This window comes from Seriola lalandi, unplaced genomic scaffold, assembly GCF_002814215.2.
Source record: "Seriola lalandi dorsalis isolate HSWRI2012SDOR001 ecotype SW California unplaced genomic scaffold, Sedor1 jcf7180002054519, whole genome shotgun sequence".
NCBI lineage: Eukaryota > Metazoa > Chordata > Actinopteri > Carangiformes > Carangidae > Seriola > Seriola lalandi.
Window position 1 is genome coordinate 149,531 of NW_019525072.1, and position 59,988 is coordinate 209,518.

Below are 59,988 nucleotides of genomic sequence, written 5' to 3' on the forward strand. Positions count from 1 at the left end.
CACCTGTTCACTGCACTGTAATGTCAATGAAAGAAGTACAAAGCCCCTCCCAGCCCAGTAGTAAACCTACAGTAGCCTGCATACAGAGAGCTAAAACATGTCCATGGTTAATAAATACATTAAAAATTATATTTTTAAAAATTAAATTACATTCTTTAAATATTTAAATAACCCATTAAGGCAATACATAATATAATGAAATATTTTTTACAAAAAGTATCGAAAAGTATCAAAAAGTATCGAAATACATATTGGTATCGGTATCGAAACAGAAATTTGGTATCGTGACAACCCTACCACCAACACACCCCCACCCCTGTTTGCCTTTCGCTGTTTATGAATGTGAGATTCTTCACATGACCGATCATTTGCACCAAAAAAGTATCATCAGAGAACAGGATCACAAGCAACGGAAATTCTTCTTCCATGTAACTCGTTCATCCATCCATCTTCTCCTCCTCTGTTGACACTGACAGGAAGCCCTGTGCTAAGCATAGTCATTAGTGCTTAGATGATTCTCACACCTTTGACTCATAGCTCAACCACATCAAAAACCACTGCTCTAATCGGCTCACTTCCAGCTACTCATGATGTCAATGCTGAGAACATGCCTCCTGTATTGTCCTTCCTAACTAACACTAACCCCCCCACCCCATCCCTACTTACTGTACTCAAATTTTCTCATCAGCATCTCCAGGCTTGCTGAACCCTTCACTCATCTGGCAGTGGAGAGTGAAAAAGTGAGAAGCAGAGATAGGATTAAGGACAAGTGCCATGCTGTGAGCACATGGCACAGTGGGCTCGTAGGATAAAACACTGGTTTCCCCTGTCTCCCCTGCTGCTGCTCCTGCTGCATCTGGGTCTTTCTGTCAGGGACACAATGTGCCAGCCAATTCATGCCTGGCCAGCATGCCATGTTCCCGTGCCAGTCCAAAACACCCTCCTTTTCACAGAAACCTGGGGAAACCCTCCCTTCCCGTGCACCATGCACAGCAATGACAGAGGGAGCATGCAGGGTAACGCCGTGCTTGCCAACAGGGTTAAATGCTGAAAGTCACAGGCCATTATTTTCTCTCTGGAATGTTTTATAGATTGAGAGAGCAAACATGCAGGGATTACTGATAATAAAAGACAAGTGATAAGAAAGAATCTGGAGTAATAAAACAGAGAAATGCAGTAACCGTAAATGACAAAATGATGAATCAATTATCAAAATCGCTGTTGATTTTTGACTCACTTCAGCACTGCTAAAAGCCAAACATGAAGGTGTCACCTTCTAACATTTCTATTGCTGCGTTGAGAGTAGAGGACTCCTACAGTAGTCATAGACCGCATCCAAACTTTTGACACAGCAGCCTCAAGGGGAGACATTATCACAGCGGGCAGAGGGCATTATTATCACAACATGTAATTCTCAATTACCAAGAGCAACAGGGGACAAAGTCAATTTCAGCTTGACGGCAGGCATCTAGAAGAAATCTTTCTGTAAGTCCAAAGGAAAACACCCAAAGTCTTATCAGAGCAACTAGGCATTCAGCCAATAACAGAATGACAAAGGATGCATATCTGGAGGGTGCAGTTAGTGCAGGTAAGCTCATCTGCACACTCACAAATACACAGGGACAAATGCATACTCACACACACACACACACACACACACACACACACACACACACACACACGCACACACAATATTCTTGGAAATGACAGAGTCTTCAAAGTGTCTGTGACATTTTAATTCTGTTTGTAAGCAAGCACAAACACCAGGGTCTCAATTCTGGAGTCGCGCGTTCCAATTTTGACAGTCAGCTTCGTATTGACCTTTATGAACCATCCTTTCATGTGTTTTCATACCACACGTCAACAGGCAAATGCAGAGAAACAATGAGTCCTCTGATTCACAGCAGTGCACGATTAGAGGGACTGCTATAAGATACTCCTGTTGTATTAACACTCAACACCTTTCAACTTTATGATTCACCTTTTGGGAGAACATGACAATGGCTACGTGAAGAGAGTTGACACAGACCAGTTATGGTTATGGCAGCATACAAGCCTCAGATTGTCCTGAGCTTCTTCTCTAGCCATTTTCTTAGAGTGTAAGAAAAAAACTGTTGTATTTATACAGTATAAAGGTTTTTACCATGTTCTGGTGTGGAGTTGTAACGGTTAGATTATGGTGACCTTTTTGTCGTTTTTTGGGAAATCTCCCATACTGTAATAGAGCCTACAACTGAGTGACTTTAAGGTGGTTTTTAGTTTTATTTGAATATCATATCCACATTCTAATGATCTTCATGCATTTTCTAAGAAATCAGTTTATTATTCACATAAAATGTATCATGTTATCACTACAGCTTTTTTCTTTTTACAGCTTACACTAAAGCTTTTACTTGAATAAAACTAAACTGTTACTAGCAGAAGTTCAAGAAGTATCAACAGTAAATTGTAATTCAAATACCAAAAGTGAAAGTGCTCATTCTACAGAGTCTTTAATTGTTGATATAAGCAGTATTTTAGGTTGTAGCTGGTGTAACTGCTGTTACTTCATGAACTTGGTTCATCAATTTTGTGTTTTGCATGTAATGTCTTTATCTTCAAAGTAACGTCAGCAGTCAGACAAATGTCATGGAGGACAAAGTACAAGACTTCTTACTGTAAGTGTGAAGCGAAAACCTATTCCCACAAAATGGAACTCCCCAGTTATTAAAGTAGCTCCAAACTGCATTAGATTACAGCAGGTCAGAGGCTATAAGTACTGAGCATGGTGCCAAAGGAGTAAGACAGTCTCTCGGTCAGGCTTTCACCTGTCAAACTTTTGAAGCTTGGTGCTGCACTAGAGCCAAAGCCTGTGCAAACTGTGTGCGTGTGTGTGTTGCAGGTTATCTTTATGGTCCTATTTCACCTCAGCCGAAAAATCATTGCCTCATATAGGTTCGCCAGTAAATGGAGGCTGGTAGGAAGGTTTAACCCTATAGCAAAACTTCACATTGTAGAGAGATGCCGTTATAACAGTGAGTCCTTGTGGCACCATTACAGCAGTGAGAATGTCACAGTCACATGCCATAAAGCTTGGTTAAATATATACATGTTGTTTCTATAGCAGTAATGGAACGAAGAGACCACACATGAGATTAAAACGCCAACAAGTAGCCTTCGACCGGGTGACAGTAAATTCAATGGCACCGACACGCTGTCAGTCCGTGAGGATTATTATAGAAATACCAAAGGGATTCCTTCGTCTGCGCAGGGAGACCTGCCTGTTGATTCAGCGGCGTTAATAATAATAATTAAAAAAAAAAAAAAAGAACAGAGAAGAGAAGTAAGAAAAAGTATCACACACGCAAAACTCGACAGAAAGTGACATTATATGCATCCAAACATGTCTGTGTGAGCAGCGTCTGCCGCCCGCTGCCTCCTCCACTCGCAGTTTGTTTACAAAGCGCTGTGAGAATATTCTTTCGCAACGGGGACAGTCAGCGGGACGAGCCGAGGACGTTTCACCTTCTACAGGCGAAACATGTTAGAAGACGTTAAACTGTCACACTTACCTCTGTGGAGCGACTGGAGCTGCTGGACCTTTTTCATAAAATGCGTGGAGAGGCTGCAGCGACGATAGCAACCTACGACGGGGATCTCTCAATCAGTCAGTCAGTCAGTCGGCTAGTTTCCAGCAGTTCGCTTCACAGTTCACCAATCTCTCTCTCTCTATGTCTCTCTCTGTGGGTGTGTGTGTGTGTGTCTCTCTCTCTCTCTCTCTCTCTCTCTCTCTCTCTCTCTCTCTCTCTCTCTCTCTCTGACAAGCCGCCCACTTCCGGCGGTTCTTGCACTCTGTCAGGAGTAACAGTTTCTACTGATTTCCCTCCTGGGGATGATTGATTTGGACTCATGTTCAACACAGGCTTAAGGAACCGAAAGCCTTCTTTCATGCAGCAACAAGACGCAACAATATGATCGTCTTTGTGTGTGTGTTCAGAATGATATATTCAATGTTATTTAATTTTAATTTAATTTTATTGTCTTTGTGCTGTGGCCTATGGTATCTGCAATGTTTCGAATTTGAAGGACTTGAGTAATACTATATTACCGTTCAGCAAAACCACTAAAAATAACTATCACTGCTACAATAAATAAATAAATTAATAAATAATAATAATAATAATAATGTCAATAATGTAAATAATTATAATAATTGTACATTGATAACTAATTAAATAAATAAATTAGAGATCGCACTTAAATTGTTCCCTTGTTGCTGCAGGTCATTAAATTCACACTCACTCTTCTCTGACTTGCTCTGATCAAAGCTGTTCACTGCTGCACACAGTTATTAGATTAGATGATTAGACTTAATCTATTCTACTGTGCAGTAAATCTTCCATCCAACTCAGTGTAAAACTCGCTTCCTTATCCGTCGCCCTGGAGTGCTGGAGAACAGCGACACCTACTGGTGAAAAACAAAAAGCATAATCGATTCAGGAAAGGGTTATTTTTTTCATAATTGTGTGCTTTTATGAAATACACAATACACAATAGAGTTGTAATTAATGACCCCCCCCACCACCACCACCACCACCTTATCTCACTTTTATCAGTGGAATGAAAAGGGGAGAAAGAGAGAGAGGGAGAGAGAGAGGGATGAGGTGGCAGGCACCAAAGATAAACCTGCCAAAATTAATTAAATTAATTACAGGACAATGTGGGCCTGAGGCACATCCAGCATATAGGGAGCCACATATTGCTGCCTGAAACAAAACTAAATAGGCTCCACATAAAAGGGCAACAGCCAGCATGTGAACACTTGTTGATTGTTGAGGAAAAGATGCCTGTTTATTCTGTTTTGCTGCATCTGTGCTGCCTTATTTATCCCAAAGAACCACATAGAGGGATCCACAGAATCCACATACTCTTATGTGTCCTATGTGCCAGTGGTGGCATCTTACATGTTACTGTGTTCAAGAAATTTTACACAAAAAACATATAATTCACAACATGGGCAGACACGGCACATTGTTACGTCTCTCACCTGTGGCTATACAGTAAGTTGGTTATGTCACAATCAACAAGAAACAAAAGGGTAAAAGTCCAGAGTTTGTTTTGAATGTTGCTGCTGACTGTGATCTGAAAAGTCCCCAGTCATGCTGCAGAAATAAGTGACTTCATTTTCCCACACCCATGTCAAAAAGTCATCTTTTATCTTAGTACACACACACACACACACGCACACAGTTTCATCAATTCTCTAGATCGATTGGCCACAGGCTAGAGGTGAAAGTTGACTGTTGCTTCCTCAGACAGCTGAATCAGCAGCTGCTGACGGTAATAGATGTTCATCTCCTCACCCCCTCATCTCCTCTAACCAGTCTGTGTTCATTTCCTATCACTGAGACAAAATACACACACACACACACACACACAAGACAGAGTGTGAGCAAGCAGACCAGTGATGCAGAAACTGCTTCCTTACTGTTCCTCTTTGTTTAGCTGTTTCATTTCAGCTGTCACATATTCTCTAAATGAACTCATGGGAATCCCAGCAGTCACGCCATTGCCGATCACATCAGTGCTACAATACAGCTGAGGATGTAGTGGAGCTGCACACACTCAATATGGGGTTTCCAGGTAGGAAAGTCCAGTGAGTGTGTCAAGAAAATAGAAAGTGTAATCTCTTAGGTCATTTCTTATCTATGTATATATGCAATATTCAAATCCCAGAAACTACAACACAATACTTCCACAGGGTCCTGTGTATTTAACTTCTGTCCTCAACCTCTAACAGCAGTTTGTTAGAAATAATTAATGTTATTCTGCCTCACTTGCCTATGATTTCATCATATTTGACACACTTTTTTTCTCAATAATTTATTTATTAATTTTGTTAAAATATCAATACAAAGAACATGTGGTTGCTTTTCTGTGACAATGAATTGGTGTTTCTACCCACAATAGTAGACATTTCTGATTCATTTAAATTTCATTTTTGCAGTGGGTGGGTCAGATGGAATCAATTCCACAATGTGAATGTGAAAAATATGTCATCTCATATATCATCATATGAACTCAGTTTTTTTTTTATGTGTGTGTTACAGTGGATATAAAACATGTTTCTTGCATTATTTTTTACCAATCATTTTAGACGTCCTCTGGCTTGATCAGAGGAGTACTGTGGTGTCTGTTCATCTTTTCGAGCTGGGTTTGACTACTTCAGCTTGCCACTTCTCATTCAGTTTAGCAGCATCACAGTGTCCAGATTCTGAATCAGAAACAGAGCTGTCCACATCCAGCATCATTTGATCTGTTACTGTATATTCTTTACACATCTCTCTCTGCTTTATATCTGGAACATCAGGACCAGCTTTAACTGCGCATCAATTGATGCATACGCAAATTACTAAATGATGCATAAATGATAAACAGCCAATCACAGGAGTAATAAGTCTGAAACATGTTGAATGTTAAAAGCCCTTTAAATAGGCCTTTTCACAGCAGACAGTTTGACTTGACAAATATCAAGAATGGCTGTATTCAAGTGTCCTAGAAAGTGAGCCAACATGTTCAATACCAAGACCCTGAAACTGAGTCAGCTAAATGGGATTCAGCCATGATTAATTTAATCACTTTAATTGAATTATTTACATCTGTGCATTTCCTTCTGTGAAATGTCAAAAATGTCTTGAGAGGAAAAATCCCATTAAAATCACATTGGTGTGCTCAGTGGGTAAATCTTCAGATGCCCTCAACAAACACTGATGGGTTGAAACAATGAAAAACAAAACAAACACCACTAATTTCATGAAAAATGCAATTAATAAAGGCTTCTTGTCAAAGCTCTACATCCTCCCGCACAAACATTAGACTGAGTCATTTTTCAACCTAGTTACAAATCAAAAGGAAACTTTTCTGCTTCGCTGGATTCACGTTCTTCTATCACATTGAATCTTACTTTGTCATTCACACGACTGTGGAGCATAAAGGGTAGGGTTAAGCTGTATTAGTGTGGACATGAATCACTTCCATCTCAAGTGAAAACTAATCTGATTCGTTTTGGTCGGATACTGTTAAACGATTTCAATTTTCTGGGGAGTCTTGAGCACATTCGACATGTTTACATTTTATACTTGCAAGACAATAATTAAACCAAGAGATCACTAGACTGCTTTTAGTGCCAACTTATTTTTTATTGCCTTCTGTCAAATCAGGAATAGTTACAGCATATCTTACAGAAAACCTTTTGACATTTCTTGGCTTGACAGACAAATGTGTGGCTTGCATTAAACCCAACTAGCATGGTTTACTCTGTATGAAAGGTTAAAAGTCACTTGCTACACACATCTTTCTAAAACATCCATGGTTATTTTGATTGAACAAGTTTGCCCGAAAATAAATTGTTCTTCAAATGATTTACATCACATATCTGATGTAATGTGTAATGTGAATTCAGGCAAAACTAAGTCAAAATCTAAGTGCAATTCCCATGATCACAAATTACAGTATTTAAGTGGGAGTGACACAAAACTGTTTTCAGAGCACCACTTCTACAAGTTATATCATGTAATTTCTCACAATATTATAAGGGGAAAGAAAGCTTATGGGAAAATAAACCGAGAGGTGTCTGAAACTCCTTGTCTTTCCATCTCTGTACAATTTTAAAATGCTTCAAATGGCTGTGAGAAATATAAGAAATATTCCATTTTGTGTAAAAACCATCACGAAACAATCCATTTTAAATGTAACCAAGGTATTTTGGAACACCTGTGACAATACATTTGGCAGGGATCAAAAATGCAACAAAACACACTGAAAAAGACCATTCAATGCATGAAAATAAAATAGTCAAAAATACTTCTCCGAAAGCGACATAGCTTATACAACAATTATTCTCATTACACTTTCTTATTCAAAGAAAATAACATGAATTATTAATTCATCATAAGAGTCAATAACACAAAAAAATACAATGTTCTCAAAAAATACAATTCCCGATACTAATAGGTACTTGAAGACAAATATGAAGTTGGGGAAGTACTGAATGGAGGGTCAGTAAGTAGGTCAGTATCAATCAACAGATTCACACACTAAGTACAGGTGTACAGTCAAAGGCTAAATAAGTGGCTATGCCTTTTCAAAAGAACATCTTTCAAAAATCATTTAAACAGGAACAAGAAAGAGAAACTGTACAAGCTGGATGAGAGTACAGAGGCCATGAGAAGTCATCATTAAATCCTCTATTACAACATAACATCAAATCCCAACACAAAAAGAAAGAAACTGAAGAAACTTTACAAATCTCTTCACATTGGTGATGCTACATCCATGTCCAAAGTGAGTGAATCTGTGGAAGAAATACAAATACTAGTTATTAATACTAGTTATAAATCAAAATCTACAGCGTGCTCTTTGTGAGGACCAATTTGAGGTAACAATGACAGCAATTTTGAACACAAGGCACGTCTTCAAAGGGCTATTTGGTTTTAGTGTTAAAGTGTGTCTTTATTTAGAGAATGTGTGTTACTGACTCACCCAAATGCCCTGGATTAGCTTCAGCTTCGTTGTGCATCAGAGAGTCAAGGGTGCGAGGCGACATGGGGAACAGGTCACTGGTGTTTCCAGAGTTTGTGCTGTGAAAAAAATACAAACAAAAAAAAAGGACTTATTGTATATTACAAACTGAAATGACCATGATCACACACACACTTACACATGGATTCTTGCCATAGTATTTGCGTTAGTCAAAATACTTTCAAGATTACCTGCTGTGAAAATATCTTTGTCATTCCACTTTAACACAAGCAAACAGCCACCTACTACCTTGTGCATGTTAGTATTTGTATTCATCACCCTGACCGCAGGGCTGCCACAAGTAAAAAGGCTGTTTTTTGTTTAATAAACATGTCAGTGGTTAATTGGTGAGAAAAAAAAAAAAAAAAAAAAAAAATCACTCCATCAGTCTCATCATACTCTGAGATAATTCAGCATTCAGCGTCAGTATGCAAAGTCATGACCAAAGAAGGAGGTTGATGAAAGCTTGGCTGGTTTTTCTGGTACCATACTGAAATATTTAGCTGTAAATGCCAAAATACATGTGAAGTGAAACCACAAAAGACTGGGCAGGTGTTAAGGATACCATATGCTGTTTCCTGCTTGTATTTTAGGCAATGCTAAGCACACTGTGACAAAAGGGTTTTATGTTTAACATTGCATTGATGTTAATGACAGCTACTCTACAGTCACTGTCACAACAGTTGTTGATTAGCACAGTGGGTTGGGTGGATCGAACAGGCCACTACTCAAGTCTTTTCTTCAGTAAAATTTCCTTTTTTTGTTTCCGCCTTCTGTCAAACTGACATGGCTTTCACCTTGCCTATCCTGTTTTGGAATTTTATTCATCTAAGATATGAGTATTATCTGAATATCTGACAATCATAGCAAAATAGTTTGGTCTGTTTTATCCATACAAGTGGATTTGGTTGAGGAAGTATGACAATGATGTCTGGGAAACAAGAGTGTGACCTGAAGCAAATGAAAAAATGATGAATGGTAGGGAGATGTTCTTGAATTAGAACCAGGAAAAGTGGCTGTGAGACACAAACAGCAATTATAAAAGGTGGGGGTACTGGTCCATCATCCCCGAAACCCACCCATGAAACACACAGACAAAGTGAGGAGATGAACACACAGCCCTACATGCCACCCCCCCGCCCCCCCAAGTGCCTACCCTGGGAATCCGTTCCCAAGCAGCTCACTGTCCGGCAAGTCCATGAACACGGAGGGACACCTACGGAGACAGGTCAGGATCTCACTGAGCAAACCTCACAACCCACCAGCACGCCATCAAACCCACTACCAACCAATGCACACAGAGCTGACTGGCCTGTGTATACACTCCTCTGATCTCAGTCAACCTTACAATATCGCACTCACCTGCAGCCAACTTTGACCCTCCTCTATTCCTTCCATCTCATTTATTTTTCAGTTAATCTCAGATATTCGATGCAAATACATTTGAAGATGCTCTATAAGAAATATTTGGTGCTAAGAAAAGCAACACAAAGTTTTATTAACTCTTACATTGTAATGCTCTAAACGTCTGCATTTCTTAACAAATATTTGTTAAAAATATCTAATATTGCAATTTCATTCGTTTTTTTTCTCTGCTCATGGGTATGTTTACTAAATTCAGAAGTTAGGTCTGTTGCTTTTTCTTGTTTTTGCCATATTGGCCCTGATCATCTAAAAAGTATTTAAATATAAGTGTGATTACAACCAAAACAAACAATAAAGCACACAGTAAACTAAGAATAGGCTGCAGGCCGGATCCACAGATATGTAACTTTGTGCACAGTTATTTGCATACTGAGCATGGAAATGAATTCCCATCATAAGCCCTCAACGAAGACACCACCTGATGCCAGGTGTGAATTGCAGTCTGTCTTAACTGAATCTGTAGAGAATCTGCACATATCTGGGCACACAAAACTTAGTCTGAACAGGGTGATGGTTCCTCAAATGACAGTGGTGTCTCACAGTGAGAATGAAAACTGCTTTGTTCTCTTTTCTTTGAACGTTTGGCAACCCTTGCCATTTGGAAAAGAAGTTTAAGAAAAGGAAAAGCGGATCTTCAGCAGGAACATTCAGATTCTATTCTTTATAAAAGGAAACATCAACAGCAAATAATAAGGGCTAACATAAGTACATAAGTGGAGGTCACTGGGTGGCATGAGATATTTCCATAAAAATTGCATTGTATATACTTACGGTGTGACGCAGATGAACTTTGTCTTCAAGTACGGCTGAGTAACTGTGAGGGAAAAGACAATGTAAAAAGTCCACACGATAGGAATTAAGGAATAACATGCATACGAAGCAGTGCAGTGTGTATTGTTCCTCTTAGACACCATAGAGGACAAGGCAGTGACTTACTGCTCGTAGAGTCTCCCAACTCAGTTTCAGGAGCCGCTTCTGGCCTGCAGTATTTCCCGAAAGCTTCCTCTTTGGGGATATCAGGGTAGAGGTAGACGAGAGGCGAAACCAGGATGTTTGTGGCATCCATAATCTTGTAGCCCATGATGATGTCGGCGAAAGACATACTGTTGAGCTGCTGCTTGGTGTAGGGCTCCACTGACTGGATTTGGGTCTTTCCTGAAGTCAAACCACACCACGACAGTGTCACAATAAAAAAAAAGTCAAGACAATATTATAAAATAGTAAAAGAAGGGCTAAAATTCTCACCACTGATGTCTTTTTCTACCCAGGTAAATGTTATGCCCCCCTCCTTGCTGCTCTCACTGAAGCGCAGCAGAAAAGTGCCGGGAGGTTTTGGACTCAAAATGGCCCTCTCCCTCTCCTTACTGATAAAGCCCATGATATACCTGTAGAGAGGCAACAGGAAGTCATTTAAATACACACCGAATTTTAAAATAGAAAATCTATTTTAAATCTGTTGACTGCGTCAAAACACTCTCTATAATACGAAAAGCAGCTAATTGTCAATTCTAGCGAGTGCTCAGGGGACTTGACAGTAAACAAAGGACGACCTCTCACCCTTCATTCCACAGTGCCAGGATATACTTTTTCACCAGGTCAATAATGTTGTCCAGCCACACCCAGAAGGAGAAGCCCTTACCAGCCATGTTTTCCTGAGAAGAGGAAGGGAAAAAATAACTCACTGACTCAATGCAATGGCAACATCGTGGACTGAAACACATGTGGTCGGTAGGTGAATTACCTTACAGAACTTGGCCCAGGTGATCTGACAGCCAGAGTAGTTGACACAAGGCCCTATATAGACAAATTCAAAATAACATTACATATATATATATATATATGAGAGTGGAAAGTTTTTGTAGAGTTTCAGGCATGTTAACTCACCTAGTAATTTCTCAGCCAGTGTGGTGAGCTGTTCAATGGTCAGGCCTCTCTTGGTGGTGGAGGAGAATTGCCAGCTTAGCACCTCAGCCACCTGGTCCCATGTCCCCACTGGAGGCTTGGTAAAGAAGTTTACATTCTGTGCAGAGACATTCATGCCAACATATTTAAAAACATATCTTTTTTTTTCTACTACAAACTGACCTACAACTGTAATGTGTAAACATTCTCCTCCAAGAGTTCAGCCCCTTTCCACCAGAGGGTGCTGTCTTACCTTTGGGTGGTTAGTGAGCATATTGTACCACAGGATGGAAGCCCAGGCGTTGGGCATCTGGCAGATGTTCGAAATGACTACCACAGGCAGGGAATGAGTCTGCACAAATGAAGGAATACATTTATTTCAGTATGTTTGTGTCTTCTCTTCTAAAAAGTCTTGTTATTTGCTTGCCAACATTTACTCCTGCTGCACAAGAATCCTTCAGGATATCCTCTCATTAACACTGCTCTTAGATGTATAAGGAATGCAGCAAGACATTTTGGTGTAAAAGGGCTGTCCTTTGTTCTGCGACCCACACAGACGCTGCATCCCAAGATCTGGGATCGGATCTGAGAGGGTCACTCAAGAAAGAACAGAAATATAATAACATATTGCACTGAAATTCAATGCTAATAATACAATACAATGACAACTTCATTATGTGAGGGCCACACAAAATGCACAATTTAATGTTTAGCCTGTCTTCACAACAAATACCATCTGTCAGTGGGAGACTTTTGTTTTGCCATGAAGACAAAACAGATGTGTTACAGATGCTGTGGATGTTGCACTGAGCTGTCACATGGCTTGTTGTAGTTTTACTTTGGATGGAAGCGCTGTAGTGCATCAGAGGTTTGAGGAAACACATGATACATTAGACATGAAAGTTAACCTAGTCATAACATAATATTATGACTGTGACTACTATTGCATTAGCCACAGAGGATAGGGGAAAGCTGTAAAAATCCAACTTTGCTTCAGCATGAACATTCAGTCCTAGTTACTCTTCCCCCAGTATGACCACTGGGAGCAGGTCAATAATTGGACTGATGGAAGATGTTTAACTTAAAGTATGAGCTCATTTAGAAGCTTGGTTGGTGTTTCCGGAAAGGAAGGAGACATTGTTGATGACTCATTTGTCTGGTTACTTATTTTGTATGGGGTGTCAAAGAACACCACTGCATTATGTCGTGAGAGTTTTTCGAGTTTAATTTTGTTGCCGGCTGGTGTTGTGTGAAAGTCAAACTGAGAAAACAGAGAAGTCACCCAGTTCATGAACGAAAGTGGTGGTACTCACCTCCAGATCTATCTTCAGGCCTTGGTGATATACTTCTGTCTCGAAAGTGATAAGATGCAGCTCCTCTGTGACAATCAGAGAGGCCTAGAAAAAACAGATCATTTAAAACTCTATTGTTGAAAAAAGTTTATATGTATCACAGGTTAAAATAAAGCCTATCATCCTTATGCAGACAATACAGCAGTCTAAACTAAACAATCTTCGCATCAAATTACACTACCCAACAAAGGGTTGACGAGTACTTACATCACTGTTGGTCCGGCCACCATTTCCACACCTCTGTTCTCTCAGGGTCTGTAACAAACAGGAAGTGAGTGTGCCATGGTGGGCTTTTATGGGAGAATGTCATCACCGTCAAATGTTAAAAGCTTTGCCTCTGTAACTCACCAAGTGTTTAAACTCTGCTGACAGGCTGCCATTGTTGGATTCCTCCATGTTCATAACTTTTGTGTTTGTGCCAAGGATGTTAAACTTCCGTGACCTATGAAAATCCAAGTACAGCAGAAGGTGAGACTTGTAAAATAATATAAAGTAAATACTCTAAATACTCTAAATACTAAAAAAAAAGTGTTCTTAAAGTCTTACCCTCGAATTGCAGCCACATCACCAGATTCCCTGGAAAATAAACAGTGAAAATCAGCAAAACAGTGATTTCTCTTTTTCAATCAAAATAGAAATCAATCTCTTTCTGATCAAGACTTAATATAAATAATAATTAAAAAACTCACTTGTCAATGCAAACTTTAATTTTCAGCTGGTAATTGAGTTCAGGAAACTTAACCAGTAACCTGCAAAATGAGAGAAGATTTAGTCACAAAATTCATTAGGATATGAAATGTCACAATTGCAGTCTCCATTATATGGGACAGATAAAATGTTGCTATTAAAACATATGCATCTTTACCTGACTTTATTTGTGAACTGCACTCCTGTTTTGATAACCAGAGGTCTGTCTGGATGCATGGGCATACAAGGCTGTCTTTCCACCACAAAAGCACTAGAAGACAGAGGGGATCATGTTTCAGACAAAATGTCCAGAAAACTTTAGAACATATGGTAAAGAGAATCTAAGGTCAAAGGTCCACTTACTAATGATTCTGAGCTTTCAACTGCATCTCACTATCAGTGAAGAGAGCTGCCTCAGATGTTATCACATGATAACAATGTAAACTTGATCTGAACCAGTCCATTTGCAGAATGCAGACTGCGAGATGTTGCCGAAAGCTCTGTATCATTAGTAGGTAGAACCTTGAACTTAGATTCTCTTCATAGATTGTACCCAAAGGTCAAGAAGGTACATCTATGCAGTTCATAGTAACACTGGTAAAAATTGTCTGGGCAGATGTACAGTGAAGATTCATCATATGCAGTACCTCTTCATCAGGTTTCTGAACAAGTCCACAATCTTCTCTTCCAGGGCGGGCCGGTGCTGAATGATGGGGTCTCCTTTGTAGGACACCTTCTGCTGAAGCTCCTCCAACTTTTTGATCTGCTGACGAATCTGGAGCTGTGACTCAGCCAAGGATGTGATCCTGTTTAGAAAATGAATTATCATTCTGTCTGCTCTCATGTTTTCAGACACTGGTCAAGCAGAGCAGGAGCAGACATGTAAATGGCAGCTTTTTATTTAATCTGATTCAAATAATTAACTTAAACTTTTTATTTAATTTATGACTCCAATACCAAATTAATCGAAATTCTGCAAAAGCCACCCATGTAAGATTAAGCTTTCAATATGAATTGATTGCTGATAATTAACATGACTTAAGGGGGTTAGCCTAACCCTAACCCTTACCATGTTTCGAGGCGATCCAGGCAGATGTTAGGTGGACCTCCAATGCAGGCAATTTGCTGTCTTCTCTTCCAGTCAGCTAGTTCTTCATCTGTCAGGTTCTTCTGCACGTAATCCATGGCTGTCAGCAAGCCTCCCATCTCTGTCACGATTTGCTAGAAGACAGGAAGCACAGCATATGTCAAGCGTGGACATAATCTGTTAACACCTATATGATCTGTGTATCTAGCATCTAAAACGCAGTGGCACAGGTTTCACAGCAGTAACTGCAGACAACCCTTTAATAGATCTTCAGCCATTTGTTTCAGACACCCACCCTTCTGAGCTGGTCCAAGGCGCTCAGCATCTGTTCAAGCTGAGCCATCTTCTGTCTTGTAGCAGCTGCCTGGCTATTTCCATTAAGGTCCTGGGACAACTCTGGATAGAGGGCAGACATGTCATAGGTCAGGTGACAAAGTAAGATGTATTTACTCTATACTAGAAAGCTGATAAAAGCATTTTAAGAAATGTTGGTCTAAGGCATTGCTAATACATTAACAGATCAATGTCATTCTCCAAAAGCTAAAAAAAAATATCAAACATACCTCCTTGGCTTTTCAATGTCTTATAATTGAAATCAAAGTCATCCTGCAAGTTCTCAAGCATTTTCATCTTCTGTTCCATATCCTGTCAAAAAAAGATGATGAGTTATATACATATTTATAACAAGACTAATCGTGCAAAGGCAAGAGAGTGTTTAGTATTCTTTATATTGCATATTAAAATATTTAAATCAGTGAGTCTCTGAGGGAAACTAACCTGCACCCGCTTCCTGATGTCTTGAAGGTTGTGCTCCAGGATCTGCTGCTTCTCTGTCACTACCGTCCCAGTGGGATGGGCTGCCTGGCCATCCTGCAATAATTAAGGGGGATACTGATGTGTAAAACCATTGCGCCAACCCATAGCCATTAATGACTTTATTACTGAATAATAACATTCAAATCTAAAGCTAAGTTTGTGTTGTTTTCTCAACCTGTGCAGCAGATGTGGCAGTCTGCAGGAGCCTTTGCTCCTCCCATAAGCAGCGGGCAACAATGCGGGCAATATCCATCGGCTTCTCCAAGTACTTGCTCTGCAGATGCTGTTTAATCCTGCGCAGGTTATGCTGGTAGAGTACATTGTTCTCCTGCAGGAAACGGCTATACTGCTGATCTATCTCTCCCAAAAGGTTGTGGAACACCAGTGTGGCATGGGACTCCTTATTGGCAGCATAAGCCCTAGTAAAGGAGAGAGGAGAAAGAATAACAGGGTATGATCATTTCTAGTTCCCTCTGAGAACTGGTAAAAGAAGCACTGAAACCCCATCCACTGTTAATGGATCTCTTCAAAGAATGAAATAGACAAATGGGACAGAAAATATAATATCTTTGGTAGATACTAGGTTATATTAATTTAACCCCAGAAAACAAGAAAAACCTCAGAAGAAAGCTTTGTCACTCAACATGGAATCATTTAGGTGCACAGATATATGATATGCATGAGATTCCTATAATAAATGGAGGAAGAAGAAAGCATGATAAGGAAGAGGGATGAATTCTAAAACACAATAGCTTTTCATGTGGCAAACTATTAGCAAGTCATGGTGAGTGGCCACGTGCCAGTTTAGAAGGAGTGGAGGATAAAAAAGCAGGAGGAATAAAATGTCCTTGCATCACAGAGCATAGGAATTCAATTATTTCTCACCAGTCTTGGCTCTCAATCCAGGGGGCAAGAAACTGCCGTAGCTCCATGGGGAAGCTGTCACTGTACAAGTGGTAGAGCTGCTCCAGATACCTGGTCTCCAGCTGCTGTAACTGGTTCCACTGGGCCATCCTGACATACACCTCCTCAAACCTACATAAAAAAAGATAGCAGTAACAACATAAGGCAAGATACCCAGAGAACTTCTCTGATAAATATATGTCATCACATATAAACACACACACACACATATATATATATATATATATATATAACCGAGTATCACTAAAATTGACCAGAGAGAAATAGCTAAATGTCAGGTTTTCTCTGAAAATGATGACATGCACTCAGGAGGCCTCCTTTTCAGCAAAGTCACTTCCTGTTCAGTGAAATGCTACGCCTCCACAGAGAAATATAGGCCGACATGAACAGCTGTCAACTCCCTTAGCAGATAGGAATAGTTAATGATCTTAGGTCGAGGTGCCCAAGTCATACTCGCTAGAAAGAATGAAAACCACATTTCCCTCTCTAAGCTGTCGAAACCAGAAAAACATATATTCTTCGACAATATAAAGGCTGGCTTTTTATCGTTTCCTTCATATCAATTTTACGATGAGCACAATGCAATTTGAACAACATACTGTCAGTAATCCTAACTCAGCTGCTTGCATAGACCACTATTATCCATCAGCTTCACATGGCAGGTTCTGCTAACCATCTCATCTTACCAACAGCAGGCTATACTGTCCCCAGAGGACTCTAGACTGTGCACTAACATTAACCAGACAGTCAGTGGATCCAACAGAAAGTTGTCTCCTCTGCCATCCGTACTGTTTTAAATGAGAGACTGCAGCCTTTGTTTAAGTCCCTTACATAGCTTTTGGATACTGTTTCACTATCATACATGGTCTGAGTAGTCAATAGTCAGTTGCACAGTGTCATTGCACAATACTGAGTTGTGCAGTGCACTAGGGAGAATTTAAATATAGGCTCAGAATTTCACCAAAGTTCTTCACCTTGGTAAATGATGACTCAAATGTTCTTGACAAGAAACAAGACTATGCTTTCTGTTTCCAGGAGCTAAGATGATAGAAAGCACAGATAACACAGATAGTGCTGCTAACATTTGAAACACTTTAAATACCTAAATAAGTATTCTATACATGTCCATGTTTCTGCATCACTCACACTGTAATTGATAAACCTCTTCATTACTCAGTTTGCACACTTGATCTTTTTCCCAATCCCATTCATATACATAAGGGGGTCAGAGTAATAGAAACTCCTCAGTATGATGTAATCCTCTATTACACCACTATTAACCACAGCCTCAATGATTACTACAGTACTACTACTACTACTACTACGAGTACTACTAGAGTAGTACTACAGTTAATCAAGTCTTATCTGACACAGTGTCAACAAAAACTGAACGTTATAGGCTCTACAAATACTGCTTTTATTGCAAGGTTGTATAATGCATTTCCTTCCTTTCACTCACTGCAGACATTTCGACAAACTGTAGAATAAAAAGCACAGGTGTAACTTATAATATTAATAATGGCTTTGTCCCTCCACCTAAATGAAATGAAGCTATAATTAACCTTATTAGTTACGCCTTTGTTTGACAACTAAATGTCTTTCATAATGGACTGTACAAGATTGTAAAGGTATACCAAATGAACTGGTAAGTCAGTGTAAGGTTCCAACTCATTTTTTAATTACTTTAGGGCAACCTGAAACATAACTATATGGCTTCAAAGTTTCATTCAAATGAAGTCAGTGTCCCAGGGAACCACAAGAATTCAGTTAACGGTTCAGTTAACAATCATTCTCACTGACATCACATAGGTAAGAGTTTTTTTTAGCATGTAAGACCCGTAACTGTTCCACAAATGTCAGTTTTCTAATGAAATATGTTCCTCTTTTTCTAACGTGAAAACGGTGCATCTGCATGGTGAGAATTTCTGGGCATGTGAAAACCCTCAGAGGATCACATCAAAGGGTAGCTGAGTCATCGTCAACTCTGTAGGGATTCCTTTAGTTTTTAGACCATCTGAATTAGGTCTACTACTTCCTGTTGTTGGTGAATTTGGGTTAGAAATAAAATGACGGCCCTGGGCCCTTTTCACAAATATTGATCCATGTGCCAAGGTAAGGGTTTTGACCAAACACCACATCTTAAATGTATCTGTCATAAGTATCTGAGTTTGAAAATCAATTTGATGGTATGCAAGCAGACATAGTCAGTATCATTACAATTGTACAGCACAATGACTGATTCCTCAAATCATGTCACTAATATTCCAGGAAATACTTCCTGGAACAAACAAAGGAAGCCGTTACCATAATGGTTTCTGTAAACACAGGTGAGAATGAAAGTACTCATATGTATGTCATTAGGTCGCACAGCCATACTTTCACATAAAAACAGTGATCATTGTCAATAGAGTAGTAGCTTACCTGATAAACAATATCACTATGACAGCTGTACTGGCTGCACTAAACATGGTAAATGACAAATCAAACTCTGCCATACACCCCACAAATTAAGATTCTGGGCATGCACAGCAGTATGATCCCTAAAATCTAATTGGTGGAATGGAGGAAATGAATCCTATTGTAGGTGTCAGTCATGTTGGCCTGAAGCTGAGAGGGAGATGGGCGTGACAATTCAAGGCAAACACAAAACAATTACCTAAATTCCATTGAGACTAAATAAAATAAATATGCACCTCGATAAAGGTATGTATGGCCATTATTACTAGTAAATGATCCAGACCACATGTGAAAAACAGAAAACAAAAATTCACGAGACCCATACTGAGAGCTTTGGTTGTAAGATTACCAGCTTCATGAGGAGCAAGCAGGACTGACTAGCTTCAGTTAAAACATAGTAACACTTTTATTATTACTTATAAAACACCGTGGTCACAAAATGGTTTCTCCAGCATGAATAACTTATGACGTGGTCACAACGATGCAAATGTAGTTTAGTTGTGTTATGGATAACAGAGCTAGCCATGCAATTAATGTGGTCTTCTATGACATAATAATGAAGACAAAATCTGACCTCGGAACTGAGAAAAATGTTTAATAAATGCCAAAAGCAGAAGTCGTTGTTGTAGTCGCTTACCTAGCTCGTTGTCACTCCCTTGGAAAGTTTCTCCGTAGAAAAATGTAACCCTTTCTACTAAAAAACACTGACAATAACAGTCAGTGACAACTTTTCTAGAACTGAACACACAAAATTGAGCTAAGAGACACGGAAAAAAGTCGCAACTCAATGTTTCTTCTAGCGACTCGGGAAACACTTCTCTCACACACGCATAAACCTCATTACCCAACCCATCACCTACATTGCAGTCTTTCCAGCCAGACAAACTCCATAAACTCCATTATTGACACCTCTAACAACCAATAGTAGTCGGGAATCCTGATATAGCCAATCAGATTGCAGTTTTCATGCAAGAGAGGCGGGACTTTACGGTGGGGTTGGTTGAGAACGTCGTGTTTACTGCTGTCGCAACTGCGCTGTTCCCATTGCAATACCCTCCCTACTTGGGGAACGTAAAGTAGGCCCACGCGCTTATTTGCTTCGGAGGGAGGACGAGCACTTCGACAGAACAGCCAGCCTGGAAGTCATCTGAGTTACTGGCAGTGCCGACGTCATCAAGAGTTTAATAACACCAGCGATGTTCATTATTGCCCTCTCCTAATCACAAGTCAGTACCTTATTTACCCAAGCCTCTTCTCTCTGTTGGAGAACAAATGTAATAAAATAAATAAGACGACAAACAAGTAGTGTAATCAGGTATTTAAAAGGTTCATAAAATAAAAATAGTAGGCAGTATATATTATTCAGTATGATTTTATTTATATTGAAGTGGTTAGGCAAAAGAGGCCTTAAACACAACAGAAAAGGCAAGCTTCATTATTTGAGTATTAATTAATAACACCTACCTACAGTAATCATGTGTGACATTGTCTGTCTTGTCAAAATGACAGTGTTTCTATATAAATTGTGCATAACCTACGCCACGCTTATTGCAGGCTGGTTCAGTTTTGTAATAACCAGTAGCTTAAAACAAGGCAAAAATATACATGGTGGCAAAAACACAATTTCTTGTAATGGGATCCATATCTTACAAGTGTTTCAATGTTCAATGTGCAAGATAATGTACATATTTTTGCCCAAAGAAATCTATCAAAAAAGATTTATCGTGATCATCCTATATAATGTCACAGGCCTGCAATTGATTTATATGAGCCCTTATGAAATTTCCACTTAATACTGAAAAAAATTGAACCTCATGAAAATATCACTGTGGGTATATGGTATGCACATATTCTTCACAATCACACACTCACTCACACACACATACACACATATACACACCCTTTCTCTCTGTCCTCCTCCCTGTTCTCTACCCTGCTCAGTGCTCAGAGGGAGCACTCTCCTTAATTGCATTCCCTAGCCCATTGATTATTTTAATGGTGTTGGATGCTACACAGTGGGCTTCTGGACGACTACACCACATCAAGGTCATATACAGTCTCTAGACTGGAAAATGAAAGCCGTACAGTCACTTTGTTTTACATCTCTAGTCGTGTGCACTTGCCTTACATGATCAAAAGTAGCAATAATTGAGCATCGCCATTGTCTGTTTACATCAGGTTGAGAATCATTACAATTTAATTATCACAGCTTCCTCTAATCCTCCACCACCATCTTCTCTACAATCTCATTCAAGGACTCATGGTCACCTAGTTTGCCTTCTATCATAGTGGACATTCCTTTCATAATTCAGAGGAAGTACACAAGATTGCACCTGGTCTCTGTAAAAACATTTGTGGATCATTCATTAATACCTGGCAGTGTGCCTCTCACTCTAACCGCATTTAGGATGACATTTGTATCTCCGTGTGTTACGTAGTCAGTCATTAAGCTGTCATCTTGCTCTTTAGACCATCATTTTTCTGCCAGCAATTACCTTGGGAAAATTTAATAGGGATGTCCAAATGTGAGCCGTGACCATGGTGATACAGTTGTTTTTCTTCTCCTCTGTGTAGCAGTGTGCTATGTGAAACTTGGTGAGCACAATATGTCCAGATGACATGGTGAATTTAAACATCACAGTAAATGATGATCAGACAGTGTTTTCAAGCATGCATTGTAAAGATACATTGCTGCAAAGGTTACATTCTAAATGTATAGCATTTCATAAAATTATAGCTGAAATGTGAGTGACCAGGATGAAGAGATATTTCCCTACATAAATAATATAGTATACCTTATGATAAGTTGCCACAATCTTTTTTTTATGTTTTACATAAAACTTAAGGTTTTACAATGACTGTCACAAGTTCATAACAGTTTCTGAACTTTAGACGTTTACTTAGGGGTTACCAGTAAGTGTTTTAATATTTTGATACAATTTTCTCAGTGTTTCAGTATTCCAGATATAATTTAACAGACATCACTCTTCTATTTCAGTACTTCACATCTGTAATTTACATTGAAAATGATTGCGTTGTAACATTTGACACAATGCCTGAGTGACTGGCAGTAAATTAGCAATGCCCTAAGGCACTGTGCATATTAAGGATCAAGTCCGTTCCCTCTCCTCCTGCCTCCTCCATCTCTATTTCTTATTTCTTTGGCCTAATCCTTGCCTTTGTGTTCAATTTTTTTTGGTTTCACATGTGCACATTACATCATTAAAACCATCAACCAATGGAACATAAATCTTGCCAACAACTTCCTGTTACCATACCAATTAATATGCATATCATACATGGTAAATATTATATTATACAGTACATTTCAATAGCAAAGACTATTTATACCTTTTCCCACTCAATTTATCAAACCAACAACAAACAGCAAATATCCTAAACATACAACTCTAGGATAACCAGTCAGCCTGCAGCATGTTTCAAAAGCTAGCTTTGTTTTTATTTTGTTTTTCTTATTTGTATGCTAAAGAGGAGCAAATATGAAAGTCATCCCTATTGGGTATAATAAAAAGAGAACAGAAAACAAAGAAGATGTCATAGATTGTGATCACATCTAGAAAGTCCCTACGACTAATATTGTGTCCTTGTGATTTGACTTATTCGTCAAGACTTCGTTCCCTTCTTCATCCTTTCATCTCTCTCTGCGGAGCTTGGACGCTCTACTCGCTTTGGGCCTTCTTTAGGTGGTCTGGCTCCACCATGACCAGCTGAGTGTCCTCAGTCACCTCCAACAGAGCCGCCATCTCTGGGCTGTCTACACTCACCAGCTCCCCTTCCTCCACCTCCACATGCACATCAAGCCCGTTCTCCTCTCCCCCTGGCTGGCCCTCGGCCTCGGTCACCTCCACCATCTCTGTGTTCTGCATCATCTCTTCCTCCCCTTCTCTGATCTTCTTAACATGGAAGGTGAAGGGGGGCACACGGTACACAGTGGACTTGGAGCGAGCATAGACTGTGTGGTCAGGGGTTAGGGACTTTTTCATCTTATCTTTGGAGCTCTTCATCTTCGCCCTGCGCTCCTGGTTGGGGGTCATGCGGGTCCCAAGCTTGCCAATCTTCTTCTCCAGGCTGTGCTTAGTTTTCTCCAGATTGTCACGGGTTCTTTGTCTTGTCTTCTCCAGGTTCTCGCGGGTTCTCTGCTTGGTTTTCTCCAAGTTCTCCCTGGTCTTTATTTTGGTCTTCTCCATCTTCTCTTTGGAGAAAGCTTTCTTTATGTTGTCCACTTGCTGCTTAGTGCTGCGTTGGAGGCGTTTGGTACGAGACTCTTCAATAATCTCCTCAATTTCTACCTCCTCATCTGAATTGAGATTAGCTTGGAGTCCCTCTTGTCCCTCCTCAGGTATCTGCTCGAGGCCTTCCACTGCTTTACCTTCAGCTACTGTCTCGGCTTTGGATGCCTTTGGTGCCTTCACATGATCCTGAGGGAGCAAAATAGAATGAGAAAAGAAAAACAGAAGACTGTTTAGCCTCAGCCTCATTATATCAAGGAACCACAATTTGTGAAATGAATAACATTTTCACTATGACATTTACTACAAAATTAGCAGACGTGGTGCTACACAGATTGTATTCTATGATTAATGTAAATCATAGCATTTCATTTAATATGTCATGTGAAAATTATCAGCTTGAGAGTTAACAGCCTTTGGGTGAGAAATGAAATTGAAAATATGAGCATGATACTTCAGAGATTTGTCATCTGCACAGCTGGTGCATACAACAGTTCAGTGCCTGTAGCTAGTGTAGAGTGCCATCTAGTGGTCTTAGTCATATCCCAAAAATCATGCACCAACAAGGCTACATCCAGTTATTTTACACTTCCAAGTCTTAGAAATTTAAGAACTTGTGCTGACATGTATTGTATGACACACATCCTGAATGATAATAAAACTACAGAGAAAACAATGAAAACCTATACTATCTGCAGCTCTACAGTCATATTGAAAGTAAAGCCAACAGGCATTGACATCTAACCACAGCCTGATTTCCTGATACTGTGCTATCATTTTTTCTATAAAATCGTAAATTCACACACATTCTTTGTTGTGACTTAAAGGCCTTTATTTTCGCATGTCTCTAACAGTAAACAAATAAGACTTTACAGATAAAAATGTTTGGATAAAACATATATTCTCTAAAGCTTACACATGCTCTATAATTCTAATGCTGCTTTCATTTTACAGGAAAGACTTTGTGGTTAGTTCAGCAATAAAGCAGTTTCACACCTGGTCAACAGTATCTATATGTATAAACCCGGAAGTAGTGACAGACTGTGTGTTCTACATACAGCAATACAGAAAAGCTGGCCTAAATTAACATTTGCATTCCTTCCCAGTCTTTTACTTTACGACAAGGGCAAAAAATATACAATTCAATAATGTACACAGAGTTATTACAAGGTTATCCATGACATTTTCATGTATCTACTACATAACATCACTTGTTCAAGCAACAAACTATACTGCTGTAATGCTGACAGCTGCCAATCACTGCAGCAACCATATTTCTGTGTTGTTTGGCAGGACACTGTCAATTAGGTACCAGATATTCACACACGGAGAAGCAGTACTACGTAAAGAATGTGATCGTCCTAACAGGATATCTGTGACCCCCTGGAGGGATTAGTGGTCCCACCTTGCTGCACCTCAGTGACACATCTCACTACTTCTCTTTGGATTTCATCCTTGCACCAAAACCATCTTCACTGACTATGTAGATACACTCTTTGTACACTGTCAACCATAAATATTTTAATAGAAATATGAGGTTAAATTACCATGGTGGTTACTAATTAATGCTATTGATCTCTGCTCTCTGCTGGAGAGATGAGGTCAAAGAATGTGGTTACTGTGAGCCTGTTGCCTCACACACACTGATTCCCCTACAGAACACGGGCATAGCAGATGTCTGTTTGTCTCAACACCTATTCATTGGGAACCATTTAAAAACAAACAGATTAAGATAAAGGCAGCAATAACCTGTCAAATTAATCACCATCTCCATGTCAACGGCTTAAATTAATGCATCAGCCCTGATGCAAGGGAGGATCTTCATCATCTGATCTCATTTGAAGTGTAACCACTCTTCCTTCCCCCCGCCTAGCTGTCACTTTAAAATTTAATCGCTTCTTCTGGTTCTACTTCCATAGGCTGTATTTCTTTTTTTTTTTTTTTCCCCAGCCTGCCCCTCACCTACCCTCATCTGGACTATATCCCCTATAGCCTACATGTATCGCATTTTAATGATACATGAAAACATGGTCCCTGAAATAGCACATCCCAACGTATTTTAACATGCAGGACAGTGGGGACAGATTAGATACACATTACTCATAGACAGTGTAGCACACAGGAAACAAGAGCTAACACATAGCGGTAGTCTGTGTAAGTCTGAATACCAAAACGTATAAAACTACAAATTTAAAGAAAATATAGATGTCCTCAATTAATTTAAAAATAGTTTCCAATGTAATTTCACCTATTATGACTATATCTTCTGTAACATAAACGATAGAGACAGTCTTGGTTTGTCAATGACAATATCCATGTTTTCAGGAAAAATGAGACTGAAAAAAAATTAGACTGTAATAAAAAAACTTGCAAGGGTGTGTTTTGTAATGTAAAATCAATAGTAACTTGCAGTTTTTATGAAAAAAAGATTTTAATCCTGATAACTGACTTGTGAAGATAGATAGATAGATAGATAGATAGATAGATAGATAGATAAATAGATACTTTATTTATCCACTATGGGAAATTCATGAAAGACAGACACCTGTCAGATCACATGAGCGGCACATCTCCCTGGCCAGTTCAAATATTGTCATATAATCCTATCAAAAAAATAAAAAGGACCCTGCCTCCTTAACTGGTGCTGCGTATGGTGTGGGCCTGTCTGACACGCTCAGTATAGGTTTATTTTGGGCTGGCCTTTCCCTCTCTCTGGATTCCATCTACCGTTCTCTGGCAACCAGCCACTGCAGCATTCAGCCTTACTGACCCACCCCACCATTGCCGCACAACACCCTCCCCTCCCCTCCTGCACGGCAACAGATAAACACAACGCTCTCTCACCATGGCAACCACCTCCTCATGTTGTCTCTGGTGGGCAGCGAAGTTTAGCTGGATAAACAGCTGACATCTCTACAACAATATACCAACATGAGGTTTTCAGTTGATGTGAGCCTGTTACAATTAAACTTAAATTAAACACTGCACCTGCTTTGCAGACACTCACACCGAGGAAAGTGAGGCCGATCTGTAATAATAACATTAATGAGAGATATTTTTCAATCCATGAGCACGTAACCCCACTGTGACGTTTTTCCACAGGTTTCATCAGAGCATTGTAATATCATAAGAAACACACTGAATAGGACGAACACACAAAGCCCTGAAGAGTGACCAGATATTTTACTAGAACTTGATGATGGGTTTTAAAGATAAACCTAAGCACAGTAAACATGTACTCACAGAGACATTAAGTACATAAAAACACTGTGAATAGCTGTGTAAGAATTGACTTCATACATTCCTGGCAAAACATGTTTGCTGCTGTGGGGTAAATTTGGCTGCTGGGCTAAAACTGAAAGCCAGTATGCTAAGGTTTCGTTTTAAAAATATATCTCTATATTTATATTTATACAAGTGCATCTCTTGTGTTCCCGTAGAAAGTAAGCCTTAGGAAAGACAACCTACGTAAATACGTAAAAATACACATGTACAAATGCATGAGTGTGAGTATTCATGCTAACAGGTGTACGGCCACCCTCACACACAGAGACACAGACAGTTTTTTCCATGAAGCCAAACTGTGAACAACTTTCATAAGAAGTAACAGCTCTGATCTCTGAGCAGGAAGGTTCCACAGCCAATGGAAAAACAGCAGTGAAGTCATACAAAACAGGTTAAACATTACGACATGGACAAGGATCATGTCAATTTCATACTGTGTCTCACTAAAGCTATGTAAGCAAGATCATGTTTTTCTGGTAACAGGCAAATACTTATAACTTATACCTTAATGGAAATCGAAGCACAGTACATATGGTGAAGGATTTCCATATGTACTCAAGGAGTTTTCTAATGACTTTCTTTTTTTGGTGGATTAGTATGGTTACACAAGATTTTGGTCAAATCCTAACATTATTCCATGTCTTTCACTCACGAATGTGTCAAACTGCAACCTTGCGCTCCAGTCATGTATTGTAAAAGCAGCTGTTACATCAGTGCATGATCATTCATTGTAATGTAAAGTAATGGAGTAAGGATGTAAAGTAAATAATGTCCGATAAATAATTTGAAGCCAATATCAATATCAATATCAATATTGATATAATGGTGAAAACTGCTTCTAAATGACCTCAAACCTTGTTTGGCATTTCTCTACTGCAATTTCTTGTAATGCCAACATACACTGATGCCAATATGTGCAGTGAGCTGTGCAGTGACTGAAATGTATCATTTTTATGAACATTTTCAAAATGTTTCAATCTTTTATTAGGCTTTCATGATTCATGGGAACCTATAATCAAAGAATGCAACATTGCTCGTTGGAACATTTTGTTGTTTACATTCTTAAAATCTGACTCAGTCCACTGTATCTGTGGAAATGGTGATTATATCAGCAAACCTTGTTTGGGTTTTACTGCATGATTACAAACCAAGAGAAGCTTGAGGAAGGAGACGGTAAGTCCATTAGTGTCCCTGTGTTACCTTCCTCTCTCCGCCCACCTACCCGCAGTGGAAAAGTCAGAACTTTGTGTGTTTGTGTTTGTGTGTGTGTGTGTGTGTGTGTGTGTGTGTGTGTGTGTGTGTTTACTGACAGATGCTGGGGGAAAGGTAACTGAGGGTATGTATGCTCTCCTCAGTGAGAAGGAGGTCTGTTGCTGATGTTTCTTTCCTCCAAGTAGTGTGAATCATACCTCATGGAAAGTGGGCTTAAATTTTTGGGAACTCTCTCTCTCTCTCTTTTATTTGCTCAGACAAGCCAACAACTGTCTGAGCTGTCTTTCAGAAGGACACACAACACAGGAGACACAATAAAAAAAAGTCCCAGCAGACTGAGCTAAAAGACTCTAGTCAACAGCTATGATTACAATGTATGGAGGAAAAGCAACAGGACAAGAAGACAATTGACTATTACTATATTTATAGTGAAAAACAATCCTTAAATACCTTGAATTCAAAGCCTTCATGTAACAACAGCAACGCTTTTTCACTGTCTAAATATTAACAGCGGCAAAATGTTCTCTCCCTGACTCATACAAGGGCCCAGGGGGTAATTTAACTCACTGACTGTTACCATGGACAACAGAGCAAACAGTGTTCTCTACCAGCACTATATAGAGAGCACAGCAGCTTTGACTAGAGCCACTGGCATTTATCTTTCTCCGTCTGTATAGCTGCTGTTACAAGGCCTTCACTAATCCACCTGTTCCAATATTCTTGCTCAGTTAAATATCATAATCCAGAGTGATCACAGCTATTGGTTCTTACGTGCACAAAAATGACCATGTTTTCTGCTCTGGATGTTTTTTCATCACTATTGATTTTAAGCCGGTTGTGTGGGTCACACTTTGTTGTATGTGCAATCATGAAAATAAATATGGATAATTATTAGTGCATTAAAATAAAATTCAGTTCACCTAATACAGTTCAAACTAAAAACACATGCTATATATGAATGTTATAATGTATTAGATTTAAAAAATGAATATTATTATAAAATATATTTGGTGTAAATATTACATAAGTGTGTTAAATATTAATATTATGTTAAATAAATATTAACTATTTATTACAATGGTGATCTTATTGCATAATGTTTTTGATGAGATTGCAAACATTTAGAAGTTTTCTTTTAGATAACATTACTTTCCTTTTTTGTATTTATAATAACCAGAAGACTATTCCAAACATTACTGCTTATTCAAAACTGATGTTGCCAGCAATTAGGAAATGTAGCAAGATTGATTATTGTTTAGATAACAAATCCATGCACAATAACATTCACGATCCCAACATGCATGCAGACCAGTCACACACCACTCCTTTTGAGGTAGCGTGATGAAAGGCCTCTCTGGTGAATCACAGCAGCAGCTGTCTGATCCTGTCCAGCCCTTGCAGCTGTGCACTTAGCTTTCACAATGAGTGATATCACTGACCCATGAGCCTGTCCAGGGTGGGAGAAGGCCAAACGAGAGATTGACATGAAGCAGAGGTGGAGGTTCGCGTGTAAGAGCCTTGTGTGGGCCAGAATCGTGATGCTTTGATCCTTAAAGAGTGGTCGGGGGCTAAAATAAGTACGCTAATGTGCTCTGGTTATTAATATTGATGCCTCCCACACTCGCATTCATCAGGCTCAAACAATTCACAGAGGACTGCACCAGCTGCCCACTACCTCAAGCATATTGGGGTTTTACACAATGCAAACTCTGTTTCATGACGCTCTCTTATCCCTTTTAGAACAACCTACTCTGGTGGCAGAATGTGTGGGTAATGGAAATATTAACTACCAATCCTGCACTGTCTATGGATAGATTCATTCAAAGAGAGGGCCTCTGTATACACCCCATAGCCACCATGGCGACGTCATGTTTAGTGCACACCACAGGAAGGGAGTTCTTTGGGTTTTCTGTTACGGTGATTTGTGATTTCACACACAGAAACCTGAAGGGGGAAGCCCTTTTCCACAGCTCAGCCTTGCCACATCCATGACTCTGAAACCACTGGAATCCCAGGGTCAGTCCCATGCAAAGGCAGAAAATTTACTTTTCCAATTACGTCTCTGTGTGAACTGGCAGCCACAGTGCTGGAATATATTATATAACTGTCCCTGTCTTTCTAATGGTGCCATTCATATGAAGCCACACTGAAGCGGTACAGTAAGTTTCAGCCAAATCAAACTCTCAAATCTTTCATTTATGTACTTGAAAGATTGACACTAGTTAAGGCCTAGTGCTCTGAGCATGAAGATTTGAAAAAAAATCATTATGATTATTATTATTATTATTATTATATGATTATTTTCAGTGCAGAACATAGAAAACCACTCTGCTGATGTGTGGATCAAATGAGAGCATGAAAAACTTGCCAACGTGAATATAGTACTGGGCTCAGCTTAAGGAAACTACTGAATTACATTAGGCCAATATAATGATTAATGACCAATTACTCCTCCCAAATAACACCTGGAAGGAAGGCATCCAGCCAATCACCCGCAGTGCTTTGCTTGGTTCTGAATTGAGCTATTGTTTGTGTGAGACTCAATAATGTGGCAGGGCCATTTTAGATGGAAAAACTGACAGGTTGTACAGAGCTTTTTTTCTGTCTTTGTTGACCTGGTGTTCAGCTATTTCTAATCTACCGTAACACATCAGCCTTGGTTAAAAAAAACTCCTTTTTAATTTAACAAATCTGTTGTGGAATCAATCAAATACTGAACTGCTGAAAAGCCTTGAATACATTATTTCCTTCCATGAGAAAATGTGTATTATACCTTAAACAAAACTGAATACTATAAAAGAAACCCTAAGTAGACCTATATAGGAATAAAATGAGAATATTATTATTATTAGAATTTTGAAATATAGTCAGATATTTGACCTTCAAAGTTTGCCTCTTGCACTGATAACATCATTTAAGTACTATTTGTATTATTTATAGATTAATCATCCTAAACATCCATGTGCATGCAAAATCTAATCCCAAGGGTACCCAAAACCCACAGGGCGGCACGTCTCTCTCTGACAGCCTATAACTCACATACCAGTGACAATAACAGCAAACCGCCACAGCAGCAGTGGGAACTAGAGACCATCTTGCGATGGGATCACACCAGCTGCGATGCCCGTCAACATGTTGTCGTTGCAACCCTTGAGTACTCAGCAGCCATTACTACATCATTACTACATTATTACATCAGTATTCGGTACTTAAAGGTCGGACCACACCCATCTTCAAACTCAGCCTTCATTTCGATCTCAACTACACACCTGTAAAGTTTCGTGATTGTAACTTGCACGGTTGTGAGACTCTTGCGTTGACAAAATCTGTCCACAGACAGACAGACATATAAACACCTGACAAAGGACTCAAAGCCACCTCTGTGATAGTTTCCGCTACAGTAGGTGTCTACAGGACCACATGATGACGCACGCACAGACACACACACACACACACACACACACACACACACACACACACACACACACAGACTCACAAGGTGAAAACAATATCAGTCACACATCGTCACAGCTGGGGTAAATATGCCACCAGGGTAACCTGACTGTAGTACTTCAGACTCAAGGTTTGCACAGACCAGACTTTACCTTCACACGCAATGTGTTAGGTTACAGGAATAACAGTTACTAATAATAAATGAACAGATAAAATAAACAAATGCTTTAAAAGACATTCCCAGTGGTACCTGGATATGCAGGCAACAGTTTTATTGGCAGAAAAGATATCCACCTCTAGTACTGGTGTTCAATCTGTCTGTTGTCCAAAGACTGAGCTGTGAACAGCTATCCTTGACAAATCTTCTTCAATTAAAAAAAAAATAAAATAAAACGTTTACTTCACCCGTAGCATTCAACATACAGTACGCACCCCTGCAACTGAGACTACATGAACACACACCTGTCTCATTTGGAAATATATCCACACAAACATATACATAACACAATTAATCAATCAATTGGTGCTTGTGATTTCTAAATCCAAACCCACTCAATGAAACAGGACACTACACCATTCCATTGCATTGCTGCTGGTGTATTTATAATCAAAAGCAACATAGTGGTTTCTTTTAATATACTGACTCAGATAATTTAGCCAACTTTTAATTTTGGCAATGGCCTCGTAGATGACGGGTATGCCTACAAATCTTGGAATAAACAGCACGGAGGGTATCAGCCGCCTACACGGAGTAGTGATGTGGTATTAGGACACATTTCTGTTTGCCAGCCAAGAAGCTGGATGACAACTACAACTGTTCAGATCGAGGGGTGACCTGATCGGTGTCCCAGCTGGTAAATCCTGTCTGCTACTGTGGGATGGGGATGTTCAGTGAGATGGGAAGGCAGCTGCGGCCTGAGATCAGGCATCAGGGAAGATAAAATCAGTTATTTTGATAGGTCAAAATGTTTAGGTATCTTCTTGCGGACCTTGAGAAACAGGTCACAGCAAAACAACTGGACTGCAAGACGTACTCATGCAGATTTGCTGACTGGAAGCTATTTTTTGGTGATTAAGTGCAACACAACGTGCAACACAAACTAATAAACCAAAGTCAACTAGATACACTAGCAGGGTTTCTACAGGGTTTGCCAAGTTAAATTAAAGACTTTTAAAGACCTTTTTAATACCACATAAAATGGAATTTAATATCTGTTTCACAGTCATACCACCCAAAGTATGAACTATGATGGAAAACCGGTAGGAATGACATAACATGATGATGAGATCGAAAAGTGGCAGTTTTTGCAACAGGTCCAACGGTTTCCCAGCAACACAATGTAAATCGCACATTGTAAGTGCTGTGGTATACTACAGCTCACAGCTAACTCACAGCACTCCAGCACTGCAGAACCAAGAAACAAACACATGTACTAGACGTGTGTATCTATTAATAGCCGACAATAATTATATACATACATGTGCAGTATGTCCACGTGTTGGATTGGCAGGGATCCTCTTTCTGCTGTACACATTCTATATCCTAATGACAAGAGCACAGGATAGGCTACAGTAACACTATCAGCATATCCACCTCCTATATTTCAGACACAGTCTTGCACACTCGATCTGCATGGCACACAGCAAATGAAATGCATGTGAGGATAGTCCAGTTACGCCACACCAACTTGTAGTCCTTACTGAGTCTTAACTGTTTGAAATGGTTGCTGGCCGGTGCAGAAGTGACATGAATGACAAAATGGTTTTTCAAGCAAGAACAATGGTTTTGATCTTTTCAAAAACTCACTTGTGTTTATGAGAGAGAGAGAGAGAGGATCAGAGCGTTACGACACACAGCTTTGGTCAGACACGCCAAAAGAAACGTAGTTCTGGCGCCATGATGTCGCTGATTGCTGCTAAAACAAATGAGATGAGAGGAAGAGACAAGCAGGGGACTTTGACTTTAAAAAGAATAGTTCAACATTTTGGGAAATACACTTATATGCTTTCTTGTTGAGAGCTAGATAAGAAGATTGAAGAAAGCGAATAAGCATATTTCCCAAATGGTTGTAACAGGCCATACTCTATCTCATTACTGTTTTCTCTGATCCCTGGTCCTCAGAAATCATTGCTGGCTTACAGTAATAGTGGATTATAGGCTATCTTTAATTCCAACAAAAGTTTTTTTTATATATATATAATAGAAGATACTTTATATTTGAAATATTTTTCTTTATCATTTGTGCCATAGTATAAGCAACCTACATGCACTACTGGACAACCTTTTACATGCAGTTGCTCACATGCCACTGAGCACTGGAACTCAGTACTGGCTCAACATAGTAGCTGACATGCAATAGTGAAATGTGGAGCCTTCCAGATATCTTTCCACTCGCCCGGTAAGAGAGGAGCGGAGCAGGAGAGAAAGACAGAGAGGAGAGACAGGAAGAGGACAACATATTCTATGGTAGCAAATAGTGAATGAGCCGTGCCCTTAGTTCAGGATTCGAATTCTGAGTGGGTATAAAAGGGGCTAAATCGATAGTGGGAGTAACAGGGGAAAGAACTGAGAAGAGGGGAGGAGAACAAGTGGGCATGTTGGCAGGAGAAGCACAGAGATGCCAGCAGGATGAATCACAACACTAACTTGGTGCTGCTAGTTGAGTGCTTTTGGTCCTCCTCAGTTGCTTAGTCTTGCCTGCAAGAGGTTGGCTAAGTGCTTCATGACTACCCTGTGATGAGGCTGAGGTGTGATTTAAGTCTTGAAACAAAGATTCAGAGAGCTGAAGAGGCCAAAAGCTTTTGGCTGAATCATTGTGTCTGCAGTAAGTGGAATTGAGTTATTACATAGTCTGAGCTGAGTTAAAGGCTATTAAAGAAAAGTGGGCTGGGCCGATGGGGTGGCAAGGCTTGTTGGCTGGGATCTGAGCACTGGAAGGTCTGTGAAGTTGGCATGGAATAAGTAGACTGTAACTGAGAAGTCTTACATCGCCCTAATAGAGTTGACCACAAGGCTATCACTGTCCTTGAACTGCAGCCAAACACCCTGATTCGAGACACACAGCAGCACCACCTCACACTCCGATAGATACACACTATCACATTGCATAGACTTGGATTAATTCACATAATCAAACAGATAATGTGCATTATGAAGCACACACACCTCTAGTTCTGATGGCTGAGTCACAGTTTAAATTAAAGCAAACATTTCCTCTTATTTACTAATTACTAATTAACTGAAATGAGAACTCACACTGGTTTTTGTGTTTCATGAACTATGTTGTTAGTACTTATTAACAACAGATCAATTATGGCTGCGATTACAATTATTTTCATAATCGATTAATCTGCAGATTATAATCTCAATCAGTCATTAACTCTATAATACATCAGAAAACAGTGAAGAACGCAGATCATTATTTCTCAATGCCTAAGATGATGTAATCAAATGTCTCGGTTTGTCTGGAGTACCCGGAGAGAAGCCACGCAGGCACAGGGAGAACATGCAAACTCCACACAGAGAGGCTCCAACCGGTGAGGTGACGGTGTTAACCACTGCACTACTGCGCCGCCACCCAGAGACAGTCAATTCACTTGAATAAGAATTTTAAGATGAGGAAAAGCAGCAAATTGTCACTTCTTAGAAGCTGGAAGCTTTTTTTTTTAACTCAAAAAGAAAAAAACTACTTCCTTCCTGTGGCCATCCAGATGTAGAGTTTCTGCTTTCTGCTGAAGTTGAACAGTTTTTACATCTTCCGCAATCTACAGCCACTGATAACTTACGTTTTCACTTACTCCTGCACATCTCCATTAGTTGCTGTTAAACCACTGTTAATTTATCATTGACCCATGTTGCACTTTTCATTCAGTTTACTTTTTCACATTAGTTAATGTACTGTAAAATTCCTGTTGAATGACTTTGCACGTTTCCATGTTTGCACTTTTGTCCATACAGAGATTCTACCTCGCATAATACTTTTTATACATTTGCATTTGTATATTTTTCTATTTACTTACTGTAAATTCAACATCATCACTTTTTACTTCCTCCTCTTCCTTTCCTAACCGTGTGTTGAGCAATTGTAACAAAGCAATTCACCTGCCAGGATGAATAAAGTTTTTCTGATTCTGATTCTTAGCCGAAGCATATCTTACTAGATAATTTGTTAATGGTTTCATGGTTTCAGAGTGAGCTTGATCGTCCCAGTTGGATTTTGGAGAATTGTAGTACATTAGTAGACTTCACTGCTGGGACAGCACTGGTTTTCAAGTATGATTGGTTTCCAGGGAATAATTACTTCATTCCTGATCAGCTGGTTCTCTCTAGGTATGATAATAGAACTAAAGCCATCTGCCTAGAAACAGGCACACGCTGTTGTCATTTGTAATATTTGTGGAAAGAAATGTTGGGGCACCTCTACCATACAAGTCTCCTACTGGTTCCTGGGCAGACCATATGGATCATCATATGCAGGGCTGTGCTAACATTTCATAGACCTACCAATTGATCGATTAATTAAGAAAATAATCCACAGAAGCATGGAAATAATCTTTAGTTACTTTTATCTGTTCAAAAAGACAAGCACAACATCCTTATTAGTGGAAAATGGAGCTGCTGCAGAAACAGAAAAGCCCCCAGACTGACATTTACAAATTCACAATTATTATATTACCATCATCAGGCATCATAAAGGCCACATCATCTATAAACCATTTCATCAGACTTGTATTGCTGTTAACAGCTTCCATCTAGGTTTATTTCCTGACAGTTTGCTGTTAGCAAACACTACAACAGGAAATTAGGCCTGCAAGGCTGGACTAAAATACTAAATCTATGGCAATTTGCGACTAATAGGAAATAAGGAAATAAACTTGGACTCAATGAGAATGATTAAGTTTCTCTTGAAGCCTGGGGAAGAAACATGCAGGGAGGGTGTGAAAGCAGGGCTCGACTAGATCACTGGCCATTTGCACTCCACAGAGCTCTGATGTCAGGCTGGTTGCGCCTTGTGCAGCAGGAAGACCCTCAGCTGCTGCAGGGCACTCTCAGTCAGGGGTTTGTTATTCTAAAAGCCCAGCTTCACAACTCCAGAGAGACACCGACCAGGAGTAGGGGAAAAGGTTCGACAGTTGTACCTAACACACAGCCCAAAATGTAAGTGCAATCCTTTAACTAGAATGAAGACGCAGGATTAGAGACGTACCACACTGGTTCATATTTCAGTCTCATGAGAAACCACAGGAACACCATTGTTGCAGTGTTACTCAAATGTATAAAGATAGACTGAATATTTTTATGCACATCAGATTTGTACTGGTGGAATGCAAGATTAATTTTATTGATACAAAATATAATCAACGAATAAATGATGTTGTATTATTGAATTAAGCTACCCAATAGTACATCAAGTTGTTCAAATTAGCCTAATCTTTTCCATCTGCAAAATATGTGATGCAGTGGACAAAATCAAAAGTTATAGCTAAATATGATTCAGAAATGGGGTATTCGGAATAATGAGTACTTTTACTTTTTGTACTAATGTGCTAATATTTCAGCTAGTAAAATTTTGAATAGAGAACTTTTACTTAACTAAAAGTAGCAACAGCACAGTGGAGAAATACTCTGTTACAAGTACAAGAATCTGAATACTTCCTCCACCGCTGGTGATATGACTTCACTGCCACACCCTGCTGTTGCCGGGGATCCTGCGTGCCACCATCATTGCAGGTTTAATTATAAAGCATCACTGTCAAAGCCTTTCCGGCTAGAAATCCTGAAGTATGTGGCTATTCTCAGAGTGCACAGACAGAATGACAGGAGGGAAAAATACAGCACCTGCAGTTAAGAGTCAGTATCAGCTTCACAAAGCAGAGTGTGAGGTCCAACACAGCAAAAGTAACGCTATGAAAATGTTTCACTTGTCTTACTCAAATTCTAGCCCCACTTGACATTGGCACTGTAGGTGAAAGCCAATATTGGTGAGGAATGGCCACACACACGCACGCACCTACACACACATGCTGGGATCACTATACTTGTGAGGACTCTGGACTACCTTACATTAATTCCATGGACGTTTACCGTAACCTTAACCGTAACCTCTACATGCCTAAGCCTGACCCTGATCTCATCCTTCAATTAATTCTAATTCTAAATGTATCCCACCCTAATACATTAACACACAAACAGACAGTGGAAAGTGGTGAAACCTGACTGAGAGCCAGTGTTGATTTGCAATGCTGCCAATATCTGACCAGCCAGTCAGTCAGTCAGATAAACCAGACACGGTGCAGCCATCCTTTGGCAGTTAATAGACCGTGGGAGCCCAAACCAGCTACTGCAACATGGAAGCTACAGCTCTTACAACTGCTTTGTTAACGTGACAGTCACCAAGTTTAGAAAGCGATAAGAGCATTACTTTTGCTATAATACCAACAGGAAGTGGTTTGTGCTGTGTCTGTCGAAGCACACGCCAAACTAGAAACTCAGAATAGAAACATTAAATTTTCAAACTCTATAAAACAGTGCAAGATCTTGAAATGAGTTTCACATTTGCAAACTGTCGACCCCTTTTTATGTACAGTATCCTTGACTGGCAATTGCAATTGGAAAGGCTAGTAGACTACACAGTGACACAAACAGCAAGAGGCACCTGCTTTGCAGAGTAATTTATTAAGGCCTAGTGTCTATGATTGGATTTCTGCTAGATGCCGATAGTGTAACATGCTCCCACAGTGGACATCCCAGAAGGGGGACGTGAAAAAGTCTGTGCCTGCCAGTGGAGATCCTGAAGTAAGCTCCACTCACGAGAGGCCCACAACTCTCAAATTCACTGTTACTAATGTTTTTTTAAAGACAGTCTTCTCTCTGTACCAGCTTTGAAGTGGTGTGCATGAGGTGACTACCACTTACAGTTTCTCATGCGGCCGTGTGATTTGTGGTGTAATGACAAATTCCAGATGAAAAGCTGCTGCTGTGCATGCTGTAAGCTGCAAGCTGCAGGGTCACCAGCCAGACATGACAGCACGTCCTGCTAAAAAAAGAGTTGCTCAACAAGTCTCAAATGCACAACGGTAGTTCTGAAGGAGAAGCAACCATGCTCCCTAAGAAAACTGACCATGCCCTAATATGAACACTTGTGAATCCCACTTCTGAGAAATCTTCATAATAAAAACTACATCTTCATCTTACTGCAGCCTGCCAACTTTCTGTCCTCTGAGCACTCAGAGGCTGGGTGTTGGTTTTGTCTCAAGTGGCTCCTCATGCCAGTGTTTATAGGGCTTATATTTTTATTTACACCCACTAGTCTTTATATAGTTTCGTTGGGTAATCATGAAGTCCTGTGGAGTGGGAGAGGTCACTACCTGCCTTAATTTTTCCATTGGAAGCTACTGGTATTCCCTTCACTGGAGAGAGAGGAGGAGCCCGCCTCTCACTGAGCATGGTCACAAATTGTACAACAGCTTCTAAACAGAGGAGTGCAGTGTCTGATACTTCGTAAACATTACAGCCTTGTGTACGTTTAAGGAAAAAGTGATTCTGAAATTTATGTCATGGAAACCACAGAAGTTAAACCATGCAATCAGCTGGCAGTTTATTAGGAACACCTAGTGAATACTGGTGCAGTCTAATCCAGCAGTCCTGCCATAAATCCTACCTCCATGGCAGTTTTAATGTTCAGTTTGTGTTGAAACAGTTTTATAGAGGTGCTAATTGTACTTTATGGCCATTTATAAGGACAATACGTTTCTAGTATTTTTACCCACCCCCAACAGAAACACCTCTCTGAATAATGCAATACAGCTCAATTACATGAAGGTAGGGTTTATTTCAGGGCCCCTTTTCATTTGCACTAACAAGGGTGATCTTGTGCCACAGTGTGACTCTAACTCTCTCTGATGAGATGATGTCAAACATTTGTAGCTTTTCAGGTGCATTTCACACTTCCTCCCAACTTTCCTTTGTGATATGGGGAATGCAACACACCCCTTTTCTGGGCCAACATGTCATTTTAGCGTATTCACATTAATAGTCACATGTGAACTATTAATCATGTTATTTTTTTTAAATGATTTTCTGATCAACACATTCTCAAATATTTCTTTCTATTACATGATGAAAATAACAAAAGAACAAGCTCATATACCCCCCACCCCATCACCTGGTAGATGAGGACTTTGAAGTTGCGTCTCTTGAGCAGCTCGTTCTCGTTGCTCTCCAGCTTTTTGATCTGGCCCGCCTGCTTCTCCAGGTTGCTGCGCACCGTCTTGACGTTGACACTGACTTTGCGTACCTTGTCCAGCATTTTGTTGACAGTGTTGGCAGTGCCAATGTGGTTCTTGGACAACTTAGACAGCTCCCCTTGGATGGTCGACACTGACTTCTCCATGGCCTCCTGCCGGGCCTCGAGACCATTCTGGGTCTGCTGGATCTGGTCTACCACCCCGATAATCTTGTCTAGCAGGGACAGAACCATGACCCCGTTCATCTGGGCTTCACTCTTGCCTCCAGAGCCAGCAGCCAGCACCAGGTCCACCTCCTCAGCAGGGTCATCATCATCATCATCTACTGCCGGCTCGGTGGCAGCACCTACCAGAGCGACCTCTTCATCATCATAAGGCACCTCTGCTAGGGCTTTGTGCTCCTTCTTGACACCTGTATCCGCCATGGCTGTCAGCTCCAAATACAAACCACTTGCTCACTCACTACAGATAAAAATACACGACTGAAAAACAACCTACAGGAGCTACACTGCACAGAATTCAGTCCCTGATCCTTTTTCCTTTTCTTTCGGACAACTTTCTCTACCACTTGTTTGCCTCTTCCTAAACTACTTTACACTTTAACTTTCTCTTCACCCTCAGTCTCTCACACTCTATCCTCTCTGTGTCTCTCTGCCTCTGCTCTGGGATGCCAGCCAGCCAAGGGGAGTAGGGCCTCTCACAGCTGAGGCATGTGTGCCCTGACTCAAATGCCTCTGCTCCCTGTGAAACCACCCCATCAAACTTTTCCCTTCCTACAAACCCCCCCATTCCCCCACCCCTGGCTTCCCCTGCCGCTGGGGCTCCACCCCATTCTGTCCCCAAGCACAGAGCAGCATATCTCCAGACTCCACCTCCTATGGTGACATGACACTCCTCCCTAACAGGGAGAGGTGAGGGCCACCGGAGGCAAGATCCAGTCCCACAAAAAACATCAGTTTTTAAAGGCATTAAAGTTTTCCATGGAAAAAGTACATTGGACAGTGTGTGTAACAGCTGAGCTCTCTGTGTACAATTCTGAAGTTTTAGCTACTAATTCATTATAATCCATCTTTCAGCCTGCTGTTATTTTTAACAAAAACACTCAGCAAGAGCTGCATATATTGATATTATACTTATTTATATTCTATTGGTATATATGGGGGTGATAGTTGATCACAATGTATTTACGATGATTGTTACACAAAAACCTTCAAAATACCAAATTATGCAACCAAAAATAAACTACTGTAATTCATTATAGTAATTCTCATCACTGTCATATTTTTGGTTAAATTGACTGGATTGCACAACTCCATGAATTACACCAAATTGTGAATGAATTTTGGACAACATCTACACACTACTGTGATTTGAATGTCATTTGCAATATTATATTGCAAACCAAAAATTCAGTTGAATTCTATCGTTATATTCATTTAATAATATCAACCCCAGCTAGCTAACGTTTATTGGCATTCAGAGGAATTCAGACAATGAATAATTTCATGAATAATCTTTATCTGCCACACTTATGAACCAAAAAATTGTAAATAAAAAAATAATTACAGTGAGAGATATTGTTAATGTGATTAATTTCATAGTTTGTTACTTTGCCTTACCGGTCCGAACCGCTCTGCAATAAATACTACGTTTTTGAAAAACATTTAGCTTACCTCCATTTACCTTCTCAGCGGTGAAGGTTGTAGTGAGGGGCTTTGAGGGAACTCTCCATTGACGTCACCACGAGTAAGTCAAGGTTCACTCACCGAGCAAACGTTATCACGATATCTTGCGAGCTTCACCAATACGTAACTTTTCCTACAGCACAAAGTTAGTGACCAATTATCCGAAATAATTACGATGTACGTTACGACAATTAGTTAACTACGCAGAAGTTGTCGTGCCCTCTAGTGGCCACAGCGAGCAACTACAGCTGAATTCAACTGGTATCAAGGTAGACACAATAGCATAGCAGTACTTCCGGTTTCAGCATTCAAAATTAAAGTTAAAACAGCTATATTAACACTGACCACTACAGAACAACGTAAACTAATTTTCTTTTATTGACTTTTACTTATTCTTGCATTTTGTATATTGTGCTGGTGTTATGTAACTTGTTGCTCTATGCACACCGAGCTTATCTTTAATGAAATAATTATGAAAATTATGCAGTATAAACCAAACGTTTTTGACACGTCACGTCAGACTTAAGCGGATGGTCGATTCCATTCCTCCCTTGCTCCACTCTATTTTCATTATGGACTGAATTTAACAACCATGTGTTATAGTGTTAGTGAATATATACTGTTGAGTGTATGAATGTTGTTGTTTCATTATTTCTTTGGGGTGCCATTTAAAGCAATAATGCGCATTATTCTTGTCAAAACAACTAAAATTTAAAAATAAATAAATAAATACATACATACTGTATATATTGTACATACATACTTTTACAACATGTTGGGTTGTGTTTACGTGTTGTATCCACTGGGAGGCACTGAACATTCAGGATTACAAATCAACCTCAGGGGCATCAAGGGGGACGACAGAAACACAACAACACTTCCGGTGAAGACATTCAAAATAAAACGTATTAATTAGGCAGGAGTAAAGGCTAGCGCTGCGACTTCACAGCGCCCCCCGAAGTTTACGAGGGTTGGTGACGTTCATGTGATTTTGGCCTCATAGAGGGAGGCATCCACTCTTCTTGCCGCAACACTTCCTCTCTGAAAGGTCGATACTGGTTGAGTTGTCAGCTTCAAACCAACGATCAGTCCACAACAAACAACGAACAGGAAACCAAGACGGAAAACTAAGAGGAGAAACAGGGTATCCACCTATACAGTAAGGACACAGTTAAAATATATTGCTTGATTACAATTATATTAAGATTACTGAGACTAGAAACGATTGAGCGTTAATGTTATTATAATGGGCTAAGTTAAAATATTGAACAGCAGGTGCGCTAATATAGCATTAGCTATCTTGTTAGCCCCCCACACTCGTTTAACTGCAAACTGAGCTATTAACTGTCATCTGAGTTAGCTAACTAACATTCTGATATCGTGAAAAGTTCATATTAATAACACAACAGTTAATATCCTGTTGTATGACGTTATATTGTTCTTAATAATGAAGTTTAACTTGCTAACGCTTGCTAATCTGACTAGCACCCGTCAACTAATAATTGTTCTGCTACGGTTAAATAACGTTAACGCTGAATTAGCTTTGAGTGTCTGACTTTGCGGCATTATTTATATTATACGATGTTAATAGTTTTGTTTGATCTACGTCCATGTAGCTACAACAGTTACAGTTTGATGTATTTGTCAACTGTTAGCTCTCCAACATTTCCAGCTTTGACAGGTGAAGCTGCTGTGGTCAGGGAGCTAAGCTAGTTACTAGTAGCTGTCTGATGTGTTGGCTTATCGATGAACTAAATACAACATATTCAAACTCTGTAGTTTTGTCAGATTTCGTGCTGTAACTATACAAACCTGTTAAGGCAGTAAATGTGCACTCGCGTTGATGTATTGGGGCTTACTAGAGCTACAGGTCACATGCTACCTTGTAATCCACAGATAAGCCCTGTGTGGTCGTTTTACAGTAGGTGGTTGTGCTGCTTAGCTGCAAGATATTCTGAGAAAGTCTTCACCTTTTTAGCTTTAGACATGAAAAACTGCATTCTACCCACATAGACCATTAACCTGTGCTTTACTTCCTCAGTTAAAATCCAGCCCATTTAACAGTGTTGTTGTTATATTGCATTATTACAGATCAAACCCTTCAGCATAACATTCCTGCACTGATCATGGGATCAGCATGGGGCAAACTGATTTTTTTTTTTTTTTCTTTTCTCTTTTTGTCACATGTCAACTTCTCACACTTGTGCTAAACTAACACCGACCTGATATAGGCCTCCTTCATTAGTGATTCTTTACACTAGCGTGTCAGGTGTTTTTATAACTACAGCTGAAAGCCAAATTTATTTATATTTCACTGTCACTAATGGACAATATCTTTATTTATTCCATTTCTAGAGGTTCTGATTGATTTAAGGCTGCAGAGAGCTCACCTTCTTGAGCAACATGGGGGAACTCTTCAGGAGTGAAGAGATGACGCTGGCTCAGCTCTTCCTCCAGTCAGAAGCTGCCTACTGTTGTGTTAGTGAACTGGGAGAGATTGGGATGGTGCAGTTTCGTGACGTAAGTCCACCTGTGTCTCATCCTGTTGCTCTCCGGATCAATTCATGACTCATTCATTATTTACTACAGGTTCTGCTTTGATTTGCCATTTTCTGCCAACTAAATCTTGCTTTCCAAAAGTGGTACCTACAGTGTAAAGGCTCAGTCATCACTACCATCTTTCATGGTGATAAAAAAAACAAAAACAAACAAACAATCCCATCAGTAAAAAAACTGTTGAGAAAGTGCATGCATTCTGCATCATGTTCATCATGTGCTCACAGCTGACCCCTCATTCCACGCATGAGAAAGCCCGTTGCTGCCGGGCCCAGAGGGAAGCTTTGTGCTAGAGTATTGGATGGGCTGTAACAGAGTGGGTCTGTGCATCAACAGTGCTATCCTATTCATTTGATCAAATTACACTCCGACATCCTCCATTAGTTTAAAAAGTATAATTATTTCTATAATAATAATAATTATTTCTATAAAGATGTTAAGAAAAAGAGTTATTGATAGACTCTCAAAAAAAACATTATTAATGGAAGGTTTGTCAATGGATAGCAATGCAGAATTTGAGCAAGTTATTAAATTATAAGTATTGCAGCCATAGGTATACATCTCGCAGTCCACGTTGTTTAGCTTGACCCTCAATTATGTTGTTTTTTTTTTTTTCTTGCAGCTAAATCCTGATGTGAACGTGTTCCAACGAAAGTTTGTCAATGAAGTACGAAGATGTGAAGAGATGGATCGCAAACTGAGTAAGTGAGCTTTAGGTATAGCTTGCCAGAGCTGCCCCTTCCCTGGCTGGAAATGAACAATGCTGCAACTCATGTTTCCTAACCCACAGCAAATGCTGTTCATTTAATATCCACAGGAGAGGCACTTCTTTGTCCAGCATAAAACAAGTACATGTACATCAGCTAAATGTGCCTTGCTTTTTACCTCGTCACTTCTCACTTGCAGGGTTCGTGGAGAAAGAAATAAAAAAGGCGAGCATCCCAATAGTTGACACAGGAGAAAACCCTGAAGTCCCCTTCCCAAGAGACATGATCGACTTGGAGGTGACTGCTCTCTCTCTCTCTCGCTCTCTCTTTCTCTTTCTCTCTGACAGATAAACATTGAGCTCTATCACCTGCCACTTCCCTCGGCTGACGTCTCTGTATGTCTCCCCACAGGCCACATTTGAGAAGCTTGAGAATGAGCTGAAGGAAATAAACACTAACCAAGAAGCCCTAAAGAAGAACTTCCTGGAACTCACGGAGCTCAAGCACATTCTGCGTCGCACGCAACAGTTTTTTGATGAGGTCAGCTTCACTGCGCACCCACACACGCATTGCAAAACAGTGTGCTAGGTCTTTCGTTGAAGTAACACTGTGGTGACCTGAAAGAAAAATTAGACTTTTACTTTTGTAGGTAGTTGCTTATGGTTTTGAGTTTAAACAGTTGCAGCCTGAACTCAGTCATCTCAGCTTTGCATTGGTGTGATACAGATTCTGCTGATAAGATGCTCTGATTTTACACACACACACACACACACACACACACACACACACACACACACACACACACACACACACAAAGGACCACTTATTGCTGCTTGATTTGGCAAAGGGGGTTTTCACTCATGATCGTTTATAGTTGCTCACATGACCTTGGTCTATTCACACCATTTATTCACACCATTTAATTCACTGTAATCCCACTGCTGTACAGTACTTTGCTTCACTTGCTTCTGTGTACTTTGTTTATTTGCCAGAGCAAAATCCTCGCCTTTCCACCTTTGCCCAACATCAGTTCCCCTTGACAGCCCTCACAAGCGTTGAGTGATCTTTTACAATGTTATGAGCTTTGATTGAGGTGAATCATTTAGCCAAACACGTAGGTGTTCTGCCATTAACTGGTTCAAGTTCACAGTCTGTGCTGGAAGCAAACTCTGGCCCTGCTTCCTTATCTCTCTTCTGCTCAAATCTCATAACATTCATTGAAATAAAATGTCCTGCAGGTTTTGTAACAGCACTGCTCACAAGTGCATGTGTCTGCTAATGCTGTGGCAGCAATTTATGTGTTGCCATTATAACTGATGATTTTGTTAATGGACTCTCATCCAGATGGAGGACCCCAGTTTACTGGAGGATTCGTCCGCCCCGCTGGACCCCAATGAGGTCAGCAGAGGGGCTCCTCTCAGACTGGGGTGAGTCAGTTTTTGTGGTCTTTTCCTAATATTAAAAGGATAAAGCTTTTCTCGGAGATCTCCGGTTCCGTCTGTGCGGTTCGAGCCATCTGTGCCTGAAACTGTAGAGTTACAACTAGCCAATCATCTCCCACACACCAGCTCAGGCTGCCAAGCTTAAACAGGTGACAAAGGTCACCGCAAATCCATTCAGAACTCGCATTCACTAACACAGTCCCTACTAGTGTAGACATTGCACTAAATGTTGTTACCCTGATCAGCTCTTCTTAATTACACAAAAATGTGTAAGTTGTTTTTTTTTGTTTTTTTTTAATTATGGAGTGTACATGACTAATAAAGGTTTTTTGAAGTTGTCAAGGCCCGTCCCAATTGTTCAGACAGAAGTAATGACATGAGCTTTACATACTAAATATTTAAAGAGGAGTAACTGTTCTGTTGTTAAGGCTGTGCAGTGAGTATCTGAGAATTACAACTATTTTGAAAGTTACTTTTAGCTTCTATATAGTGCTTTTTATCTGTACGAGTGTAGGTAACTAGTAACAATAGTGACGGAGTAATTCCATTTGTTATAGATTTGTAGCTGGAGTCATTGGCAGAGAACGTATCCCCACATTTGAGAGGATGCTGTGGAGAGTTTGCAGAGGAAATGTGTTTCTGAGGCAGGCAGACATAGAAGATCCTCTGGAAGACCCGACCACGGTCAGTACTGTTAATATGCTAAAATGTGTCGTAGTCTTTTAAGTCTGGTCAGATATAATGCATGCTTCAGTGTTCTCCTAACTATATGACGTTTCCACAGGGCGACCAGGTGCACAAGTCTGTCTTCATCATCTTCTTCCAGGGAGACCAGCTGAAGAATAGAGTCAAGAAGATCTGTGAGGGGTAAGCGAATCAGCAACATATGTACAATTACTCAAGTGTTCTTGGCCAACGGGTCCTTATCTGGACTTCCTCATCTGTCCTCAGGTTCAGAGCAACTTTGTACCCGTGTCCAGAAACACCCCAGGAGAGGAAGGAGATGTTAGCAGGAGTGAATGCTCGCATTGAGGACCTGCAAATGGTAAATTCACTGGCAGGGAAAACACCCATGCACCATTGACTCATAAACACCAAATTGCACAAAAACAGACAGAACTGGTTAGTTCTCTCTTTTTTTTTTTTTTTTTTTTTTTTTTTGTTTTGCTTCTGTCTGGTCAGCAAGTTTTTCTTCATTGGAAAGTGACCATAGAGGAAATTTCATAAAGCATGAAGACAGGAAGACATCTGCTCTTTGCAGTTTGTTCTCAGCCCAGCTTCTGAGACTGGTAGGCTTCTCATAAGCAGTAAATTAATGTGATTTAGGTTGCGCAAATGAAATAGAAAATACGATTTGTGGGCCTTTTAAGTGTGATAAGTTCACTTCCTTTCCATTTTTCTTTTTTTCATACCGTTATGGCTTTGGAAATCACCACATCCTCCATGACAAATGCGCCTATCAACACCACCAACAGATACCGCCTCGCAGCCCTCTCTTGTTGCCACCCTGCTCTTGTTTGTGAGGGAAATAATGGCTCAGTAAACCTTTACAGCTGTTGATCAACATGTCAGCTGTCCAGCTCCAACCCACGCAGGATACAGAGTTTAGTTTAATTGCAGTTGGATATTTACAGAGAGAAATGTCCTCAGGCAGGATCTCGCCACAAAAACTACACTTAGTATTGCCTGCAGTGTTGAATTCCTTCCCATTTGTTGTACTCACTGCAGCCTGGGGTACAGTCCCACATGCTATTTGACTCAGTGAGCCAGCTGTGTCGATTTTGTGTGACTCAAATATTGTAAGATGACTGACCGTTGCAGCCACGGTAACGGCTCATATTAGACAGATACCTGATACTTGTATGGTTCGGGGGAATGTGTGTCTTGGTGTTTGTGGATGCAGTGTTATGCCTGTCGCTACGAGGGCGTGAGAGCTGAATGACCGAACAGCGTGGATGATGAAGAATGTCAAGCTATTTGGCCAGCAATCAGCTATGTGTGGGCCATTAAGCCCCTCGACAGCAGGCGAGACTGTGTCTGTAGGCAGAGTTTAAATATCCTGCCATTTGCTGATCATGGGACTTGGCTTACAATGTGAGTCATACAGCAGCATACCTGAGAACATCCTATATCTCACATGGGAAAAACCTAATGGATTAGACAGCCTGTTTTAACATACACCAGTCAGCCACTACACGTATGAGTTAGTGCCAGTAAATGTAAACCCTTTCTATGAATATGAAGGAGTATGTGATTCATTGCTGCTGTTGTTAGTTTTCTTGTTATGATAGCCTTTTCTGGTTGTAGTACACATTATATACCACACAGCTGCAACTTTATTTTGATAGATTTATTGGTGTTGATGTTTTGTAATAATTCAATATCTCTTTTCTTGTCCTGGCCAAGATAGAACCACATTAGATGGATAACAAAATGTGCCACAAAATCAGAAAAAGCCTGAATACCACTTATGATACAATCATATAAAAGATTTCGTCCTGACCTCAACCACCTCCACTCTCGTCTGCCCCCAAAGGTGTTGAACCAGACCGAGGATCACAGGCAGAGGGTCCTGCAGGCTGCAGCCAAGACAGTCAGAGTGTGGTTCATCAAGGTGAGGAAAATGAAGGCCATCTACCACACCCTCAACCTCTGCAACATTGATGTCACCCAGAAGTGTCTGATCGCTGAGGTGTGGTGTCCCGTCTCTGACCTGGATTCCATCCAGTTTGCCCTGCGCAGGGGGACGGTGAGTAACTGAGCCACAGGCATTTTACCTTTTTAATAAAAACCTATCCACCATTTAGTAGGTTTAATTTATATTTTCTAGACACAGTCACGCAAAGACCTGCTTTTTCTAGATAGCTTCTAGAGTCTGGTTCATGTTTACCTGGTCATATGTTGAATGAAGCAGAACCGGTCTGAAAACAGCAGGTCTAAACTACGTCAGTACAAACAGGTTTTTCAGCCAGCAGTCCACTCCAGCTTCTGTGTGCACTCAAATATCAGTTTATCCACTACAAATGAAGGTTTATTAATCTCCACCAACTGGAGGTGTGAATGGCCCCATTCATGTCGGGCATCTCAGGTGATCCGATCACAGGTGGACATCTCTAAGCACACGAGTTCACACCTGGCATTAGAATGTATCTCCACATGTGGAGATACTTCCCTGCTCTATATGGAGATAAACACAGACATCAGTTCCGTTTGCAAAGACTAAATTCATTGTTGTTTTTAACATAATCTGCCAAAAATTAAAATAATTAAAATAAGAAAAAATATCTTAACAGTACAGACTGGGTCTATTCCCCTAGTGTGTTACAGGCAAACCAAATCCCACCTGTAAAGGATCACTCATAATATATACAGCCTTCAACAAATACATCTCATCGTGTCCTCACTGCATCTTGGGAGCATTCACATCTGTACTTAGAGCTGTCCACTTGTGATTGGATCACATGTTAATGTCGGGTAGGAGCAGGACCAACGAGACACTGCAAAAGCTCTCCTGCAGTGAGCAAAGTTAAATGCTACCGTCACGTCTTCAACATCTTCCACCTCTCTCCAAAGCTGTCCTGGCAGGCTGTGTAGCCTCAGCCAAGATAGATACATTTCATGATCTTTAATCAGTTTATTGATATGACATTTCTAAAGCAGTAAGTAGTGTCTCTTCAGAGAAATTAGGGAGTATCATATAAACTGAGACAGCAGCAGGATAACTCTCTTTTCTGTACAGTTAGCTTTCAGCATCCTCAGAAAATGATCCAATTTTTGGAAAGATTAGAAAGTTAGAAAGAAGGAAAGAAGTTCATCTCTGAAATACTAGTAGTTCATGTCTGTGAAAATAAAGCTAATGTCTGACATTATCATGTCATGCATGACATTGTTTTCTGCGTTGTAGGAAAAGAGCGGCTCCACTGTGCCTTCCATCCTCAATAGGATGCAGACCAAGCAGACCCCGCCCACGTATAACAAGACAAACAAGTTCACCTCAGGCTTTCAAAACATTGTGGATGCCTATGGAATTGGCAGCTACCGTGAGATTAACCCTGGTAAGAATGTGCCAAACCTTTCTGTGTTCATTCCTAGATATCTGTCTGTCTTTACTTAGACAATCAGTCTTATCCTTCATCTTTTAAGCCAGTTGAGCTTTTTGTTTATCAGAAAGTCTGTTTACCCAGCTGACTGTAGTATTGAACCATAGTCACTGCCGCATCACCCATTATCACCTTGTTGGGACATGCTGCGGTTCATGACTCGTCCCTCATTTGTTGTTTCACTTGCCCCGCCAACCTTCCTCTCATGTGATGCCTGCCTGCCTCCCTACCTTCTTGTCTCCAGCACCATACACCATCATCACCTTCCCTTTCCTATTTGCGGTCATGTTCGGCGACCTGGGCCACGGCGTTCTCATGACCTGTGCTGCCCTGTACCTTGTATTGAGAGAGAGCAGGCTGATGGCCCAGAAGAACGATAATGAGGTATTGATCCCATCATTGCCATCTCATCAGTCCTACACCATCCTTACTGGTGATAAAACCACCAGCCCCTGATCTGAGAGATGAAGCTATTTAGAAACCCATTTGATTTCAGTTTATCCTGCTCAGAGATTCTTCCTGAGATCTAAATGTATTAATCATTCTGCGGCAGATGTTCAGTATGGTGTTTGCGGGGCGCTACATCATTCTGCTGATGGGAATCTTCTCGGTCTACACGGGCATCATTTACAACGACTGCTTCTCAAAGTCCCTCAACGTGTTTGGCTCTGCCTGGAGTGTCAGGCCGATGTTCGACTCTCGAGCAGGAGGCAACTGGACGTGAGTGTCACTGTTGGTAATGACTGCTGGAGCCTTAACCTTGGCCTGTTGGAGCTGTGCAGTAATTCAAGTCAGAAAACTGATTTGTGTGGTCATCTGTTCAGGTTTGAAACACTTGAAGGCAATAAAGTTTTGCAGTTGGACCCAGCAATAGATGGAGTGTTTAAAGGGCCATACCCCATCGGCATCGATCCGGTGAATATTTTTCTTTGTGATCTGTATTCCATTAATTCTAATGATACAGTTATATAATGTCATGTGTGCAAATGAGTATATATTAGTTAAACATCAGTTAAGGTGTTAAGATTTGTTGCATAAACTTGCCCTTATTGTCTCTCAGATATGGAACATTGCGACCAACAAGCTGACATTTCTGAACTCCTTCAAGATGAAGATGTCTGTTGTCCTGGGAGTCATCCACATGCTGTTCGGAGTCACTCTCAGTCTCTTCAACCACCTGTGAGATTTTCATCCCCATTGCTTTTCGTTCCTCTTTGAATTTGTGCATAATTGCTCTGGAGACAAATGGGCTGTTTGTGGTTCTCTGCAGGTATTTCCAGAAGCCACTGAATATCTACTTGGGATTTATCCCAGAGATTGTCTTCATGGCCAGTTTGTTTGGCTACCTCGTCATCCTGGTCTTCTATAAGTGGGTCGCGTACGATGCGCGCACCTCCAGGGATGCTCCCAGTCTCCTCATTGCCTTTATCAACATGTTCCTCTTCAACTACAACGACCCCAGTAACAAACCTCTCTACAGAGGACAGGTCAGATACACTTCGTCGGTTACATCCATCCATCCTTTGGTCCTCAAGTCAACCACAGGAAGATAAATTGTCCTTTTTGTGCTTTTATCTTTCCCCTGGATATGTAGGCGGCTGTACAATCACTCTTGGTGATCATCGCCTTGGCATGTGTTCCCTGTATGTTAATAGTGAAAACTCTGGTTCTGCGGAGACAGTACTTGTGGCGGAAACATTTGGTAAGCAGCCTGCTAACACTCTATGGAATAAAGTATTCTAATACAGTTATAAACATAGCACTTGATAATAAATCCTTTTCTAATTTTGTTATTTCTTTACCTGTTTCGTGTGACAGGGTACACAGAACTTTGGAGGGATCAGGGTGGGCAACGGGCCCACTGAGGATGAGGCTGAAATCATCCAGCATGACCAGCTCTCGCAGCACTCGGAGGAAGAACCCGAGGTAAAAGAGACACGTCCTCACCAAGCAACGCCGTCTTCTAGTCGACGGCATTCGCTCCCACTTGCCCACAAAGCTGGAGTAACGGCAGGCCAACGGTTACACAGGTTATCGGATCTACCCACAACTTTGAATAATTCAGTCGCTCAGACACAGTTGGAAAGAGAAACGGATACCTCATGTTTCCACTTCCACTGTGATAATGAAAAACATCAATTATGGATTAAGGTCCGGTTTGGCAAAAAGCTCCACTGTGTCAGTTTTTTTTTTTAGTTATTATTTAAGGCTTAGCCATTAAACTGCAAATCCATTTCATTCTAACCTGCAGTGACAGTACATGTGAGCAGAGTGTTACCATTTTCTAATGTTGGATTCTTCTTGTTTCTCATTACTTTCCTGTTTACTGTTTACCGTCTGTCTGTCCGTCTGTGTGTGCGTGCTGTCAATAACCAAGCATTGCCTTTTGTCACCTGCTCTCAAGGCCCGCGAGGAAGAAGAGGTAGGACAGGAGCTCATGCTACACCTCCACCCTCTAAACTGTCCCCCCCTCCTGTCAAACTGCATGTCTAGCTTTTCTGTCTCTTTCCGCCCCTCGCTTTGTTGTCTACGTATGCTGTCAACCATTGCCTGCTGCTCTTAGCCGTGTCCGTGTTAGTCGGTGTGTGTGGTCAGCGTGTTCCAGGAGTTTCTTGTCGGAAAACACGGGTTGCAGGGATTCCTCAAGCGGTGTGCGCCAGTAGGCCGGTGCTTCCCTTACAGTCTTGGTGGTGTGCATGAGGCATCAGCAGAGGGCGGTTGATACTATGGGTTCACAAGGTCCTAAGATGATGTTGCCTCTTTTAATTTGGGGGGGGGGGCTTGCTGATCTACAGGGGCAAATGGCTTTCCTGTCACTTACCTGAATAAATATGCACACACAATGAACCTTCTATCCAGACCTCGGGACCTGTCGTAGAGATGTTGTGATGTTTTCTAGAGTGTCACACTGACGTGTGTGTTTTGATGTTATGTGTCCCACAGTTTAACTTTGCGGATGTGGCAGTGCATCAGGCAATCCATACCATAGAGTACTGCCTGGGCTGTATCTCAAACACTGCTTCCTATCTGAGGCTTTGGGCCCTCAGTCTGGCTCATGCACGTAAGTCTCACCTCTTATCCTCCAAGTTTGACATCAGTACATTAAAGCAGCGACACACACATTTATTAAAGAGAAACGAACTCCATTTACATTCAGATGAAATACATACATGCTCAGGTTCATCTCAGCAGTGAAATCTGTGTGCTTTTCTTTTTCCCATACACAGAGCTGTCAGAGGTGCTGTGGTCCATGGTGATGCACATTGGCCTTTCTAGCAGCAGTCTGGGAGGCTTTGTCCTTCTGGCCATAGTCTTTTATTTCTTTGCTGTTCTCACAGTTGCCATTCTCCTTATTATGGAGGGCCTGTCTGCCTTCCTGCACGCACTGCGACTGCACTGGTAAGATGAGTATGCATTTGTTTGTTGCAATAGTTTTTATTTATGTGTATATTGCATTTAGTTTAGTTTTTTTTCTTTCTTTTTAATTGATGCTGGTATATATTGATGTTAAAGCGTTTTAAATTGGGTTAAAACTGTTAAAGAGGAGGACTCTACAGTCAAATGACTGTAAGCACTGCAAACCAAAGAGCTATAGCTCCATCTGCAGGCTAGAGGTTTATTTAACTTTACTGGTTCTCAGTGGGCGCACAGAAAAGGATGAACAGATGAGAGGCAACTGCTTCTGTTTGGGAGTGAGTTAATACAATAGTTCAGTCTATTTCTCTCAACTTAAGGAAGAGGTACCAAAACAGATTATGTAACTATAGTACCTCGGTGTTCCAACATCTGGGCGGGGGGGGGCTTTACTGCCAGTTACCATCAGTGTCACATTGTGTCTAGGCTGTGTTAATTAAAATCAACAAATTGTGATTCCCCATCACTCACTCACTTTCCTGGCTCATGACCTGGAACATGTCCAGCTCTCGTCAGTGTTGTGTTTTTCCATTTTATGCTGCGTGTGTGTGATGTGCAGAGCAGTCTGTGATTCCTTGGTATGGCACAGACGAGCCTTTATTGTCCCTTTATCACTGCCTTTGTCTGGCTTTGCTGAATGTCATCCTGGTTTCATAATCCACTGGCACATTTACAGAGCCTGTGCTGCAGCCACTCTTCTCTATAATTGTCCTTTATGCAGTAATGCAGGGTGACTTTCACTCAATGACCTTCAGGGACAATCGGGCAATTTTGCACACACGGAAGCCTATAATAAAACAACAATCAGATTATTTTATTTCCACAGACTCTTGGTCTGTTTGCCAAAGTTGAGGTGGACAGCACTTTACTTTTCGGGAGTCAAAGGACGTGCTTGTTGACCTCTCTAACTCTCTGTAGAGATTCTTGCAGTTGCTGAGATATCATGGAGACCTTAACCATCAAATGTACTATCTTGCAGTATATGCATCAGTTATGCACAGTAGTAAGCTGGAGTTTATCATTTTAAAAGGATACAAGTGTGTCTATGGGATTAAAAAGTAAATGAGGCCCAGAAATTTTAGGAATGACTCAGTCTTAATATCTTGGTATCCTTTCTGATTTCTTTCTTAACACTGGCACCGTCTCAGCATTTTGGCAAGGACAAGCGTAGGAAGTTATGTCCAGTACAGACAGACTTATGGAATGGCAGGTATCTGTGGGTCGTCAGCTAAAAGGTCATCCAGCCGTTACTTAGCATTGGCCTTTTTAAAAATAGAGCCTGATCATTTTCCAGACGGGAAGAGGCTTAGGTAACTGGCCCTCAGGGCCGGGGTGCAGGAGCAGAGACATAGACATAAGCGGGTGGAGGTGGGTGCAGACTGTGAAATGAAGAGCAGAGGTCATCAGCCAAACTGCTCTGCTCAGCATTACCCCCACCCACCATCACCATTTGCCCAACTGTGTTATCGTGTACCAGGCTTCCTGGTCATTGTTTCTCTGATTGGATCTTTATTTTCTTTTGCAGGGTGGAGTTCCAAAACAAGTTTTACTCAGGCCAGGGCTTCAAGTTCCTCCCCTTCACCTTCGAAAGCATCTTGGATGGGAGGTTTGAAGACTGAGTTCTGACTCCTCCTCTTCTATTAATGTCACTCATCTCTTGAGAATCTGTGTGGTTGTTGAGTAGAGATTTTTTTTTTTTTTTTTTTTTTTTTTTTTTTTTTTTTTTTAGTGATGCAGTTTCCAATATCCTGGGAGTTATCACACCTTCATGACATTATCTGTCAGACTCCATTTGGTTCAAACTTCTCATCATTTTCAGAATCAGTACCTAAATTTGGAACATTGACTCAAAAGATTTAATTATTCATTCATTCATTCATTCATTCCAGAGAAAATAGCATTAACTGTAATCTGTTATATGTGTTGTCTTGGTGAAGTCCTTTTGTTTTACCTGTGTTTTATTTAGTTTAATATTATTTATGCAAAAATTCTTTATAAAACCTGCATTTTTCCTATGTGGGAGTGTTGCAATACAGATCATTATGTGCAAATTTCTTGACTGATGACGTTGACAAATGCTTTGTCAGCGTAAAATGACAGAAAGTCTTTTCCACATTGCTGTATCTGGATTGTCTCTTTCTCTTTGTTATTGGCATTATTCTTCAGCAGCAATCAACATCTTATGCACAGAGCTCATCTGTTTTATTTAAAAAAAAACAACAAAAAAAACACACACACACCCACTTTGCACACGCAGACACCTCCTTTTACATTGCATACTGACCTCGCACATAGAGCTATAAAGGTCTAAAGGGAATACAGTTGAACCTCCATCAGGACTTCGGTCCGTTCTCTGAAAATCAAGATAAACTGACTGATCTCGCGTTGTGCTCTGATGCCCTTTGTGTTGAGTGAGCCGTTCTCTCTGTCGATCCACATGGAGAGAACGGAGAGAATCTGTGGGTGGATAGTAGGTGGATGTTGTATAACAAACGAACACGCTAAAATGATTTGACACTGTCAGTATTGCTCTTTTTTTCTTTTTTTGTTCCTTATACTGATTTCATTTGTATGTGAAAAGTTTCGAATGTTTTCCTCACACTTAGAAGGGAGTAAGAGCGGCATACAGCAGACATGTTCAAATAGAACAAATTCCTCGGAAATGGTTGAGCACTCGCATTAAATGTGCATCTCTTTGTCAATAAAGTGGAAAGAGGTGGTTTAAGTTGTGGTTTTGGTTTTATTTTTTTCTGCAGCAGTGGTAAAGGAAGCTTTAAGTTTTAAAGTAAAGAAGTCTTTATGTTAGTTAGAGGTAGCACCACACTCTAAAAGACCAAATAAAAGTACTGCTTTCAAAAGCTAAAGAACAGAAGCAGCAGAACTTGAACTTTAAGTATCAAAAATAGAAGCAAAAATTCAACTTTATTTTAGGAAGGAAAAAAATCACAAATCAAAGTAAGTACTCAATTAAAGACAGGTTATTTGAAAAGCAGATTTATTATTTGATATCTACCATATAATAACTAGTAACTTCAGGAGTCAAATAAATGTGGTAAAAGTACAATAATTCCCTCCTAAATGTGGAGAAGAATTAACAAGAGGATAAATGTTATAATGTATATACAGTGGCATTTATTCTTAAGCTAACAGTCATTATATTAAGCAACAAAATAAAATTAAAAATACTCCCAGTTTAATCAACACCTCTCTTACACGGTCCATCAAAAATACTGCAGGTGTCTATGACAGTGAGGCAGCTCCTGTAACTCTGTATGCTGGGTTCAGGATCAGTTATGTTACTGCTCCTCTTGGTGGTGCTGTTGAATAGGCTGTGTGCGGCAGTGGTCCATTAGAAATGAGAGTTCCCCCTGCGTGTTGGAAGTTGTAATAAAAGCACCTACAGTCGTCTTTGACAACTGGATTGTTCTGATTACCTGCTCTGCAGCTGAACCTTGTGCCTGAAATGGGATATTGGAAATTTATTTGGCAAACGAAAAGGAAATTGCCCATAAGCACACTGACTACATTGGAAATACATGTACAGTTATGTATTTTGCGCATAATGGTCCTTTTCTTTAACATGTCACTTATTGTGTAATTGCCTCCGTCCAGCCGTCTCCAGGCAATTATGTTATAATGTCCAAACAGAAGTGTACATTTGCATCTCCACCCGTTTTGAAGGGGTTTGTTTGAATTTCTCAGTCCTGTCAAACTCAGCAGGAAACAATCATCTTTACACAGTATCACATTTTTATAATTAAGCAGTGATGGAATAATTACTCAGAAACTGCTGCATAGAAATACTCAGTTTCAAGGAAAAGTCATTGGCATAAGTATCAAAAGTACTCTTTATGTAGAGAGGCCTATTTCTGAATAATGTATATTATATTATTGAATTATCGAATTACTGATGCATTGTTTGTTTCTTTGTTGATTATATATATGTATATATATGTTTTTTAAAACATTATCTGAATCTACAAAGTAACAGGTAAAGTTATGAAATAAATGTAGTGGAGTAGAAGTAGCAGAAAATATACATACACAAGTTAAGTACCTCAAAATTGTACAGTAGTTCAGTAAATGTACTTTTAGTTAACGTCTGCCACTGTTATTCCCCTCATGAAAAAAAATATGTTTGACATGTAAGGGGAGGTGTTATTGAGGCATCACTGCCAACACAAAGTCTAAAACAGTGTCTGTCCTACTGGCACCATGGGAGGCTGAAAACCTTCAGCCACTCTACGCGGAGGAACATCATGTTCTCTATCCTGTGTATTTTTTTGAGGAGGGGGGGGGGGTGTCTGCTGTTAGACACAACATCCCAGAGTAATAATAGAACTCTTTATTTATCTTACAATTTTTTTTTTTTTGAAAAAGCTCATTTAATTTGATATTTCCCAGCGTGTCATGTATAACCGGGGGTGAGTGTGAGCTTGCATAAGAGCCCCAGAAATCCTGCTGTGTTTACACTCGCATGGACTTTTACTAAGCAGTTTCAAAGCGCAAACCCCAATGAGATTGGATTTATTATTTTGCTCCTTTATCTAAGTCAAACATTAAGTGCACTTTACTTTGGCAGAAACGCATCTCGAGGAATGTTGTGTTTCTCGTAAGGTTACAGTAGATTTTTCTTTGGGATAACAGAGATGCTTTTGCAGCTGTTCTGGTGCTGCAGGCCTCAGTGTTTTCTTGATCCAGCCACAGAAAACTTCATGATGTTGTATAAGCCGAAACAGCTACACCAGTGGCAACTAAAGATCATGGTGTACAAAAGTCAATGATCTGTATCATGGTCTGCAAAGAGCAATCCATACCTTACTGTATGTGAAATAGCAATGCTGTGTATATATCACTGTGTCAGACCAGAGCTCAAATTGCAGTGTGTTTTGTGAGTCTGCATTAAATATGGGTTTGCTGTATTCTTGCTGGCTCTATTTTAACATCTTGTGCATCTTTGTGGGATGACATAGCCATGAGAAGGATTTTTTCCTTTCTAAGGTACTGTGCACTCCGCAGCTGTGGAATAATATTGGTGTTCTCTTTTCTTCTCCTGTTTTCCACCCACAGACACACTTTCACACTCAGTGTGAGACTTCCAGACAAACAAATGATAAAAATGTAAAAGTAAGCTATCTCACATAGCTCATGAATGTTACGGAAGAAATCGTGAATACTGCATCTTTTGGACATTATTGCCACATCTTTAGTGAAAACTAAACAAAATTGTTTTTGGATCAGAATCTTAGAACACAAGGAACATCATTTCTGTCCAGTGAGTGTGAATACCTGAAAGTATATATGGAAAGTGTATCAAATGGATTATAGGAGGACCCATTTTCCCTTGGTTGGCCCAGAGAGCAAAAACTATAGGATTCATCCTCTAGACAGGATTAATGTCTGTACAAAGTTTCATGTGAACCCTGCCAACAGTTTTTCAGATATTTCAGTCCAGTCCAGAAGTCGGGGGCCGACCATTGCCTTAAGAATAAGACTTTCTAACCTGCACTTTCTTTGCTTTTCAGGGTAAGAAAAATAGTCATGAGACATGATCTATCCTCGCTGATATTTCCAGGTCTTGATCCCTCTTGACATCCACCTGCAACGCAGCAGAAAAAATAAAACCTGTTATGCTGTCAAGAGATTGCCACAAATTGTCACATCAGGGAATATCATCGCTGACAGATGGCAAAGGTAAAATTGTTCATGCAGACATGAGTGACAAGCTGGTCCATTCTTCTAATAGAAAGCCCAGGTGAGTCTGGGATAGCGGAAGCCTCTCTTTACTCAAAGGGCTTGTACCTTTCCACACCACTGGGATTTTATTACCAAGTCTCCTGATAACATTGTTCTACTAACAGTTTACCACGACCAGTTTGACCCCCAGCTATTGTTTCCAGGCTCTTTTTTCACACAACGATTTGGCCGATTACATCAGGAAGCTTCAGACAATATGAAAATCTGACAGCAATGACAATGTTGAACACACATGGGCACACACACACGCACTCTCTCTCACACATACACACACACACACACACACACACACACGCACAAAAACATGCACACATCTCCATACCTCTGAGAAGGAAAGTTGCATAACACAGAAAGCCAGGAGAGATAGAACAGGAGGAGAAAGAGAAAAACAAGCGACAGTCACATAAAAAGATATGACAGCTGACTTTTTGGCTAATTAATTGTTCCAGGCTCCAGGAAACCCTGGAAAATATTCCTGGAGGCAACAAGTTCCACTGAAAAGTCAGCAAGTTCCAAAAAAAGATTTTTGCCTCTCTCTTCATTCAAAATCCTCAGTCACTCCCACAGAACTCATAATACTGACAAATTAAAGTGTCAGCTCACACTGCCAACACTTAAAAAAAAAAAAAAAAAAAAAAGGGCCTGCCAGACAAAGTCTTTATCACAAATAC

The 59,988-nt window shown here is 40.3% G+C and overlaps 4 protein-coding genes across 8 annotated transcripts in view; 1 reads left to right on the forward strand and 3 right to left on the reverse strand.

Annotated features, from left to right (window-relative positions):
• The window catches only part of stat5a (signal transducer and activator of transcription 5a), a 54,152-nt gene extending 50,432 nt beyond the window's left edge, over positions 1-3,720 (reverse strand). For both annotated transcript variants that reach the window (XM_087175930.1, XM_023413714.2), the window contains exon 1: positions 3,552-3,720. The gene's annotated coding sequence lies outside the window, so the exon portion shown is untranslated. The remainder of the gene's footprint in view (positions 1-3,551) is intronic.
• A 3,437-nt stretch (positions 3,721-7,157) lies between these two features.
• stat3 (signal transducer and activator of transcription 3 (acute-phase response factor)) lies at positions 7,158-20,058 on the reverse strand. Of its 2 annotated transcripts, XM_023413715.2 has the most exons (24): positions 19,847-20,058; positions 16,714-16,863; positions 16,004-16,247; positions 15,790-15,882; positions 15,576-15,657; positions 15,308-15,408; positions 14,995-15,146; positions 14,573-14,731; positions 14,104-14,196; positions 13,928-13,987; positions 13,785-13,814; positions 13,587-13,680; positions 13,446-13,493; positions 13,200-13,283; positions 12,140-12,238; positions 11,869-12,004; positions 11,726-11,778; positions 11,542-11,636; positions 11,230-11,369; positions 10,921-11,139; positions 10,756-10,798; positions 9,716-9,775; positions 8,521-8,618; positions 7,158-8,332 (listed from the first exon to the last, which is right to left on the reverse strand). In XM_023413715.2, the coding sequence occupies exons 2-24, from the start codon at positions 16,839-16,841 to the stop codon at positions 8,292-8,294; spliced, it is 2,352 nt and encodes a 783-aa protein (XP_023269483.1). In that variant the 5' UTR covers positions 16,842-16,863; positions 19,847-20,058; the 3' UTR covers positions 7,158-8,291. The 2 variants fall into 2 exon arrangements, with proteins under 2 accessions (XP_023269483.1, XP_023269484.1); XM_023413716.2 differs by lacking the exon at positions 9,716-9,775.
• A 507-nt stretch (positions 20,059-20,565) lies between these two features.
• Positions 20,566-40,421, reverse strand: cavin1a (caveolae associated protein 1a). Its single transcript, XM_023413717.2, has 2 exons — positions 39,575-40,421; positions 20,566-23,648 (listed from the first exon to the last, which is right to left on the reverse strand). The coding sequence occupies exons 1-2, from the start codon at positions 40,079-40,081 to the stop codon at positions 22,890-22,892; spliced, it is 1,266 nt and encodes a 421-aa protein (XP_023269485.1). The 5' UTR covers positions 40,082-40,421; the 3' UTR covers positions 20,566-22,889.
• A 1,909-nt stretch (positions 40,422-42,330) lies between these two features.
• Positions 42,331-56,285, forward strand: atp6v0a1a (ATPase H+ transporting V0 subunit a1a). 3 transcript variants are annotated; one of them, XM_023413882.2, is made up of 22 exons: positions 42,331-42,500; positions 43,697-43,861; positions 44,520-44,598; positions 44,804-44,901; positions 45,016-45,144; positions 45,949-46,031; positions 46,604-46,730; positions 46,831-46,913; positions 46,998-47,091; positions 48,583-48,795; positions 49,951-50,101; positions 50,391-50,530; positions 50,700-50,866; positions 50,971-51,061; positions 51,207-51,325; positions 51,417-51,633; positions 51,741-51,848; positions 51,965-52,072; positions 52,524-52,568; positions 53,090-53,207; positions 53,374-53,545; positions 55,086-56,285. In XM_023413882.2, exons 2-22 carry the CDS (start codon positions 43,745-43,747, stop codon positions 55,177-55,179), a joined length of 2,553 nt encoding a protein of 850 aa, XP_023269650.1. In that variant the 5' UTR covers positions 42,331-42,500; positions 43,697-43,744; the 3' UTR covers positions 55,180-56,285. The 3 variants fall into 3 exon arrangements, with proteins under 3 accessions (XP_023269650.1, XP_023269651.1, XP_023269652.1); XM_023413883.2 differs by having other exon boundaries at positions 52,551-52,568; XM_023413884.2 differs by lacking the exon at positions 52,524-52,568.
• Positions 56,286-59,988: the final 3,703 nt, after the last annotated feature.

Coding starts and splice junctions, on each gene's coding strand:
- atp6v0a1a (XM_023413882.2), top strand. CDS start 43,745: ATGGGGGAACTCTTCAGGAGTGAAGAGATGACGCTGGCTCAGCTCTTC. Junction 50,867..50,970: donor CGAGCAGGAGGCAACTGGAC/GTGAGTGTCACT, acceptor TCATCTGTTCAG/GTTTGAAACACTTGAAGGCA. Junction 52,073..52,523: donor ACTCGGAGGAAGAACCCGAG/GTAAAAGAGACA, acceptor TCAATAACCAAG/CATTGCCTTTTGTCACCTGC.
- cavin1a (XM_023413717.2), bottom strand. CDS start 40,081: ATGGCGGATACAGGTGTCAAGAAGGAGCACAAAGCCCTAGCAGAGGTG. Junction 23,649..39,574: donor TCAAAGTCCTCATCTACCAG/GTGATGGGGTGG, acceptor TTGCTCCCTCAG/GATCATGTGAAGGCACCAAA.
- stat3 (XM_023413715.2), bottom strand. CDS start 16,841: ATGGCCCAGTGGAACCAGTTACAGCAGCTGGAGACCAGGTATCTGGAG. Junction 15,147..15,307: donor CCTTGGACCAGCTCAGAAGG/GTGGGTGTCTGA, acceptor CCTGTCTTCTAG/CAAATCGTGACAGAGATGGG. Junction 13,815..13,927: donor ATTAAAGTTTGCATTGACAA/GTGAGTTTTTTA, acceptor TTTATTTTCCAG/GGAATCTGGTGATGTGGCTG.